A 72,089-nucleotide genomic window follows, 5' to 3' on the forward strand; every position below is an offset into this window, starting at 1 on the left:
CAGTACGAGTAGTATCCACCAGTTCTATAATCTTTATACCTTTGGGTCTGGCAGGTGCTAGAACAGTAGGACGATTTATATGGATTAGAGGAGCTTTGATCCTACCTGTTTCTTTTGTTGCACCAACTGAGATTTCTGGTGGGATGATCTTCAGAGGAACTGCTTTGATAGGTTGTTGGGCATCCGAAGATAGAATAGATTCCACTGTGGTTGGTAATTTTGTCCTTTGTGTTCTTGGTTTCTTGGTAACTTTTGGAGAGGGCGTCTTCTCGGAATCGGATTCACTGATAATCAGTTTTCGTTTTGCAGTCTTCAATTGGGCCAAAGTTTTGGTCTTCTTGACTGGTGTTGGAGCAGGTGGTTGCGTCCCAACCTCCTGTTTGGTTTTCAAAAACTGTTTGGGAGAAATGTCCAGTTTGGTCTTTGGCGGCAAGATGTTATTGGCAGTGAATACCTTGAACTTTGATGATTTTCCAGCATTGTCAGCTACCAATCCCTTTAATTTCAGAAGATAACTGATTGGAATAGCAAAGCCTCTTGATTGTTTGGTAGATTGAAACATGTTCTTCAGAATATTGAAAATAATATGCCTCCAATTAGCTTTCTTTTCTCCCATGATGATGGTCATCACTTGGAATTTTTCAAGAGTAAGGGCAGCATAAGAGCCTGCCTTAGCCAATATGCCCTTCGCCACAATGTCGACTAATAATTGAATTTCTGATTTCAGCTCTTTCTTTGGATCGGAAACTTTGATTTTTCGCCCATCAGCAGACAGTAAAGATTGCATTTCCTCAATGTCAAATGTTTTCACTTCAAAGAAGTTGACGTACCCATCAGTTGGCAAAGAGAAAAAACATCCTGAGACCAGCAGATTCAATCTTCAGAAAGACGTTCTTAATTTCATCTTCTTGAACTGATAAAACTGAGTCAAAATCAATGGCCATAGCGTTCAACACGTGAGCTGGGATTTGATTCGCCATTTCGAAAGATAAAACGATCTGAAATTCGTAAAAGATAAGCTCTGGAATTAGTATGCTTTTAGGAACTAATTGTATTCGTAAGAAAGAAAACTGAATTGAAGCGGGCATAATACATTTTTACGTGACTGTTCAAATTCGGGATTTGTGTCAGCCCATGAAAAAATTTGAATAAAAATATGTGTACGTGTGCTGTAAGCGTGTGTGCAAAAAAGTGAGCGGTTTAAAATAGACCACGTTATGAAAATGCAGTCACGTCAGTTGATTTGGAATATAATATGATTAATAAGTTAACTTAAGTGAGAAGATTAGTGAAATTCTCAACTGAACGATCAGTTGTAAGACTGTGTCCTTTCAGTTGAGAGTTTACTAACATTTGTCTTCTCAGTTAACCTCTTAAAAACTGATACTCCCCCTTAATCGGTGCATAGAATAATTAAAGTGACGATATAAAATAAATTTAAAGGTCAGAAAGATTATCGTTTGCTGAAATGTTGACGGCCCTTCAGCTTCCATGATTTTCGGCTATAAATAGAAGTAACACGATTCGTTTCAGTTATATTGGTGAAAATATTCAAGACAAAAAGAATGGCACATACTAGTAACTCGAGTGCTTCGTCGTTTGCTCTGGAGACCAGGAAGGCTGTTATAGAAGATGAATTCTTCTATAAGAGTCTTCACTGCTGGGAAAAGTTACAGAAGGTTGAGTTCCTGTATAATACTGGAGATGCTACCACTCTCGAACTGGTGGCAGAGTTGAAAAGAGTGCGGGAGCACTTGAACATAGCTGTGTGGGTGGACATCTTTAAGGATGGTCATATCTATCAGCTAATGCTTCGAAAGGAACTGAAAATCCTTAAGCGCATAGCTGTTTCTCAGAGCTTTGCCAAGACATCTACCGCACCTTTATCCACTTGGTTGAAAATGTGGATAATTGTTGTAGAGGAAAAATATGATGATGTAATCCGTGCAAACGTTTATGGTTGAATGAAGTATTTATATAAGCTTAATTTTGCTTTTCTTTTTCCTGCAAATGATAAATTTCATCAATTGTTATATATGAATTGCGAACTTAAGCAGATGAACTGATGAAAGACTAACTTATATAAGTTGAGTATGAACTGAAATCAGTTAAGCATTAAGTAATAAATGACAAACTGATATCAGTTGATAATGAACAACTGATAAATAAGAAGCCTAGGTAAATGAGAAAAACGCTTCGGTTGACTTGAGACTCTTTGGTTTCTTCAACATTTAATGTCATCTGTCTATAAACAAGACAAGAGAGATAAAATGTGAGACAGTTCAATATGTCGGATTCAAGTAATTCTGATGCATGCAGCAATACATATATTCAAGTTACTGAACAATTAAGTCCTTATTTAGAAGAGTTGAAGAACACGATGGAGGAATATGTCTTGACGAAAGTGATGTCAACATGGTTCAAAATTCATGATTTGCCGAGGATAAGTAGTAGTGGTGCTGCTCCTTCTCGTGCTCAAGCAGCAACAGCAAGAAAATACATTGATCGTTTTGAAGTTAGGCATGTTACAGACCTGGTTGATGACAATGTTCTGTTACAAGCAATGCTATGGAAGGAATGGCATGTGATTGAGAAGATTTCTACAACTGAATCATTTTCTAGAATCCGAATTTATGAATTGAATAATTGGATTACAGAATGGCAAGATTCAGTTGGTTCTAAGTTATCTTCTGTAAGATGGAATCGATTTTATTCTTAATAAAGTATCATTTCCAATTTATTGTTGTGTTCTTATTTTCTGCAAAGAATTTTATTAGTAAAAAGCATCAATAATAATTTTTAGGACAAGTCAATTAAACCAAGAATATTGCGAAAGTAAGAAAACTTAGTCTCGGGTAATGGTTTGGTGAAGATGTCAGCTGCTTGTTGCTCAGTTGAAATATATTCCAGTCTAATGTCCTTCTTCAAAGCATGATCTCTAATGAAGTGGTGCCTGACATCTATATGCTTGGTTCTTGAGTGAAGAACTGGATTATAGGTGATGGCAATTGTGCTCGTATTGTCACAAAATATGGGCGATTCATTTGTAATTACACCATAATCTCTCAGTTGTTGCTGGATCCAAATCAGTTGTGCACAACAACTACCAGCAGCAAGGTATTCTGCTTCAGCTGTTGAGGTAGCTATGGATGTATGCTTTTTGCTGAATCAAGAGATCAGTCTGTCTCCTAGAAACTGACAAGATCAACTTGTACTTTTACGATCAAGCTTACATTCTGCATAATCTGCATCTGAATATCCAACTAAATTGAAAGTAGAGTCTTTAGAATACCATAACCCAACATTTTGTGTACCCTTAAGATATTTCAAAATTCTTTTAGTAGCTGAGAAATGTGATTGCTTAGGATTTGCTTGAAATCTTGCACACATACAGACAGCAAATACAATATCAGGACGACTGGCAGTTAGGTACAACAATTAACCTATTAAACCTCGATATAATGTCGCCTCATCAATGTCCAATTTTACTGATGAGCTCATGGGAGTTTGCAACTGAACATGATTCCATGCCAAATTTCTTCAGCAGCTCCTTTGTATATTTAGTTTGACTGATGAATATACCAGTCTCCAGTTGCTTCACTTGCAGTCCAAGAAAGAATGTCAGTTCACCCATCATACTCATTTCAAACTTATCCTGCATTAGCTTAGCAAACTTTTCGCATAATTTGGGATTAGTTGACCCGAATATGATATCATCAACATAAATTTGAACTAATAAAATATGATCATTCTTGGTAAATTTGAACAAGGTCTTATCAACTGATCCAACAAAAAAATCAAGATCAGTTAGAAATTTTGAACTAGGAGCTTGTTTAAGACCATATAAGGCTTTGTTCAAATGATATACATGATCAGGAAAGTTGTGATTGACAAAACCTGGAGGTTGTTCAACATATACTTCCTCTTGCAACTGGCCATTTATGAATGCACTTTTTACATCCATTTGGTAGACTTTGAAGTTCTTGAATGAAGCATAGGCAAGGAATATTCTGATTGTCTCCAGTCTTGCAACTGGTGCATATGTTTCATCGTAATCAATTCCTTCCTCTTGCCTATATCCTTTTGTTACGAGTCTTGCTTTATTGCGCACAACTGAACCATCCTCGTTCAGTTTATTTCTGTATACCCATTTTGTACCTATAATAGTTTTTGAAATTGGTCTTGGAACTAAGTTCCAGACATTGTTATAAGTGAACTGATTTAGCGCTTCTTGCATTGCATTTACCCAGTTAGGATCAGCAAGAGCTTCATCAGTTTTCTTCTGTTCTAGTTGTGAAACAAAAGCTGAATAGATAAATAAATTTAGCATTTGATTGCGAGTTCTTACTGGATCAGATGGATTTCCTATTACCAGTTCAGGTGGATGTGATTTTCTCCATCTGTACTCAGTATTTGTTGTATCAGCAATTTCTTCAGTTGGTAACTGAACACAGTTTTCAGTCTCAGTTGGTGCTTCGTCAACTGGTATTTGAATGTTATCATTATGCTCTATCAACTGATCATCGGCAACGACTTCCTGCACATCTGATTGGTCCAGTACTTCTGGTTCAGGTGTTTGAAGTATTTTTGATTGTCATGACTTTCATTTTTGTCATCATCTTCCGAACTGATATCTGTAAATCGATCAACTAGCTCAACTTGATCAGTTGACTTATCAGTTAAGTTCAGTTTCATCGAAATCAACATGAGCAGATTCTTCAACATTTAGGGTTTTCTTGTTGAAGACTCTATAAGCTATGCTAACTGATGAGTATCCAAGAAATATTCCTTCTGCAGATTTTGCATCAAACGCTTTTAAATAATTTTTACCATTATCAAGAATAAAATATCTGCAGCCGAATATTTTGAAATAAGTAATTATACTTTTTCTTCCATGCCAGATCTCATATGGTGTTTTCATATGATTTTTATTAATCATTGATCTGTTCTGAGTGTAACACGCAGTGTTTACTGCCTCTGCCCAAAATCTTTGAGAAATACCAGAATCAGCAAGCATCGTTCTAGCAGCTTCTTTAAGGGTCCGATTTTTTCTCTTAGCTACACCATTTTGCTGAGGAGTTCTGGTTGCTGAGAGCTCATGCTTAATTCCAGCATTTTCTAGGAATTTTGAAAGAGTTTGATTGATGAATTCAGTTCCTTGATAAGATCTGATTCGATCAATTCCAACTGATTTTTCATTTAAAAGTCTTTTGAAGAGCTTTATTAGTTGCGAAGCAGTATGGTCTTTAGATTTGAGAAAAATAATCCAAGTAAATCTTGAAAAATCATCTACGACTACCATGGTGTATTTCATTCCCCCTAAGCTCATGACTGGTATAGGACAAAAGAGATCCATGTGCAACAGTTCTAAGCATCGGGATGAAGATTTACAGCCCTTGTTTTTAAAAGAGGATCGTACTTGTTTACCATACAGACATGCTGAGCAAAGTTTTTCTTTTGAAAAGTCTATTTTGGGCAAACCAGTTACAAGTTCATGTTTACTCAGATAGGCAATGGTTTTAAAGTATAAAATGATTTAGTCTCTTATGCTACAACCAGTTTTTAGAAGATTTTGAAGCAATAAAACAAACTGGTGCATAAGTTTGATCATTCTAACTGACTTTATATGTGTTTCCACAACGTTTGCCAGTTAGTATGATTTTATCAGTTGAAGTTTTGACTGAACATGAATTTTTGTCAAATTGTACTGAAAATCCACTGTCGCATAACTGACTGATGCTAATCAAATTATACTTCAGGTTTTCTACTAATAGAACATCTTTAAAAGTAAAGTTACCATGGATAAGCTTACTCTTACCCACAGTTCTACCTTTGGAATTGTCCCCGAAACTGATGTTTGGACCACTGTATTTGATCAGTTGAGATAACGCACTTGCATCTCCTGTCATATGTCGCGAACATCCACTGTCCAAATACCATATTGAGTTTTTGTTTGTACCTGTTACCTGCAATCACATACATAATATAACTTGGTACCCATATCTAATTGGGTCCTGGAACTGATTAGTCCCTTAGGAACCCACACTTGGATTAATCTAACAGACTTTCCAGTAGCTGTATTCCAAATGGTTTTTCTCGGCTTTTGTGTGCTTGGTGTGTAGTGTATAGATGATACAATATGTGTTTTAGCTTTATTCAACTGATTGTTCAGTCTATATCTCTTCTGAACTGGCTTGCAGTTATATTAATTGAAATAGCTATTCGAATAGTTCTTGTGAAACCTCTTTGATGACTGACTTTGTGAATCAGTTGAGAATTTTTTACTATAACCAATCCCATATCTTCTAGCCTTGTTGATATTCTCAGTAGGTTGCTCAATCAGTTTACTGGGCTCAATTTGTTCTTGTACCTCTGCTGTTTTGACAAAGTGAATGTATTTCCCTTTGTTTGTTTTTAGCTTTGGTTGAGTATCATTGGATACATTTCTCCTTGAGTGTTGAACCCTAAACCAGTTTTATCAGAAACTGATTTTTGTGAATTCTGCATCTCATTCAGTGCAGCAGATGACTTGTTCCAAGACTGAATGAGCTCAGTCTGTTTTGAGTTTTCAAGAATCAACTTCTGGATTAATGACTGATTTTTGTCTCTTTCTGCTTTTAACTCAGCAATTTCCCTTTATAGACTCAACCCATCAGCTGATTCATCAATTTTGATTTTATTTTCTGTGGGATCAGTTTGCTTTGCTTTGATTTTTTCAAATGATGATGCAAGCTTTTGATACTCATTTATCATGTCATGTAGTGTTAGAATGAGTTCTTCTCGTGTGAAATCACTTGAGCTGAAATCAAATACCTGTTGGCTAGATGATTCTTCTTCTGCATCATTGGCCATCAAGCACTTGACTTCCTCATCATCACTAGAGCTGCATGAGCTTTCTGGTTCTGACTCTTCACTATCAGTTTCTGCCCATTTAGATTTGTTTTCTTAAGCTAAGAGTACCTCATGTTTCTTTCTGAAGGACTTTTTATCTTCCTTGGGTCTTCTTTTGTGCTCATATAATTTCTTTCTTCTATCAGTTGAACCTTGACTATCCTTCTTGGGTTTAGGACAATCAGCAATAAAGTGACCTGATTTGCCACAGTTATAGCAGGCATTGGATTCATCTTTGGAGCTTTTTCTTTGGTATGGCTTCTGGAAGTTTCCTTGATTCTTTCTCATGCACCTTCCAAATTTTTTGATGAACAATGACATAGCATCACTGCTCAACTGATCAGCAGATTTCTCGACTGAATTGATTGGTTCTGTTTTGACAGCAGCTAGAGCAGTTGTGGCTGCAGGGGTAGATGGTTCTCCTTCTCTGGTCTGCAGCTCAAATTCATAAGTTTTTAAATCAGCAAATAGATCATGAAGTTCAATCTGGTTCAGATCTTTGGACTCCCTCATTACCATGGTCTTGACATCCCATTCCTTGGGAAAACCTCTCATTACTTTCAATGCAATCTCTTTGTTGGTATACAATTTTCCAAGTGCATTTAACTCATTGATGATACTGATTACTCTTTCATCATACTCGTGCATTGATTCTCCTGCTTTCATTTTGATGTTATCAAAATTTTGAACAGCAACAGAAAGTTTATTTTCTTTGGTTTGATCATTTCCTTCACACAGCTGGATCAGATTTTCCCAAATTTCTTTGGCTGTCTTACACATCTTTATTTTGCTAAAGGTTACTTTGTCCAGCGTTTTGTACAGAATGTCTTTAGCCACATTATCAAGATTTTCTTTTCTTTTATCTTCAGTTGTCCATTCATCTCTGGGATTTTCTATTCTCTGTGGTGCCCCTTCTGTTATGGCAACTGCTGTATTTGTTTTTAGAATCTTCATGGTTCCATCAGTTATAACATACCACATGTCATCATCTTGTGCAGCTAAATGAGCCTGCATTCTAATTTTCCAATCATCAAATTCTTCTCTGGAGAACATAGGAATTTTGTTGAATGAAGTCATGCTAACAAGTTTATAGATCAAAAGTATTCAAGAACAAGATTCAACCGCTCTGATACCACTTGATAGGATCGATTAACGTATCAAGAGTGTTTAGAAGGGGGGGTTGAATAAACACTCACGACTAAAACTGATCTTTTATAATTTTGAGTTCAGTTTGATAAAAAAATGATTCTCGGAATCTTGTTGGTCAATGACAATCAGTTAAACTAAAGTAGTTGCGGAAAGTAACTGACTGAAAGATAGAATACAAAAATAAAATACACAAGGATTGTTTCTGGATGTTCGGAGATTTAAATTACTCCTATGTCACCCCTTCTATCTCAAGGATAGGATTTCCACTAAAAGACTTTGATCGAATACAAGATTTGTACTGACCCACTTCAGTTTGGACTTATCACTGCCAAAAGCTGAAACTCTTAGTATTACAAAATGTTCTCAGTGCGTAACTGATCTTAGCACTATCGAATTTAACAATTATTTCAAAGTGCTAGTGAGCTCAAATTGTAGCCTTGACTGCTACGAATAAATCAGATAAGAGTGAGTTAAGATTTTGGCAGAATAACAGCAAACTTTGAATGGAATGATCTTCTTTTTTTTTTTACTTCAGCTGTACTTTTGTCATATTTATAAACTTCCCTTCCAACGGTAACTTGAGATATATTTGAATCTTTGTATCCGTTGATTGCCACTTCATTATTGTTTGCTTCATTTATTGTAATGCGGCATCTTAACTGCTTTAGCCGAAATGCGTTCTTCTAAGCTGTATTGATTGAAGTGCGGCGTTTCATATTCAGTTGCATTCTTCTATGTCTCTTTGTCGGTTGAATGTTCTTTTCCGAGACATGTTCACTTGAATGATGCTTAGCTTAAAAGCTTACGGCTGAATGTATCAACTGATCGGTTTCCAACTGATCAGTTTTCTTTATTAGATCAGCTGATTTCAGTTGTTAAGTCCAGTTGCTGAATATAGTCGCGCGTATCAGTTGGTTGATCAGTTTAAAAGCATACGGCTGAATGTATCAACTGATTGGTTTCCAACTGATCAGTTTTCTTTATTAGATCAGCTGATTTCAGTTGTTAAGTTCAGTTGCTGAATATAATCGCGTGTATCAGTTGGTTCATATTTTGTCAAACGCCGGAATTTAGTTTCCAACATAATATATACCAAAACTTATAAATTTTGTCAAGTATTTATTGTGCTATATATATTTTTGTAAACAATATATCAAGGTTCCCACTTTAAATGGTTCGTAAAACCAAACAAGCATTTAAATGGTACCAAGAAATTAATATTATTATTCATATATAATAAATCAAGACATCCACTTTAAATGATTGGTAATACCAAACTAACATTTAAATGGTTCCAAGAATTTAGTGTAACATATAGCAACAATAAATCAAAACTCCCACTTAAAAGTAGGGTATAATAATGCTTAAAGAAATAAGTATAACATAAATATTAAATAATGATAAATAATATTAAACAAAGATTATTACCTTTTAATAGCTTTATTATCATACCAAGAGTTTCACATTTTCATCTTAACTTTGAGAAGTTAGCTACTTATTATTAAAAGTATAAAACTTTGAATATGAAATTAACATGCTAAATATATTTAAATGAAGAAATAAAGAAAAACAAAGAGAGAAATATTATGAACTCAAATGTTTGTTCATAAAAATGAGGGATATCTCAATACATTACAATGCACCCCTATTTATAGCCAAATTTGGGGATACAACCACAAATAAAATATTATTTTGTACACATAAGTCTTCATTGGTGTTCCAAAAAATTATGTCATCCATACACATCATTTTTGAAAGTCTTATCATCCAAGTTTTCTTTTCCACATAAAACAAAACATGTAGATAATTGCATTGTTTGAATTGTGGTTTTTTTTTACCATTTGACAAAATAATTTGAGAGATATGGTCAAAATGCTATAGCATGGTAAAACTGTCACTCCTTTGATAACTTTATTTGTTGCTTAATTTGATCCCAATTGTGAGAAGATTTTTATCTCATGCTTGCCACCAATATTGTAGATATTAAAATCAACTTTCTACAGGTCTAAGATTCATTTTAATCTCTTTTTCAAAGCCAATGTTATTCTTATTTTATCTGACCTGTAAAAATAGTAAAAACTTATAATAACAAAACACTTTATATTTTATACAATTTATTATAAAACATATAATATTTAAATATTTAATAAAATAAAAACTACAAATGTATATTATAAAACATTTAATTAACGTACAATTTTATATGTTTATCAGTCGGTAAATAGATCAAAGTGCATGCTAGTACGTATAGCCCCTACATTATCCCGGGTCAAAGGACTAATGGTGTACAATTATAACCATGGACTATTTCACTCGATAAGTGATAAACACTTTGACAGTCCGAGGGAAGGTTGTTCAGTGCATCATTATATGAACACTCATCTGGGTGAACAGTTATCTCTATGCCCTTCCCGATGAAACATGACGTTTATATAACATATGCTAGTCTCGAGTTCGAGCAACCTTTATCTTTGTTTTAGACGGCTGATACGACTAGGAACATGTTTAGAATATACGGTACACTTTCTAATGAGTTTCATGATCTTACGTTACGAGACAGACCTCATTATACCTATTGTATATTCAAAGGACTTTATTTATACAGCTTGCATGGCTATACAAATAAATTATAATACCATAATCGAATGAAATCATAAAATATTATTAAAATATAGATTGTTTTACATCAGAGTCAATAAAAGCCCGAGCCACAAATTGGCTTGCCTGGCACCTACTCTAACAATCTTCTACTTGCTCTATAGCCAACTAACGATAAATCTTAGACCCATGCTTCGTGTTGCTTCTCAAACAATGGTCCTAGCAGGGGTTTCATCAGTGAATCAGCAACGTTATCTGCGTAGGAGAGTCTCTCTACCGATATGTCCCATTTTCCCAAAATCACCCGAATTATGTGGAACTTCCTCAGTATATGTTTGGATCGCTGATGAGACCTCGGTTTCTTCTCTTGTGAAACAGGACTGGTGTTGTCATAGTAGCTCGGGATTGAATCAACTGTTTGAGAAATGACACCCAACTCTTGGATTAAATTCCTCATCCATATACCCTCCTTTGCTGTAGCCGATGTAGCTATGTATTCAATCTCAGTGATTGAATCCACTGTTGTATCTTGCTTGGAACTCTTCCAAGAGATAACACCACCATTGAGCTTGAATACAATTCAGAGGTCGATTTCGAATCATCCACATCTCATTGGAAGATAGAATTAGTGTAGTCTTCTAGTTTTAATTCTCCACTCCCGTATACAAAGTACAAATTCTTAGTTCTTCTCAAGTACTTAAGAATGTCCTTCACTGCTTTCCAGTGCAGTGGACCGAGATTCGACTGATATCATGTAAGTTCCAAAAATACGACAAATTAATCCAAATGCATGCAAATCTATGAAAAATAGAAAATGACTAATTAAATGGTTTTAATGGCATGAATTGATTGTGAAATGCATGATTACTTTTTTAAAATAAGGATTTCTGTTAGAATGCATAAAATTGTGCTTTAAAAGTTAATCGAGATGCGATCAAGGAACGAAGAGCGGGGACCTTAGGTGGAAAAATATTTTTATTAAGTAATTATTTTTAATTGTTTAATGTGTGGTGTATTTAAATGGAAATTTCGAATTTGAGGTGTTTTTATACGCCGAGACATATTTTAAACCGGTAATCGATTTTCGAGAAAAATAGGTACTTTTCGATAACTCGACTAATAATTTCGCAAAATTTCCTAAACAAAATATTTTAAATATTAACTAAAGGGCTTAATGGGTCTATTATGCCATGTTAATGGGCCCAACTCACAACATGTGTTTTAATGGAAATAAAAAGCCTATAACCCTACCCATAACCCTCATATCACACGCGCCACCCCCTCAAAAACACACAAGAACTTTCCTAGCAGCAAAAAAACACGCACACTCGAGAATTCTAGTAAGGGGAGGCCTCGGTTTTTAGGGGAATTCAGCCTAGGATTTCCTATGTCGATGTTCTTCGCATCTCATTTTCTTTTTCTTGTGTAAAATTTGCAAAGGCACGCCTTAATTCTTTTCTTTATCATCTATCACACCATATTACATGATTGATGCATGTTTGCATGGAAAAATAGATACACTACTTTGTATTTTTGTTTTTATGGTTTATTATGCATAAACGTAGTTTTCTTTTTGTAAAACTCTTCCAAATGATGCACAAAGAGGCTGCCATAGTAGGGTAACTTGGAGGGATGTTTTTCCAATGTGATGAAGGTCCATAGAAGTCTAGAAAAGGTCTGCGCATGTAGGGGAGAGGACTGGAACGAAAATTGGAGATGCATTGGCTTAGGGTTTTGATTTTTCTTCCTAGGGGAACATGGCTCTTGGCTGATGTTGGGGGAAGTTCAAAGGACCTAAGAGTGGCTAGCCATGATCCTAGGTTTACCACAAAAGTGGTGGAGAGAAGGCTACACACGACTTGCTCCATGGGAGTCGCGCGTGGCTTGTTTGTGTATGGGTGAAGGGTCGGCTGCTGTCGTGGTGTTAGCTTCTGTCCAATAGCTTACTGGGGGTTTGGTTAGGGTCCTAGGGTCGATGGTTAGGGGCTGGATAGGCTACGTAGGGCTGGAGTCGAGGAGTACTAGGATTCAAACCACCTAGAACTAGGACTTTTTGTACAGAAAGTTTCATTAGGTATCGTAGGGTGTTCGAAGGTCTTAATGGGCTTGAATTGGGTTGAAAATTGTTTAATTAGTTGTTAAACAAACCAAATTAAATAAAAGGGAAACGTATAAGTATACGATGAAATGAAATATGATATGATATGATGAAAGAAAGAATGTTTAAATTTATGCATGTTCATGAAAATCTATTTTAAGCAAAAGTATTTTCACTGTTGCATGTGGATGTATATGTATTTCTTGTTATCATGGTTAAGATTTGCTGAGTCAATAGACTCACTAGGTGTGATCGATGCATGTGACCATGATGTTGATGTTAATGTTGGTCTTGACAGTTGAACTAAGTGGACTGAACGTGCACTTGACCCGAGGACCGTCGCTAGTTTTTCGCACTTATGTTTATGACTTATGATAATGATTTAACTTAATTTTAAGATTTTATTTCTTATGATGCTTTTGAGAGGTTTTTGAGAGGATGTTAGAGTTAAGTTTATTTTGAAACAATTTTTGGTTACATTGGGCGACGTTTTACGATTTTACTTTTGAATTACTTTTTTTTTTTGTATTTTCAAATAGTAGTTGGTTGGTTAATTTTTAAATGGTGCAAAATTATTTTATAATATATTTATATATATGTATATGGGTTTGGTCGAATAGATGGGTGAAAAAAAAATTTTCCTAGTATATTTTAAAGAAAAACAAGTAGTAAACATTTCAGTTGGTATTAGAGCCAACCTCTCCGAGTACGGTGTGGTTCGGGGACGAACAAAGCGGAAGGTGGTGTGCATGTGAGGACCAGGGCTGAAGAGGGCAGGGGGGATCGCCGGTGCCATGAGGTTGCACAGACAGTGAGAGACTCCTGGCAGACTTCTAGGCGGAGGGAACATAGATGAAACGATATTACACTAGAAGGAAAGGGATTCTGAAACTGTTCAGGTATGGGACTGTGCAGTTGAAGAGGTCTTAAAAGATTTGATATGTATTACTCATATCAAGAAGGTCCATTTTCTTTTCGGTAGCTCATCATATAAGAACTTCAAAGTTAAGCGTGTTTGACTTGAGACAATTTTGGGATAGGTGACCTCCTAGGAAGTCTCTCAGGGGCGTGTGAGTGAGGACATAAGCACGCTGGAAAGACCCGTCTTTATACAGTAAGGACAATCGTCGAATTTGGGGCGTTACAGTTTGTATCAGATCTATGTTCCTGCAAAGGGTTGTGCCACCTCCAGTTTGAAAACCTCAGTCCTCAAGCCTCAAATTTGTAAGTTTAAATGTTTTCTATGATTTATTGTTAGCACCTGCATGATGGTCTTCGACCTAGTGATGATGATGCGACTATTGATGATGTTGCGACTGGCTGACTATGCAGCTGCCACTGCTTGCGCTTTTCATGCTGAGCAAGCCCTGAAGGACATTGATTTTGAGAAACAGCGCAAGAGGGAGCAGCACCAGCAGAACTCCCAGCCAAAGAAGAAGCAGTTCACAGGACCTCCTAGAGCTCAAGCGCAGCAAAAGTCCTACTGCAAGTGAAGAAGCCGGGACAACAAAAGCTACTGCAGTCCGGAGCACCTAAATCTGAGGAGAGGCCACTTTGCAAAGAATGCAATCGCTTACACTATGGCAAGTGCATGTGGGGAACATATAGGTGCTTCATATGCAAGTAAGAAGGAAATAAAGTTGTTGATTGCCTGAAGAAAAAAGGACCGAATGTGGGTAGAGCTTATGTGATGCACGGTGAGGACATAAAGATGTTGATTTCCCGAAGAAGAAAGCACCAACTGTGGGTAGAACTTATGCTTTGATGGCTGAGGAAGCTGAGAAGGAGCCAGACACGACTCTAATAATTGGAAGGATATTCATTCTACGTTTTGCTGGATTCTGGAGCTACACACTCATTCATATCCGAGACGTTCGTCAAGCGACTAAATATTATACCCGAGGATATGGGATTGTGATTCAAGGTTTATATTCCTTCCGATGATCAAATGGTCACCTCGAGAATTGTGAAGAATCTGGAGCTTCGTTTGCACAAAGATGTGGTTCGGACAGACCTCATCGTACTTCCTATGCCTGAATTTGAAATTATACTTGGCATGGACTGGATATCATTGAATGGAGCTTCGATAGATTTTTGCAGAGATCAGTGTCTATTCGACCGCCAAGCGGGAAATCTTTTTGAGTTTGAAGCAGCAAGGAACAAGCAAATGCCGCACATTATCTCTTGTATGTGTGCGAGGAAACTTATGAGACGAGGATGCCAAACTTTTGTAGCATGTGTTACTTCAGCACATGTTCCTGACAGTCGGAAGCTAGAGGATGTTCAGGTCGTCAGAGACTTTCCTAGTATCTTTCTTGAGGATGTTTATGGCATTCCACTGGACTGAGAAGTGGAATTTTGTATTGAGTTGATGCCGGGCACAGTGCCAATCTCTAAGGCACCCTATCATCTAGCACCCACCGAGATGAAAGAGCTAAAAGATCAAATTCAAAAATTGCGGGGCAAGGATTTTATTTGCCTTAGTTGTTCTCCGTGGGGTGCACCGGTATTATTTGTGAAGAAAAAAGATGGCAGTATGCGACTTTATATAGATTATGGACAGCTGAATAGGGTCAACATAAAAAATAAGTATCCTTTACCGAGAATCAAAGAACTATTTGATCAATTGCAAGGATCATCGATTTTCTCGAAGCTTTTGGGACTCGATATGGGCACTACGAGTTTATGGTCATGCCATTTGGGTTGACCAATGCGCCATCGATCTTCATGGATCTCATGAATCGCGTATTTCAGCCGTATCTGGATCAATTTGTTATAGTCTTCATCGAAGATATTCTGATTTATTCGAGGAACAAAGAGGAGCATAGTCAGCACTTGAGAACGACGTTAAAAATATTGCAAGATCAAAAATTATTCGCCAAGTTCAGCAAGTACGAGTTTTGACTCGATAGAGTGGCATTCTTATGCCACATTATCTCAAGAAATGGAATTGAAGTTGATCCAAGAAAAGTCGAGGTAGTTTGAGAGTGGCACGTACCTAAGAGCGTAACCGATATCAGTCGTTTCTTGGGATTATCTAGCTACTATCAAAAGTTCATACATGGATTTTCTTCTAATGTGTTACCCTTGACTGCCTTGACAAAGAAGAATGCAAATTTTATATGAGGATCCGAATGCCAAGAAAGTTTTGACAAGTTGAAGTAAGTTTTGATTTCGGCGCTAGTATTATCGATGCCATCGGGGCAAGGATCGTATGTTTCTTTATACGGAAGCTTCAAAACTTTTGTTAGGTGCAATTCTGATGCAAAAATACCGAGTTACAGTCTATGCATCTAGACTGTTGAAATTTCATGATAAGAATTACCCGACGCATGATCTCGAGCTCGCAGCAGTTGTTTTTGTACTAAAGATTTTGAGGCACTACTTATATGGGGAGAAGTGCAAGATTTTCACCGACCATAAAAGTTTGAAGTACTTCTTCACCCAAAAAGAGTTTAATATGAGGCAACAGAGATGGCTAGAATTGGTATAGGACTATGACTGTGATATAAGCTACCATCCGGAAAAAATTAATGTAGTAGCGGACGCATTGAGTTGAAAGATAGCTGTCATTACTCATTTATCACTTCAAAGACCACTGCAGTCCAAGATTCAGTGATTTGAGCTTGCAGTATATGCTAGGGGCGAGGCCCCCAATCTTTCTACTATGATTGTTCAGTCGACTCTAAGTGATAGAATTTGAGAAGATCAGTCTTCTGATGACTAATTACAAAAATGGAGATTGATAGATGAAGCTAAGGGTCGGAAGCTATATTTCGAGAAGGATGGCATAGTTTTAAATCGAGATCAGCTATGGGTTTCTAGTAGCGATTCACTGCGATAGGTTATTATGAAGGAATCTCACAATACGTCGTAATCCATCCATCTTGGAAGCACGAATATGTACAAGGATCTACAGTTATTGTATTGGTGGCTAGGCATGAAACAAGACATCTTGCATTTTGTTTCCGAGTGTTTGACATAGCAGCAAGTCAAAGCCAAGCATTGAAGGCCAGCTAGAAAGCCTAAGCCACTTCCTATTCCCGAGTGAAAATAGGAAAATATTTTTATGGATTTTTTTGTGGAATTGACAAGGACTATCAAGCGATTCAATGTCATATGGGTGATAGTTGATCGTCTTATGAAATCAGCTCATTTTATACCTATTAAGACGACATTCATCATGACGCAGTATGCAGAGCTGTATATTCGAGAGATAGTTCAACTGCATGGTATTCTAGTGTCCATTGTTTCCGACCGATATCCGAGGTTCACATCATCTTTTTGGAAGAGTCTACATGCAACGATGACGGCTAAGTTGTTGTTCAGTACATCATTCCTTCCTCAAACCTTGATTTTCAAGGAATTTGGGAACTTAAGTTATCTCTAGTGGAGTTTACCTATAATAATAGCTATCAATCATCAACAGGGATGGATCCTTACGAGGCACTATATGGGAGGAAGTGTAGATCACCCATACATTGAGACGAGATTAGCGAAAGAGAAGAATTTGGGCTAGACTTGATGAAACAAACAAGGAGCTAGTAGTCAAAATCCGAGAGGATGAAGACTGCACAAAGCCGACAGAAAAGCTATGCTGATAAGCGTCGAATAGAGTTGGAGTTTGCAGTGAGTGACCACGTATTTTTTAAAATAGCACCTATGAAGGGTGTTATGAGATTTGGAAAGAAAGGCAAGCTTAGTCCTAGACTCATAGGACTGTTTGAGATTTTGAAGAGGGTTGGAACACTAGCCTATAGAGTAGCGTTGGCACCGATGCTAGCCGGAGCACATGATGTGTTTCACATCTTGATGCACCAAAAGTACATGTCGAACCCTTCGCATGTACTGAATTATGATCATCTACAATTAACTACAAATATGTCATACGAGAAAAGATATATACAAATCCAAGGTAGAGAAGAAAGAAGACTCCAAAACAAAGTTATACCAATTGTCAAAGTCAAGTGACTAAATCACTCGGAGGAAGATGCTACATGGGAAACTGAGAGGGACTTGAGGAGTCACGACCTGGAGTTATTCGGTAAGTTTTAATTTTGAGGACGAAATTTTATTTAAGGGATGGAGGAATTGTATGGTCCGAAAATACGATAACATAATCCAACTGCATACAAATCTAGGGAAAATGAAAAATTACTAATTAAATGATTTTAATGGCATGAATTAATTGTGAAATGCATGATTACTTGTTCAAAATAAGGATTTTTGTTAGAATGCATAAAATGTGTTTTAAAAGTTATTCGAGACAGATTGAGGAACGGAGACCGGAGACAATAGGAGAGAAAATATTTATATTAAATAATTATTTTTAATTGTTTAATGTGTAGTGTATTTAAATGGAAATTTCGAATTTGGGGTGTTTTGAGGTGTTTTTATACGTCGAGACATATTTTAAATCGGTAATCGATTTTCGAGAAAAATAGGGACTTATCGAGAACTCGGCTAATAATTTCACAAACTTTCCTAAACAAGGAACAAGAGAAGTATTTTAATATTATTAAGCAAAAATTAATTTTTATGCATCAAAATTTGACAGATGATTTTATTAAATATTTAAAATAATAACTAATGGGCTTAATGTGTCTATTATTCCGTGTTAATGGGCCTAAGCTTATGTAGAGCCCAAATCAGTACACGTAAAACCATGAATTTATTTAAATTTTTAAATTACTTATTTATTTTAAAATGATTTTTTAACGATGCATGATTTATGATTTGCATTATTTTAAATTATTACATGTTTATTTGATGCACATTAAAATGTTTTCTTGAGTTTTATGTTTCAGGCGAATATTCGATGCAGGATCGGGAAAAGAGACCGGTGACGATTTAGACGATTTATGAAAATGTGGTATTCTATTTCAAGTCAAGAAAATTGATATTTTAAATGATTTATGAAAGTTTTAGCCTTTCAAAGCCTAATTTAATTATTAGGTGATTTTAAGATTTTAAGCCTTTCAAATACTATTTTTGAATATTGAGAGATTTTAATCTTGTAATTGGCACTCAATTATTATTATTAAACCTTTGAGTGAGAGTAAATAATTAGATTAATATTATTTTTTATTATTAATTAATTACCTAAACACTTGTTTAATCCTTTGATTACCCTCTAATCAAAAACCCCACACACATACATGATACACTTACACATACACATCACCAGTTACAGACACACACACATTACATTCATTTCTTTTTTTTTTGGAGAAGAAACCTAGGGTTCTTAAGCTCTAGCAGTAGCCACCCCTCTTCCTTGCAGAATTTCCAAAGATTTACTTTGGTTTTCAAGCAAAAATCGTGTAGCATCATCTCCCGGTCATCTCCCGTGATCTACCGCATCGGTATTCGTCACCTTCGTACGTTTAATCATCAAGGCATGTATATTCTTTTATTTTTTTATAGATTTTATCGTAGTAAGTATTTTGATGCATGTTGTATGTAAAATCCGTGTATGTTATGCAAAAATTTGAGCAAAAATGTTTGAAACAATTTTGGATCAAAATTTTAGATCTCAAATACAAGTCTTCAATCATTTCGAGTACTGTTAATTTTCAATCAAATTTATGGAAAAACTTTCAACATATAAAACGTGGTACTTTTTGATATCTTTGATTTGACAGTATATTCGTAATTTTTGGACAAAAAACGAGTGAGTTATGATACCCATGTGACTGCTCAAACTGTGACGTTTTTAAAATAGGTTCTTCATGTATTCTTGAGAATTGTTTGTTGCAGGCTTCATTGGGAATTGCCGGTTGATCACTGCTGCATCTAGGCATGTTGAGTGTCTTGTTCGAACAATATTTGGTGATTCGTTTTGTGTAGTTAAGTGTTTGGTTATAATAGAAATCGTAGGAAGCATTTTGCATCGAAAATTCGTGTTTGGGGGATTGTGTTGCATAGTATTTGTGCTTCTTTGTTTGGAGATGTTTGGAGTGTCTGAATGAGTTTGAGTCATTGCCATAGCATCTTAGGGTGGGTCTCGAGGTGTTGGTTTGATTCGATTGGGCGTGTCATAGAAATTGCATCAAGAATGTTCTTTGGGTTGAGGTTGCGTAGAGTTAGCGCCGCAACGCTCTATGAGGAGTGCCGTAGCGCCCGATTCTCGCAAGCCCAGCGCCACGGCACTGCCCTTGTGGTGCCGCATCGCTAGTACTTCGAGGCACGCAGCACCGCGGTGCTGATGGTCAGCGCCTAGGCGCTTACCAATGCCGCAGCGCCGCACTGCCCAGTGCCTAGGCGCTTGTTCCGAAATTTTTAACTAGTAGTTTAGGTCCATGTCTTCCATTGTTTGGAATTTTTCATACTCCATACCAAGAATTGTTTCGAGGTTAAATTTCATGGGTTAGTATGATGATTAAACGAGGTCAAGTCTCGAGTGGTCTAGAACGTCATAAGTCACTTATTTACTTGGTGGTGAGCACGATTCTTACGTCTAAGTTATTGGAATAATTTGCTCGAACAATGAGTTAGTATGTGCAGCAGTGGCCCAGGCGAGATCCAACGAATCCCTCAACGCTATGTATGTATGTTCGACGTGCAAAAAAAAAATATTTTATGGTTTTCAGGTATGCTAATTGTCTTGTGACCAAATATGAACGGGTTTGGAAGCCGAAGAACGTGTCTGGGGACCTCTCCACCTCGGTAAAGTATGACCGGGTTTGATTAGGATTGGAAAGCGGTAAAGTATACCAGGGACCAATCCACCCGGTAAAGTATGACCGGGGATCTTATGTATGTGGTAGTGATCATCCCTGCCAGCCCAGTACTGTGGTTTAATCTGATCAGGTGCACTATGTTATGCATCACTTGCTTTAAAACATATCTCTACGCAAAATGATGTTGACTATGCATATTTAAGTATGTATGATGCAAGTACGTTTACGAAAATGTTTATGAATCGATAGCATGTCTATGGTTATGTAAGTATGTTCAAAGTTAAGCTACATATGTGCTACTTTAAAATGCATGTGGTTTTATTAGACGTTACTTGTTATTCCCAGTTATACATGTTGAGTCTTTAGGCTCGCTAGAATTGATTGATGCAGGTGAGGACGAGTATGAGGAGATGAGATATGGGGATCAGTGAGCTAGCTCGGACTGTGCAGTGGACTAACTTGAGGACTGCCTTAGTTTCAAGGATTTTTATGCATGTTATTTCATTTACTCTGATTTTTAAGGAATTTACTTTATGATGTTTTAAACAAGTACTTGTTGCAAGTTGTTCACAATTTCAAATATTTGTTCAAGCATTTTAATTATGTGTAACTTTGAACGATAATTTCTTACTCAGGAAAAATTTTTATTTTCCTCAAATTTTAAGTATGTTTAAAAGTACGGTACATTATATCTTACACCATGTGTTTTAATGGAAATAAAAAGCCTAAAACCATACACATAACCCTCATACCCTCGGAAACACACAAGAACTCTTCTAGCAGCAACAACACAAGCACACACACGAGAACTCTAGTAAGGAAAGGCCTCAATTTTGAGGGGAATTCAGTCTAGGATTTCCTACGTCGACGTTCTTCGCATCTCAACTTATTTTTTGTGCGTAAAATATGCAAAAACACGCCTTAATTCTTCTCTTTCTCATCTATCATACCATATTATATGATTGATGAATTTTTGGATGGAAAAATAGATACACTACCTTGTATTTTTGTTTTTATGGTTTATTATGCATAAAAGTAAAGTTTTTTTTTGTAAACTCTTTCTAATGATGCACAAATGGGATGAAATGGTCGGGTAACTTGGAGGGACGTTTTTCCAACTTGTTTAAGGGCCATATAGGTCTAGACAAGGGCTGAGCATGTAGGGGAGAGGGATGGATTGAAAATTGGAGATGCATAGGCTTAGGGTTTCGATTTTTCTTCCTAGGGGAACACGGTTCTTGGCTGCTTTTGGGGGCGTTCAAGGGACCTAAGAGGGGCTAGCCATGATCCTAGGTTGACCACAAGAGGGCTGGAGTGAAGGCTACACATGAGTTGCTCCATGGGAGCCGTGCATGGCTTGTTTGTGTACGGGTGAAGGGTCGGCTATTTTTGGGGTGTTCGATTCTGTCCAGTAGCTTCTTGGGGTTTTTTTAGGGTCCTAGGGTCGGCTATTTTTGGGGTGTACGTATTGTACGCTAACCATAATAGATTGGTTCTTGCAGGCACTGTCATTTGATACTTAGAGAATCATGTAAGCGATGCTGCTAGGCGTTAACATGATTGGTTGTTTACTATCAGACTCGACTTCTGACATTCTTATTATCAAGGAGTTTATAAATAAGAATGGAGAAAATGAGGTATGCTCATATAAGGACATGTTTAGTCCCGAATCACATTGAGATGTGAACATACAGCTAGTTGTATCATTGAACCATTAAGGGTCACACAAGTACTAACTTTCTAGATTCCGTTGAGAAATAAAATAGTTCAATGTGTTGAACGGCTTATAAAGGAGTTTATAAGCGCAAAGAAAAATAGAAGTATGACTTCTATAAGAGAAGATTATGGGAAATGTAACTTTTAATTTGAAGAAGTGTTCCTAAATTAATATGTGGTCAAATAAATAATGTATTTGAAAATTGTGATTTTCATAAACATTGTTATGGACTAAATTAAATTAATTCAAGTGTTGAATTAATTAAACACTAGTGGGCCTAGTAGAGTCCAAATAATTAAATTAATTCAAGTGTTAAATTAAATTAATTAAACAATATTTGGTCTTGTAGAGCCCAATAGGAAATAATTATTCAACTAGTAGGCTTGAGTAAATTCAAGTAAAGTTTAAATAGTCTTAAATGTGTTTGAGGTATTTAAATAAAAGTCCATGAGCTTTGTAAATGTTACAGGACCAAATAAAATTGCATGTTTGGGAGGTGAAGGGTTGGAGACAACTTTTCAATAAACAAGGCATGGCATGCACATGCAATTTTAACTTTTTACACAACCAAGAAAATGTTTCCCTCTCTCTTCCTTACAATGCTATGGCCGAAATTTTGAACCAAAATTCCCTTCAATTTTTGCTTCTTCAATTGTTGAGGAAAGCATTCTCTTCTCAAAGAAAAGTGCTCTAATTTTTTCAATCCCGCAAACTGTGCGAAGAACTGAGTCATCCCTGCAAATCTGAGCCTGCAAATCTAGGGGTGGACGAGGAGGAGTGGCCCTCTCCCCATCCTGAGCCTCTTTATTCTCATCGCCTGCTTCAAGCACAATCCTACGTCTGGGAGGCATACTGTTCCAACATTTACCCAACACGTAAACCCAACATGCATTACCATAATATCAATATCATAAGATGCACGTAATTGAACTTAAACATGTACATACTGAAATCATGATTTGATGCTTATTACATAAAATAATTTAAAACGTTAGAACTTATAGACTTGAGGTGTGACTTCGTGAGTTCTCGCAACTAGCAGTAGGCATAACCCTTTACAAGAACCTGGCTCTGATACCAACACTAACATACCGTACTTTTAAACTATTTTTAAATTTGCTGAAAAATAAAAATTTTTTTAAATAAATAATAAACTTTCAAAATTCATTAAAATAATCTTCTCGTCTAAAAGTATCAGAAATAAAAACAATTACATTCGAAGTTCACAAAAAGGTAAAAGTTTAAACATCGTAAACAATATCCTGATAATCAGAGTATTTGAATCAACATGCATAAAGTTCTTAAACATAGGTGGTCCTTGATAAACATAAAAATTGTACATTAATTAAATGTTTTATAATATAAATATATAGTTTTTGTTTTATTAAATGTTTAAATATTATATGTTTTATAATAAATTGTATAAAATATAAGTTGTTGTGTAATTACAAGTTTTTAGTATTTTTTACAGGTTCGATAAAACAAGAATAAACTTGGCGTTGCAAATGGGATTAAGATGATTCTTGGACCTGTAGAAAGTTGATGTTAATATCTACAATATTGGTGGCAAGCATGAGATAAAAATTCTCTCACAATTGGGATCAAATTAAGCAACAAATAAAGTTACCAAAGGAGTGGCAGTTTTACCATGCTCTAGTATTTTGACCATATCTCTGAAGTTACTTGGTCAAATGGTTTGAAAAAAATACCACAACTAGATAACTCAATTATCCACATGTTTCTTTTTATGTGAAGAAGCAAATTCGGAGAAGAAGATTTTCAAAAGTGATGTGTAATATAATATAATATCTTGGAACACCAATGAAGACTTATGTGTAAAAAAAATTATATTTTATTGTGGTTGTCTCCCCAAATTTGGCTATAAATAGGGGTGCATTGTAATATATTGAGATATCCCTCATTCTATGAACAAACCTTTGAGTTCATAATATTTCTCTCTATACTTTTCCTTTATTTCTTCATTTAAATATAATTAGTATGTTAATTTCATATTCAAAGTTTTACACTTTGAATAATGAATAGCTAACTTCCTAAAGTTAAGATGAAAATGTGAAACTCTTGGCATGATAATAAGGTTACTAAAAGGTAAGAATCTATGTTTTATATTATTTAATCATTATTTATTGTTTATGTTATATTTATTTCTTTAAGTATTTTTATACCCTACTTATAAGTAGGAGTTTTGATTTATTGTTGCTATATGTTACACTAAATTCTTGGAACCATTTAAATGTTAGTTTGGTATTACCAACCATTTAAAGTGGATGCCTTGATTTATTATATATGAATATATTATAATATTAAATTACTTGGAACCATTTAAATGTTTGTTTGGTTTTACCAATCATTTAAAGTGGGAACCTTGATTTACTATATATAAATATATCATAATATTAATTTCTTGGTACCATTTAAATGTTAGTTTGGTTTTACAATCCATTTAAAGTGGGAACCTTGATTTAGTGTTTACAAATATATATATAGCATAATAAATACTTGACAACATTTATAAGTTTTGGTATATATTATATACTTATAAGATAATAATATATAACATAATATAAATATGATTATTTAATATATTGAAACCATTTTATTAAGTGGATTTCAATAATGTTCGTTAATGTTAACTTTATTAAAATACCAAGAGTGGATCCTTTAATCTCAACTACTTAAATTAAAATTTCAACAATTAAAAATTACCAATTAAAGATTCAAACAACTAAAAGAAAAAATAAATAAAAAGACATTGTAGTGGACTTGTAATTACCTTAGCTTCCACGTGGATACGATATTCGAACTCATCGAATTATACTACTTGTGGACAACCTCCTCTTGGGAGTGCAACAATCAAAGTCGCAACAAGTTTTTGGCGCTGTTGCCGGGGAAGTATAATTTAATTTCAAGTCTATTTAATTTTGTTTATAGTTTATTTTTCTTTATTTGAATTTTTATTGCTTTTGTGTGTTTTTATTCTTTTGCATTTGCATTTGCATGACCATTTGGTCATGTACACTTAGTGGTCGACTCATTCGAAATAACCCTTTATTTTTACAAAACATGGCGGAAGAACCCATCCAAGAAAATGAAGATGAAATTCAATCTCAACATGATCATGATAGACGAAGAACACTTAGAGATCACATGAATCCTACACGTACTAGTGCACCTTCATGTCTAGTTTTTCCCCCTGATGCATCTCATTTCAATTTTAAGCCTGGTATTATCCAACTTTTACCCAATTTTCATGGCTTAGATTCTGAAAATCCATACATGCATTTACGAGAGTTTGAAGAAGTGTGCAACACATATAATGATCTAAATTGTAGCATGAACACCATTTGACTTAAGCTTTTTCCTTTTTCTTTAAAAGATAAAGCTAAAACTTGGCTACAAAATCTTAGATCGGGATCCATTCGAACTTGGGATGAATTGCAACAACAATTTTTGAAAAAGTATTTTCCATCTCATAGAAAAAATTCTTTCAAAAGTCAAATCATCACTTTCACTCAAAAACAAGAAGAATCTTTTTATCAGTGTTGGGATAGATACAAAGAATTGCTTAATCTTTATCCACATCATGGTTTTGAAATTTGGAGAGTTGTTTCTCAATTTTATGAAGGCTTAACACCTAAAGATAGGCAAATGGTTGAATTTATGTGTAATGGAACATTTGAAGATAAAGATCCAAACGAGGCAATTGAGTATCTCGATTCATTAGCTGAAAATGCTCAAAATTGGGACACTATAGGTACAATCGAACCATCAAACAAGATTCAATCTCCTACATCTAGTGGAGGTATGTACACTCTCAAAGATGAACATGATCTTCAAGCTAGATTTACCTCTTTGGCAGGAAAATTTGAGGCACTTGAATTGAAAAAGAATGGTCAATTAAAATATGTTCAAGAAATTATGTGTCACATCTGTGATACAAGTGATCATTTTACAAAAGATTGTCCCACTTTGCCCTCTTTTAAAGAATGTCTCCATGAACAAGCCAATGGTTTGAACAATTTCAAAAGGCCAAATTTTGAACCATTTTCTCAAAATTACAATCCAGGTTGGCGAAATCATCCAAATTTTAGTTGGAGGAATGATAATGCTGCACAATTTTCACAACCACATTTCCAAAATCAACAAAATTTTCAAAATTATGCACCTTATGTTCCTCCACCTAAAAGAAATTTGGAAGATACATTGAATTCTTTCATTGCAAAGCAAGAGTCTATCAATACTCAAACTGCTCAAACCATGACAGATTTGAAAGATACTCTTGCTAAATTTGCATATGCACTTAATGTTCATGAAAAAGGTAAATTTCCTTCACAACCACAGCCTAATCCCAAGGATCATCATTCACAAATAGGGAATTCTGGAACTCAACCGATGGATCAGGTAAAATCTTTTATTACCCTTCGAAGTGGTAAGGTTGTGGAAAAATCCATTCTTGAACCTTGTGAAGATGATGATAAATCAACTCCAAAGGGTAAGGAAGTGGAACCCATAACTTGCGAAGAGGAGGTTTAACAGACAGTGTCACCACCATTCCCTCATGCATTGAAAAATACAAAAAAATCAAATTTGAATTCTGATATATATGATATTTTTAAACAAGTAAAAGTTAATATTCCTTTATTAGATGCAATAAAACAGGTACCATCATATGCCAAATTTTTGAAAGACTTGTGCACTGTGAAAAGAAAATTGAATGTAAAAAAGAAAGCATTTTTAGCCGAACAAGTAAGTGCAATCATTCAAAATAATAATATTTTGAAATACAAAGACCCTGGTTGTCCTACTATTTCATGTATTATTGGAGAACGAAAGATTAAAAAAGCCTTGCTTGATCTTGGAGCTAGTGTGAATTTACTTCCACATTCAGTTTATCAAGAACTCAATCTAGGCGAGTTAAAATCTACTTCGGTAACACCTTTACTTACCGATAGATCTGTTAAAGTGCCAAGAGGTATGGTAGAAGACGTATTGGTCCAAGTTGATAACTTTGTATATCCTGTCGATTTCATAGTTTTAGATACATAACCTATCGAAGCTTGTAATGCAATTCCTGTAATTCTGGGTCGTCCTTTTTTAGCAACTTCTAATGCTCTTATAAATTGCAGGAATGGAATAATGAAGTTGTCATTTGGTAACATGACCTTGGAGCTCAATGTTTTTAATCTTTGTAAGCAACCACATGACAAAGGAGATGAAAGTGAAGATGAAAATCTTATTGAAACTCTTGTGGAAGAAAACATTCAAGAAGGGAGTACTCGTGATCAATTAGATATTTGTTCAATTGAAACTGTTAAAGAAAACATTGAAATTGATCTTGATGATTTTATCAGGTATCACTCGTTACCAGGATCAGAGAAAGAATTTGATGCAAAATATGAGAACAAAGACGAACCACCAATATTGGAGTTAAAACCCTTGCCAGAAGAATTGAAGTATGCATTTCTTGGAGAAGATGAAACATATCCGGTGGTAATTTCTTCCAAACTAGCAAGTGATGAAGAAGGTAAATTAGTTGATATGCTTAAAAGACATAAAAAAGCAATTGTTTGGACAGTAATAGATCTTAAAGGCATTAATTCACTAAATTTCACTCACAAAATTCACTTAGAAAAAAATGCTAAAACATTTCAATAACCACAAAGGAGATTAAATGCATACATAAAAGATGTTGTGAAAACTGAAGTTCTCAAACTACTAGATGTTGGAATTATCTACCCTATTTCAGATAGTAAGTGGGTAAGTCCAACACAAGTAGTTCCAAAAAAAATGGCATCACAATGATAAAAAATGAAAAAGGTGAATTGTTAACAAGTCGAATCCCATCTAGTTGGTGAATGCGTATTGATTATAGAAAATTAAATGACGTCCCTAGAAAAGAGCATTTTCCATTACTATTTTTGGATCAAATTTTAGAAAGAGTAGCAGGTCATCCCTACTACTGTTTTCTTTATGGATATTCAGGCTATTATCAAATTCCCATTGTACTTGAAGATCAAGATAAAACTACATTCTTATGTCCTTTTGGAATATTTGCACTCAGAAGGATGTCATTTGGTTTATGCAATGCCCCAACAACATTTCAAAGATGTATGCTAAGCATTTTTAGCGACATGGTTGAAAATTATTTGGAGATTTTCATGGATGATTTAACTATTTTTTGGAATACATTTGATATTTGTCTTGAAAATTTGGAAAAAGTTTTAAAAAGATGTGAGGAAAAATGTCTTATTTTAAATTGATAAAAATGTCATTACATGATTACTTCTGGCATTGTTTTGGGACATATTGTGTCATCTCATGGAATTGAAGTTGATAAAGCAAAAGTTGATGTCATTGCCAATTTACCACCTTAAAAACCATTAAAGAAATTCTCTCATTTTTGGGACATGCTGAATTTTATTGGAGGTTTATAAAGGACTTTAGTTTAATCTCTAAACCCATTTGTAACCTCTTAACAAAAGATACTGCATTTGAGTGGACTCAAGAATGTCAAAATGCTTTTGATAAAATCATTCGACATTTAACATCAGCTCCTATCATGCAACCTCCTGATTGGTCTTTACCATTTGAAATCATGTGCGATGCGAGTGATTATGCAGTCGATGCAGTACTGGATCAAAGAAGAAACGGTAAGCCTTATGTGATATATTATGCAAGTAAAATTTTAAACAATGCTCAAATGAATTACTCCACAACTGAAAAAGAACTACTTGCTGTAATATTTGCATTAGATAAATTTCGTTCTTATTTGATTGGATCAACGACTATTGTGTTTACTGATCATTCTGCTATTAGATATTTGTTGACCAAACAGGATGCAAAGCCATGACTTATACGATGGATTTTGTTGCTCCAAGAATTTGACATTTTGATCAAAGATAAAAAAGGAACCGAGAATGTCGTAGCCGATCATTTATCGAGACTAGTAACAGGATCATCTTGTGAAATGACACCAATTAACGATAATTTTCCTGATGAACATCTATTTTCAGTTACTACTACACCTTGGTTTGCTAACATAGTAAATTTTCTTGTGACAGGAAAAATGTCACCGCAATGGAGTTCTCAAGATAAAAGAAAATTTTTGAATGAGGTAAAAAACTTTTATTGGGATGATCCGTATATGTTCAAGTATTGTCCGGATCAAATTTTTCGACGTTGCATACCCGACAATGAGGTAAGTAGTGTCATTAAATTTTGTCATTCAGAAGCATGCGGAGGACATTTTTCTTCAAAGAAAACGGCTGCAAAAATTTTGCAGTGTGGATTTTATTGGCCCACTTTGTTTAAAGACACCCACGAAATCTGCAAGATCTGTGAAAATTGTCAAAAATTGGGTGCGATTTCAAAAAGAAACATGTTGCCTTTGAATCCTATCATTGAAATTTAAATCTTTGACTGTTGGGGAATTGATTTTATGGGACCTTTTCCACCGTCGTTTGGATACTTGTATATTTTAGTTGCAGTTGATTATGTTTCCAAATGGATAGAGGCAATTCCATGTCGAACAAATGATCATAAAATCGTCATCAAAATTTTAAAAGAAAATATTTTTAGTAGATTTGGAATTCCTCGAGCCATGATAAGTGATGGGGGAACTCACTTTGTTAATAAACCATTTTCTTCATTAATGAAAAAATATGGTATTACTCATAAAGTAACTACTCCTTATTATCCTCAAACAAATGGACAAGTTGAATTAGCTAATAGGGAGATAAAGCAAATTTTGGAAAAAACTGTTAACTCAAATAGAAAAGATTGGTCTCTGCGACTTAATGATGCACATTGGGCATATCGAACAGCTTTTAAAACATCATTGAATATGTCTCCCTATAGGTTGGTTTATGGAAAACATTACCATTTGCCTGTGGAATTGGAACATAAAGCTTATTGGGCGATCAAAACTTTAAATTCAAGCATGGATGATGCCAAAAAATTGCGTAAATTACAACTTAATGAACTTGATGAACTTAGAAATGACGCGTATGAGAATTCAAGGATTTATAAAACAAAAATCAAATCATTTCTTGATAAAACAATTCTTAGAAAATCTTTTGAGATTGGTAAAAAAGTTTTGCTTTATAATTCTCGACTTCACATATTCCCAAGAAAATTACGATCAAGATGGACAGGCCCATATGTTGTAAAGCATGTGTATACTTATGGAGCTGTGGATATTGAAAATCCTAAAAATGGTGATATTTTTAAAGTAAATGGACAAAGGCTTAAACCATTTTTAGAAAATGAAATCTTTCAAGAAGAGTTTATTTCCCTATCTGATCCTTGATTTTTTTTATTTTTTTGGTGTTGCATTTAAGTTTGTTTGTTTTTATTTCAGGTTTTCTTAATCTTTTTATTTTCCCGGTTAAATGGCGGATAACGGTACTCCGTGACTCTCATAGTCGGTTAAATCAGTTTCCCACAATTGCTGATACAAAAATAAAAAAATAAAAAAAATCATTTCTTTTCTTTTCAAAATGGATGAAATTCTCTCAAAAATTTGTAAACATTTTCCCTCTGTTTCTGAAAATGTTCTAAGAAAAATTTATGCAGGAAGGTGTGAAAGATAGAGATTGCTAATGCAAAAAGGAATTCCAGAAGATATTTGTCTTGTAATAGAAGCTAAGGTCCGATTAGGAGGAGAAGTTCCACAATCATTGCTCATTCGGTATTTGTCTGGATTAGGAAAAAGCACTTATGCAAAAAAACGAAGGGCCGAAAGTTTAGGGGTTTGTCATAAGTGTGCAAGATGGACTTGTGACAAACGATGCAGATCTTTGGGATGTGTTTCCAATAACAGAGAAGATAAAATTGGTTTCATTAAGAATGGGCTGAGTAAGGAGTCTTTAGATAACATCTTATTGACTCTTGAGACGCATTCTAGTGGACATGTGCATATTGAACTTCTCCGTTTATGGAAACAATTCCAAGATGAGCGTCATAATCTTGGGAATCCGACTAAAAAAGACCATGTTTGCCAATTTATAAGAAAATTAGATGGGAAGCATATCCTCGACTCATAGAAGGCGTTGAAGCCGTTTCTGGATGTAAAACCAGAAGAAAATTGTGAGCCACAATCACACTACTGTTTATATGCATGTGTGTCATTATTGTTTTTACTATTTATACTGTTTACAGCTTTGACCCATAGTTTTGTCATGATAACATATTACCCCTATAAAATCTCTCATCTTTCTCTCTATTTTTGCAGACAAAAAAAGAAAGTAAAAACATGGCTGGATCCTCTGCACAAACATTGAAAAATATTTGGGTATTTTGTGGGTCGAGTCCTGGAAAAAATAAAGTGTTTGTAGAAGCAGCGAATAATCTTGGAAAGATATTGGCTGAGAGAAAAATTCACTTGGTATATGGGGGAGGTAATATTGGGTTAATGGGATCTGTTTCAACATCTGCTCATCTTGGAGATAGTCAGGTTTTGGGTATTATTTCTACAGCTTTAGCTTAAGGAAATATTACATGTGTTACGATTGGGGAGGAATTAAAAGTTTTTTCTATGTATGAAAGAATCACTCAAATGATTGAAAATTCTGATGTTTTTATCGCACTACAAGGTGGTTTTGGTACATTAGAAGAAATTTTTCACACTGTTTCTTGGGCACAACTTAATATCCATAATAAACCTATGGGTTTGTTGAATATCAATAATTATTATGACAGTTTGTTGACATTTCTTGATAAAGCTGTGGAATAGAATTTCATTTCAGAAAATTCACGACGGATGCTCATCTGTGCTTCGACTGCCAACCAATTAATTGATGATTTGGAAGCTTTTGTTCATAAGCCTGATCCGATGATAACAAAGATCAATTGGTCGCAATCAAGCAGTAAGAAAAGGAAGTTGGATCATTGATTCAAAAGTCGTGGATTGGTTTGCGTTTGTTTCAGTTTGTTATCTTCAATAAAATTCCAGGTGATATCTCTTTCATTATGTACTCTTTATTAATAGTTATTTTGACATTAGGGACAATGTCATATTCTGATTGGGGGGAGAACAAACTTATTAAAAAAATTTAAAATAAAATAAAAAATATATATATTATTTTAAAATAAAATCATGTTTATTGTTTGTATCATAGTAATTTTTGCAAAAATGTCATACATTACATGTTTGAAAGATTTAAATTAGAACATGCATTAATCTATTTAAGAATGTTTAAATTTTTATTTGAAAAAATAGTCAATTTTAATATTCTGATCAATATAAAAATATGATTTATGAAATCTTTTTGAGTGATTAACCATTGTGATAAAATCAGGTATTAAAGTATATGGCCCAAGATATACCTTATAAGAGTGCCTAAAATTTTAAACTCACACATATTTTGTCTGATTCCATGATGTTATGAAAAATATATATATATATATCAGGAAAAAATATATAATAAGAACAACTAGATTTTAAATCAATGTATTTTCTATCTTTTGATTAGTTTGGCTCGTTTGTCTGTCTGTATTGTGTAAACCATTTTTCTGAGCATTTATCTGTATTCCAACTCCATGAGAGAAATCGTTGCCATAAATTGAAACATTTATTAACCTGTGAGGATATGAAGTTGAGACTCTTACTAGGAATTTCTGAAGGCCGTGTACATTTAACTACCTGAAATAAGCTTTGAATTGATCATCTCAAATTATTTCATAAATTATAATTATGATGATCTTGATATAACTTTGACAGTTTTCAAATTTAATTTAAACACTTAGATAGTTTTGATTACATTTCTATTTAAATTAATCAATATGTTTTGTATTGCAATTAACGCTTAAATTGCTAGGGACTAGCAATAAGCTGGTTGGGAGGTGTGATAAACATAAAAATTGTACATTAATTAAATGTTTTATAATATAAATATATAGTTTTTGTTTTATTAAATGTTTAAATATTATATGTTTTATAATAAATTGTATAAAATATAAGTTGTTGTGTAATTACAAGTTTTTACTATTTTTTACAGGTTAGATAAAACAAGAATAAACTTTGCGTTGCAAATGGGATTAAGATGATTCTTGGACCTGTAGAAAGTTGATGTTAATATCTACAATATTGGTGGCAAGCATGAGATAAAAATCCTCTCACAATTGGGATCAAATTAAGCAACAAATAAAGTTACCAAAGGAGTGACAGTTTTATCATGCTCTAGTATTTTGACCATATCTCTCAAATTACTTGGTCAAAAAAAATACCACGACTAGACAACTCAATTATCCACATGTTTCTTTTTATGTGAAGAAGCAAATTCGGAGAAGAAGATTTTCAAAAGTGATGTGTAATATAATATAATATCTTGAAACACCAATGAAGACTTATTTGTAAAAAAAATTATATTTTATTTGTGGTTGTCTCCCCAAATTTGGCTATAAATAGGGGTGCATTGTAATGTATTGAGATATCCCTCATTCTATGAACAAACATTTGAGTTCATAATATTTCTCTCTATACTTTTCCTTTATTTCTTCATTTAAATATAATTAGCATGTTAATTTCATATTCAAACTTTTACACTTTAAATAATGAATAGCTAACTTCCTAAAGTTGAGATAAAAAGGTGAAACTCTTGGCATGATAATAAGGTTACTAAAAGGTAAGAATCTATGTTTTATATTATTTAATCATTATTTATTGTTTATGTTCTATTTATTTCTTTAAGTATTTTTATACCCTACTTATAAGTAGGAGTTTTGATTTATTGTTGCTATATGTTACACTAAATTCTTGGAACCATTTAAATGTTAGTTTGGTATTACCAACCATTTAAAGTGGATGCCTTGATTTATTATATATGAATATATTATAATATTAAATTACTTGGAACCATTTAAATGTTTGTTTGGTTTTACCAACCATTTAAAGTGGGAACCTTGATTTACTATATATAAATATATCATAATATTAATTTCTTGGTACCATTTAAATGTTAGTTTTGTTTTACCAACCATTTAAAGTGGGAACCTTGATTTAGTGTTTACAAATATATATATAGCACAATAAATACTTGACAACATTTATAAGTATTGGTATATATTATATACTTATAAGATAATAATATATAACATAATATAAATATGATTATTTAATATATTGAAACCATTTTATTAAGTGGATTTCAATAATGTTCGTTAATGTTAACTTTATTAAAATAACAAGAGTGGATCCTTTAATCTCAACTACTTAAATTAAAATTTCAACAATTAAAAATTACCAATTAATGATTCAAACAACTAAAGAAAAAATAAATAAAAAGACATTGTAGTGGACTTGTAATTACCTTAGCTTCCTCGTGGATACGATATTCGAACTAATCGAATTATACAACTTGTGGACAACCTGCTCTTGGGAGTGCAACAATCAAAGTCGCAACAGTCCTCGGGTTTAGCCTCCTGCGCAGTTCAAGCCAGCTCATTGGTCCCCACCCCTCATCTCCTAATGTTCGTCCTCACCTGCATCGATCAAGTCTAGTGAGTCTAAAGACTCAACACGTATAAACTGGGAATAACAAGTAATACGTAAAATCATATGCATCTTTAAAGTAGAATGTACATACTTAAACATGAACGTTATAACATAAACTTAGACGTGCCATCATCATAATGTTAGAGTAGGTGCCCGTCGAGCCAAGTGTTGGCCGAGTGTTCACAATGAAACTCTATGTATAAACAATATTTATTTTAATAATATTTGAAATTATTATTGGCACATCTTTATCTGAATACCCATGCTAGTTGCATAGATAAAGCCCTTGAATATACAAATAGTAGAAAGAATATGAGATGCTCATATGATGAGTATCATGAAACTCATATTTGGAATACTGTATATTCTAAACAGTTCCTAGTCGATTCAGCCGCCGCTAAGAAGGATATAGGCCGCTCGAGTTCTAGACTAGTATCTGCGATGTGAGTATCATGTTGCATTGGTAGGGGACATTGTGATGTCCGAGCATGCAGATAGGTGCTCCTGGTAGAGTGCACTGAACAACCCTCCATAAAGGACTTTCCAAGTGGTTCTCACTTATCGAGTGGAAACATCCTAGTTTATGGTTGTACACCATTAGTCCTTATGACCCGGGACAACATTGAGACTCTATGTGCTAGAATTACACTTTGACTTGTTTACCGACTCTCATGGGGTCATCAGGTGGTAAGGTTGGGTGTTCTGTCGAAACATATAAGAGTCGATGCATTGTAGTTGGGGATTCACCGCTTACCTTCGGGTATAGATATCCTATGTGTTCTCATGTATATGTAGGTTGAAATCTCTGATCAGAGTATGGTGGTAATTATGAAAGGGGTTTCATAGATTACACCATCGATGCAACTACGACATGACACATAATATCGATTCATTGACAACTCTCGATAAACCAATGGTTGTCGAATCAGTCGGGATATATGAGTTGAAGGGACCGTATTGTACGCTAACCATAATTGAATGGTTCTTGCAGGCACTATCATTTGATACCTAGGGAATCATGTAAGCGATGCTGCTAGGCGTTTAACATGATTGGTTGGGTACTATCAGACTTAAGCTCTGACATTCTTGTTATCAAGGAGTTGATAAGTAATAATGGAGCAATTGGGGTATGCTCGTATAAGGATATGTTTAGTCCGCATCACATGGAGATATGAACCCATGGCTAGTTGTATCAATGAACCATTGAGGGCCACACAAGTACTAGCTTTCTAGATCCCGTTGAGAAGTAAAATAGTTCAAAGTGTTGAACGGCTTATAAATGAGTTTATAAGCGCAAGGAAAAATAGAAGTATGACTTCTATGAGAGAAATGTAATTTTTAATTTATGAATGTGTTCCTAAATTAAAACTTTGCCAAACAAATAATGTATTTGAAAATTGTGATTTTCATAAACATTATTATGGACTAAATTAAATTAATTCAAGTGTTGAATTAATTAAACACTAGTGGACCTAGTAGAGTCCAAATAATTAAATTAATTCAAGTGTTGAATTAATTAAATAACATTGGGTCTTGTAGAGTCCAATTGGAATAATTATTTAACTAGTAGACTTGAGTAAATTCATGTAATGTTTAATTAGTCTCAAATATGTTTGAGATAATTAAATTAAGTCCATGGATTTTTAATTGTTAAGAATCAAATAAGATTTGCATGCATGGGAGGTGAAGGGTTGGAGACTACTTTTTCAATCTCCAAAGCTTGGCGTGCTAAAAGGTGTTTTAGCGTTTCCCACTACCAAGACTAGTCTTCCTTCCCCCCATTCACTCTATGTTGGCCGAAATATCGAGGGGTTTTTACCTTGAATTTTCTCTCAATTTTCTCCTTCAATTGTTGAGGAAAGAAATCACTTCTCCTTGAAAAATCTTCTTATTTTTATAGTGCAAAATAAGAAGGGTTCTAGCTAGTTAGTGGTGGGCCTAATTTTGAAGTAAGGAGGAGGCTTGTAGATCTTCTTGCCATTCAAGAGCTAAGATGTTAACACCTTAGTTGGAGCCATCATCAATCTTTTAAGATTGATAGGTAAAGATTTTCTTAACACCCTATGTATGACATTTTGTGTTTTGTATTTGCTATACACTAGTACATGGTGTTCGAATTTTTCAAGATTTTTCTTCTAATATTTTTCGGTTTTCATGAGATGAAAAACATCTTGAGCTTCCGTTGCGATTTCAAACACCTAAAATCGATCCCCTTTCAAGTGGTATCATGAGCTAAGGGTACTAGTTTTTGTAGCATATACATAATATTATATTGAGGTCGATTTCTAACCGCATGAGATGAAATTTTTGCAACAAAATCAAGGCGTTTTTGGGGCATATTTCGGGCAGCAAGGGCAGCCTGAGGGGCTGCCCGAACGTCCCCTCAAAATTAAAAAAAAAAATTTGCATGTTGGCCGGAATCCGGCGACGGTGATGACGACTAGGGTTTCCAAAAGTGTTTTGGATTATCAAAGTGTCATGGGCCTTGAGTTTTTGGGCCATTGGATGGCTAACATATTTGTGAATTTTAAATTGGCCAAAATGTTTTTGGTGAAAAATGAGTTTTTTTTTTTTTGCCCTTAAGTTTAAAATTACAAAAGTTGCAAATATTCTCTCATAAAATAAATAATTGAAGTTGGACTTTAATTATTTATAGTAAATTGTGATTTACAAGAAATTCGGTTATAAATAAATTAATTGGAAAGTAGACAAAGGTGTTTGTATACTTTGTTAATTTAGTTTATAATCGTGGCGGTTAGTGATTGGATCAAGATATATAATATTGGATCAATTAATTATTGTGATAATTAATTGATGGTGTATGATATGTGATATTATGCATGAAGGATTATCAAAAGGCCAAGCCCAATTTGCTAGGTGTATGCTAGGATATTTTGTGTTGAATGATTGTAATAATTATCAAATTTAAAGTGGGCTTGGTTTATGGCCCGTTCCCACCCCCATGAGATGTATCCCTATTTGCCATGGATATTTATTTGTAAATATTAGTATAGTGGATGATCAAGATTGGAAGATGGTGGCCATGATGATTATGAAGATCGAAGACATGTAAATATTGGAAGCTAATGTAATAGTTGCATTTGCATCCCATGCATTTCCCTAGGATTGGACCTAGGCCCGTGTTTAGCTCACACGGGCCATTAGTATTCGGGCGATTGATCATCCTTGTTTGTTTACTGTTTATAATATATGCATGATATGTTATAAATAATGAGTATGTGCGTTATTATTATGATAATAACAAAGTTGCATGAATTCGGCAAACATACGTTCAAACATGGCGAGCTTTTAAATAAAATTAATGATGAGACCTTTTAAAATTAAAAACTCTCATTTTGAATAAGATTCAAAATTAATATCAAGCCCGAAAAGGGGAATTATAAATTTTTTTATAATTTCCATGTCTTCCATCGACAATGAGTGCATGATGAACGCTACCCGTACTCGGGGCTCGGCTCATATTATTGGGGGGACCCTGGGTGCCGGAAAGCTGTGACATCCATTGACATGGTGATGTGAACTACGTGGAACTCCCATGATTTCGGCTCATATTATTAGGGGAACTCATGGCGACCGTCCATTAAGGTTCAACATCGATGGGTAAGGCTTGACACATGAAGATGAACGACGTCATATTATTGGGTCCTAATCAAACGTGAGACAAAATTTTACGTAGAGGGTTGCATTGAGATGCAATTGGAAACTACCTTTTAGGAATTGTGATTGGCTGATATTATTCGGGATCATAATTCGCTAATTGGACCTTACGTACCTACTGAGGAAAGGAGTTTCTCGTTTTCATTAGAGGGTAGTGAAAGATGTCAAAACAGTGGGGGTAAACATTTATAAAGTAAAAGTCCATACTTTATATCTTATTAAATATTTTAAAATAGTCATTAACATTTATCTGTTATACTTTTCAGTACAATTTTTGATAATGTCTTCGATTCGCAATCCGTTATCTACAATACTCGACAAACACGTATTAACCAGACCTAATTACCTCACTTGGCTAAGAAACCTAAAAATTGTCTTGAATTCGGAAAGAAAAGCATATACATTGACTGAGTCGCCCCCTGTTGAGGCTCCGATTGACTGCACTCCTGAGGAATTGCAGACTTAAAAGGAATGGTGTGACCATGACTTGAAAGCCAGGTGTTATATGCAGGCTTCTATGAATGATGAGCTGTAGAGGCGTTTTGAGGATGCAAAGAGTGCTGCTGACATTCATTTGCATCTCAAGGAGCTCTTTGGTGAGCAAACACGGCCTCTTAGGCATGCTACCGTCAAGGAGCTGATCACTTTGCGCATGCGAGATGGGGCCTCGGTCCATGAGCATGGCCTGAAGTTGATTGGGCTCGTGGACAAGCTCGTTGGCATGGATCTAATGTTGCCTTCGGAGTTGACCACCGACGTGTTGCTGTTATCGCTGTCTAGCTCATTTGATCCTTTTGTGGTGAACTTCAACATGAACAATATGGAGCCGACCCTTGAGGAGTTGGTGAACATGCTTATGACCTTTGAGTCCACTATCAAGAAAGAGAAGCTGGTTCTTTATGTGGGTTCTTCATCTGATACATAGATTGATCCACATGGGAAGGGAAAGAAGCGTTCTTTCCAACGTCCCAAGAAGAACGTGCCCTTGATGAGGCAATCTACGAATCCCGTTGAGGCAGCCACACCAGTTAAGGCTGACAAGACTGCTGATGTATGTCATCACTGCAAGAAGCCTGGACATTGGAGGCGTAACTGGAGGGAATATCTTGCCCAGAAGAGTTCTGGAAACGGTATGTTCTAAATTGAAGTAAACATTTCAATTAACTCTACTTCTTGGGTATTAGATACCGGTTGTGGCTCACATCTCTGTAATGATTTACAGGTGATGGGAAGAAGTAGGAAGCTTAGGGAAGGTGTGACCTTCTTGAGGATGGGCAATGGAGCAAGAGTTGCTGCCAAGGCTGTTGAAGATGTTTACTTATTGTAGAACAATAGTTTTAAGTTAATTTTATGAGATGTTTTGTTTGTACCTAACTTTGTAAAAAACATTGTTTCCATTTCTATGCTGATAAAAATGGATATTCTTGTTTATTTAGCAAAGGTGTTTGCAACATTTACAGGAATGAATGTTTGATTGGTACTGGTGAACTTGAAAACGATCTCTATAACTTAAAATTGAAAGATACTCCACTAAATGTCCATTCAAAGGCAGACACCATATGAGATATGGATGGGTATGCCTCCCAAATATTCTTATCTTAGAATGTGGGGGTGCCCTGCTTATGTGAAACAGGTAGTGGGAGATAAATTGGATAGTCGATCCATTTTATGTTACTTTGTGGGATATCCAAAGAATTATGTTGGATACTACTTCTATCATCCCCAAGAAACAAAGGTGTTTGTTTCTAGGAATGCAACCTTTTTGGAAAAAAAATTTCTATTGGATAGAAAAAGGGAGATGATAGAACTCGAAGAGGTTCGAGAGACACCCACAATTATAAAACCCACACCCGAAGAGCCAAGAGAGGATATACAAGCTCCTAGAAGATCCGAGAGAGTCTCGAGACCACCTATGAGGTATGGTCTGCTTCTTGAAGAGGGCCATGATGAGCCTAACCATGGATGTGATCCAAGGACCTTCAAGGAAGCGTTATCTGATGTCGATTCATCCAAGTGGCTTGAAGCGATGGAATCTGAGATGAATTCCTTGCATTCGAACCAAGTGTGGAATCTCGTGGATCCACTTGATGGAATTGTTCTTATAGGGTGTAAATGGATTTACAAGAGGAAACTTGGGGCGGATGGGAAGGTATTGACCTTCAAGGCGCGATTGGTGGCATAAGGATATACTCAAAGACAAGGAGTTGACTTTGAGGAAACACTTTCTCCAGTTGCAATGTTCAAGTCCATAAGGATATTGCTAGCCATAGCTGCATGGTATGACTATGAGATATGGCAGATGGATGTCAAGACAGTCTTTCTTAATGGGGATATTAAGGAAGAGATTTACATGTCTCAACCTGAAGGGTTTACATCTGTCGGAAGTGAGCATATGGTATGCAAACTTCATAGATCTATTTATGGTCTAAAGCAGGCATCTAGGAGTTGGAACCTTAGATTCGATAGTACAATCAAAGAGTTTGATTTTACTAAGAATCCTGAGGAACCCTGTGTGTATAAGAAGGTCAGTGGGAGTGCTGTGACATTCCTGGTGTTGTATGTTGATGACATTCTACTCATTGGGAATGATGTAGGAATGTTGCAATCAACTAAGATATGGTTAGCGAGTAAGTTATCGATGCAGGACTTGGGTGAAGAATCTTTTGTATTGGGAATACAGATCTATAGAGATAGATCGAAAAGATTGCTTGGTCTCACCCAGTCCACATACATTGATACCATCGTGAAGCGGTTCTCGATGGATGAGTCCAAGAGAGGACATCTACCAATGTGTCATGACGTGTCCCTATCCAAGTCTATGTCTCCCAAGAATGATGCGGAGATAGCGGCGATGACAAGCATTTCTTATGCATCTGCAATTGGTAGCATCATGTATGGGATGATATCTGCACGTCCTGACGTGGCTTTTGCACTGAGTGTAGTGAGTAGATATCAATCGGACCCTGGTCTTCCACATTGGAAAGCTGTGAAAGACATCTTCAAGTATTTGAGAAGGACCAATAAGTTGTTCTTGGTCTATGGGGGTGGAGAACTGAAATTTGAAGGCTATACCGACTCTAGCTTCCAAAGCGATATCGATGACTCGAAGTCAACCTCTGGGTTCGTATTCATGCTCAATGGTGCTGCTGTCTCTTGGAAGTGTTCCAAGCAAGACAGTACTGCGGATTCCACCACTGAGGCCGAATACATTGCTGTATCAGATGCAGCAAAGGAGGCTGTTTGGATAAGGAATTTCGTCCAAGAGTTGGACATCATTCCTAATGGAGTTGCTCCTGTCCCGGTGTTGTGCGACAACACGGGAGCTATAGCTCAAGCAAAGGCGCCAAGATCTCATCAGAAATTCAAACACGTATTGAGAAAGTACCACATCCTCTGAGAGATTGTGGAAAGAGGAGATGTCTCGATTGACAAAGTCGGATCCGCAGATAATGTTGCTGATCCACTAACTAAGCCTTTACCTGGACCATTATTCAGGTAGCATCGCGAATTGATGGGTTTGAAGCATATGGGTAGTTGGCTCTAGGGCAAGTGGGAGATTGTTAGAGTAGGTGCCCGTCGAGCCAAGTGTTGGCCGAGTGTTCACAATGAAACTCTATGTATAAACAATCTTTATTTTAATAATATTTGAAATTATTATTGGCACATCTTTATCTGAATACCCATGCTAGTTGCATAGATAAAGCCCTTGAATATACAAATAGTAGAAAGAATATGAGATGCTCATATGATGAGTATCATGAAACTCATGTTTGGAATATTGTATTTTCTAAACAGTTCCTAGTCGATTCAGCCGCCGCTAAGAAGGATATAGGCCGCTCGAGTTCTAGATTAGTATCTGCGATGTGAGTACCATGTTTTATTGGTAGGGGACATTGTGATGTCCGAGCATGCAGATAGGTGCTCCTGGTAGAGTGCACTGAACAACCCTCCATAAAGGACTTTCCAAGTGGTTCTCACTTATCGAGTGGAAACGTCCTGGTTTATGGTTGTACACCATTAGTCCTTATGACCCGGGACAACATTGAGACTCTATGTGCTAGAATTACACTTTGACTTGTTTACCGACTCTCATGGGGTCATCAGGTGGCAAGGTTGGGTGTTCTGTCAAAACATATAGGACTCGATGAATTGTAGTCGGGGATTCACCGCTTACCTTCGGGTATGGATATCCAATGTGTTCTCATGTGTATGTACGTTGAAATCTCTGATCAGAATATGGTGGTAATTATGAAAGGGGTTTCATAGATTACACCATCGATGCAACTACGACATGACATATAGTATCGATTCATTGACAACTCTCGATAAACCAATGGTTGTCGAATCAGTCGGGATATATGAGTTGAAGGGACCGTATTGTACGCTAACCATAATTGAATGGTTCTTGCAGGCACTATCATTTGATACCTAGGGAATCATGTAAGCGATGCTGCTAGGCGTTTAACATGATTGGTTGGGTACTATCAGACTTGAGCTCTGACATTCTTGTTATCAAGGAGTTGATAAGTAAGAATGGAGCAATTGGGGTATGCTCGTATAAGGACACGTTTAGTCCGAATCACATGGAGATGTGAACCCACGGCTAGTTGTATCAATGAACCATTGAGGGCCACACAAGTACTAGCTTTCTAGATCCCGTTGAGAAGTAAAATAGTTCAAAGTGTTGAATGGCTTATAAATGAGTTTATAAGCGTAATGAAAAATAGAAGTATGACTTCTATGAGAGAAATGTAATTTTTAATTTATGAATGTATTCCTAAATTAAAACTTGGCCAAACAAATAATGTATTTGAAAATTGTGATTTTCATAAACATTATTATGGACTAAATTAAATTAATTCAAGTGTTGAATTAATTAAACACTAGTGGACCTAGTAGAGTCCAAATAATTAAATTAATTTAAGTGTTGAATTAATTAAATAACATTAGGTCTTGTAGAGTCCAATTGGAATAATTATTTAACTAGTAGACTTTAGTAAATTCAAGTAATGTTTAATTAGTCTCAAATATGTTTAAGATAATTAAATTAAGTCCATGGATTTTTAATTGTTAAAAATCAAATAAGATTTGCATGCATGAGAGGTGAAGGGTTGGAGAATACTTTTTCGATCTCCAAAGCTTGGCATGCTAAAAGGTGTTTTAGCTTTTCCCACTACCAAGACTAGTCTTCCTTCCCCCCATTCACTCTATGTTGGCCGAAATATTGAGGGGTTTTTACCTTGAATTTTCTCTCAATGTTCTTCTTCAATTGTTGAGGAAAGAAATCACTTCTCTTTGAAAAATCTTCTTATTTTTATAGTGCAAAATAAGAAGGGTTCTAGCTAGTTAGTGGTGGGCCTAATTTTGAAGTAAGGAGGAGGCTTGAAGATCTTCTTGCCATTCAAGAGCTAAGGTGTTTACACCTTAGTTGGAGCCATCATCAATCTCTTAAGATTGATAGGTAAAGATTTTCTTAACACCCTATGTATGACATTTTGTGTTTTGTATTTGCTATACACTAGTACATGGTGTTCGAATTTTTCAAGATTTTTCTTCTAATATTTTTCGGTTTTCATGAGATGAAAAACATTTTGAGCTTCCGTTGCGATTTCGAACACCTAAAATCGATCCCCTTTCACATAAAACTTTTCATAAACCTGCTTGCATCATACATACTTGAACATGCATAAACTTCATCATTTTGCGTAGAGTTATGTTTCGAAACAAGTGACCCATATATAAATGCGTCTGATCAGACTAAAGCACAGTACTGGGCTGGCAGGAAAAATAGACTACCACATACATGAGATCCTTGGTCATGCTGTACCAGGTGAATTGGTCCCTCGTCATGCTTTACCGCTTTCCATTCCTGATCTAAAGCCGGTCATGCTTTACCGGGGTGGACCGATGGAGAGGTCATCGGCCAAGTTCACCGACTTCCAAACCCGTTCATAATTGGTCACAACACATTTAGCATACCTCAAAAATATAAAATATTTTCTTTTGCATGTCGACCGTACCTACATGGTGTTGAGGGATTCATTGGGTCTCACTTGGGGCCACTGCTGCACATACTAACATGATTACATACACTTAATTTGTCCATAGGTTAGACGTAATAGTCGTGCTCACCACCTGAAATGACAAATTTCTTATGACATTCTAAATCGCTCGGGAATTCATCTCGTTAATCATCGTACTAAACGTCCATCAACTCTCGAAACAAATCCTAAAATGATGTGTGCACATTTCCTATAACATAGAAGACATGAGCCTAAAATAGTGGTTTAAAAATCATATTCAAGCGCCTAGGCGCTAGGCTCTAGCGCTGCAGCACTAGAAGGGCTGCAGCCCTAGCCCTGTGGCACCTCCAGGCAGTGTTGCAGCGCTCGGACATGCAAATGCCAGGCGCTGCGGCGCTCCTCAAGTGCGCTGCAGCGCTAGTTCTGCGCTCATTCAACCCAAAAAGCTCCAATTTGAGGCAAACTCTAAGCCACGCTTTATCGACTCAAACCGATGCAACGAGACTCAACCTAGGACGCTATGGCAATGTTTCAAACTCACACAACGCCCAAAAACAACGACACACAACAAACAACGCAACACAACCCTTGAATACGACATGTTGACACCAAACATTTCCTACGACTTTTGATGCAACCAATTGTCTATCGACATGAAACGAAGCACAAAACATCATCCCAAACTCATACTCAATATACTTAAGCGCACCAGCGATCACCCAAGGATCCCCCACGAAGCCTGCAAAAATAAACTTAAAAACACGTCAAGAACGCATTTTCATAAAATCGCAGTTTATGCACTCTCATAAAAACAATCATAACTCATTCGTTTCTCGTCCAAAAATTAATAATTTACTGTCAAATCGAAGTTATCAAAAAGTACTGCGTTTTATATGTTGAAAACCGTTCCAGAAAATCGACCGAATTTTCTCAGTAATCGAAATTACAGCAGACACGTTTTTAGATTTAAAAATTTTGATCCAAAAAAATCATTTCAAACGTTTTTACTCAAATTTTTTCACAACATACATGGATTTTCACGCATAATAAACATTGCAACACGTAATATGACGAGATCAAAGCTGAAACAATAGATTATACATGTCTTTGATTTTTAAAAATTCTGAAACGACGATATCGAAGCGGGGAAGGTGCCAGGGTTGATCCAGGACGAACGTGGCACGATTTTCTTGAAGAAAAATGGGCGATCGATTGCTGGAAAATTGCAGAGAAAGGGGGCGGGAGCTGCTATACATAGAACCCTAGGTTTTTATTTTTTAAAAAATGAAATGAGAATGTCATGAAATGTGTGTGTGTGTGAACGTGAGTGTGTGTGTGCATAAGTGTGTGTACATGAGTTTTAATTTAATTAAGGGTATAAAATTGCTTAATTAGCCAATTAACATGCCAATTAAAAATTCTAATTAAAATGCTGACCCCCTACTCACTTTTCTAAAAATCTCTTAATTTAAAATAAAATTTACAATTGACAAATCTTTAAAAGTTTAAAATCATAAAATCACTTAATAATTAAATTAGGCTTTTAAAATGCTAAAAACTATATAAATCATTTAAAATGCGTCATTCCTAACTTAAAATAAAATAACACGTTTTAAAATCACCAAAATCGTCGCGGGTCTCTTTCCCTCGATCCCGCATCGAATAATCGCCTGAAATATGAAACTCAAGAAGACATTTTGACGTGCATCACAAAAACATAAATAATTTAAAATAATGCAAATTCATAAATAATTCATCGGTAAAATCATTTTAAATTTAATTAAATAATTTAACAATTAAGTAAATGCATGTGTTTTATGTTTACTGATTTTAGGCTCAACAATAAAATTGCTTAGTTAATAATTAACAAATTAATTAAATGTTAACCCCTTCTAACTTTAATAAAATCCCCTAATTTGGAATATAATGCACAAGCGTTAAATCCTTAAAAGTTTAAAAATCGTAAAATCACCTAATAATTAAATTAGGCTTTAAAAATGCTAAAAACTAATTAAATCATTTAAAATGACACTTTCTTGACTTTGAATAAAATACCAAATTTTACAAATCATCCAAATCGTCGCGGTCTCATTTCTTCGATCCCTCATCGAATAATCGCCCGGAACATGAAACTCAAGAAGCATTTTAACGTGCATCACATTAACATAAATAATTTAAAATAATATAAATTAATGAATCATGCATCACTAAAATCATTTTAAACTTAATTAAATAATTTAACAATTAAACAAATCCATGGGTTTTTCGTGTACTGATTTTGGGCTCTACATGTAGTGTGCAGATGAAGCAATATGAGTTTTATCCTTGTTCAACTGGTTGTTCAGCCGATATCTTCTCTGAACTGGCTTACTGTTATAGTAATTGAAGTAGACAATTGAATAGTTCAGGTATTTATTGTTGAACCTTTTTGGTGACTGACTTTGTGGATCAGTTGAAATTTTTGGGCTATAACCAATACAATACCTTCTAGCCTTGTTCTTATTTTCAATAGGCTTTACAACATGTTTACTTGGCTCAGGTTGTTCTTGTACCACAACTAATTTTAGAAAGTTAATATATTTCCCTTTGTCCATGTTCAGTTTTGGCTGAGTACCACTTGTGAAAGTTTCATCTTGGTTGCTAAACCCTAAACCAGTTTTCTCAATAACTAATTTTTTCTTATCTTGTATTTCATCTAGTGCAACAGATGATTTATTCCATGTCTTAATAAGCTCAGTTTTCTTTGAATTCTCAAGCATTAACTGCTGAATCATAGATTGATTCTTGCTTCTTTCAGCATTCAACTCAGCAATCTCCCGTTTAAGACTCAACAGATCAACTGATTCATTAGTTTCAGTTTTATCTTCTTTGGGATCAGTCTGCTTTGCTCTGGCCTTCTCAAAAGATAGGGCAATCTCTTGATACTCATTGATCATGTCATGAAGTGTAGAAATAAGTTCATCTCATGTGAAGTCATTTGAACTAAAGTCGAATACATGTTGACTGGTTTACTCCAGTTTTGTATCATCAGCCATAAGACACTTTACCTCCTCATCATCATCAGTAGAGCAGCTCAAGCTCTCAGGTTCTGAATAATCACTGTCAGATTATGACCATTTGGACTTGCTTTCTTCTGCTAGAAGCACCTCATGTTTCTTTCTATATGATTTCTTATCATCCTTAGTTCTTCTATTATGCTCGTAATATTTCTTCCATTTTCAGTTAAGCCTTGACTGTCCTTATTTGGCTTAGGACAGTCAGCAAAAAAGTGACCAGCTTTGCCACAGTTGTAGCAAGTATTAGGTTCTTCCTTGGAGTTATTTCTCTGATATTGTCTTTGAAAGTTTCCTTGATTTCTTCTCATAAATCTTCCAAACGTTTTGAAAAATAATGACATAACGTCATTACTTAACTGATCAGCAGATTTGTCAACTGAACCAGTTGGTTCCAGTTTGACAGCAGTTAGGGCAGTTGTAGGAGCTGGTGTGGAAGGTTCCCCTTCTTTGGTTTGCAACTCAAACTCGTAGGCTTTTAATTCAGCAAAAAAATCATGAAGTTCGACATTGTTCAGGTCCTTTGATTCTCGCATTTCCATGGTCTTACCATCCCATTCCTTGGAAGACCTCTAACTACTTTCAGTGCTACCTCTTTATTTGAATACACCTTTCCGAGTGCATTCAGTTCATTTACTATGCTACTTATTCTTTCATCATATTCGTGCATGGATTCTCCAATCTTCATCTTGATATTGTCGAATTTTTGAACAGCACAAAAAGTTTATTCTCCTTGGTTTGCTCATTGCCTTCGTAGAGCTGAATCTGTTTCTTCGAGATTTTCTTAGCAGTTTTTCACATTTTTATTTTGCTGAAAGTGACTTTATCCAGCGTTTCGTACAAAATGTCTTTAGCCACATTGTTCAAGTTGGCTTTTCTCTTGTCTTCAGCTGTCCATTCATCTCGGGGTTTTTCAATTCGATGTGGTGCCCCATCAGTTATGGCAACAGCAGTGTTTGCCTCTAATATTTTCATGGGTCCGTCTGCAATAATGTACCACATGTCATCGTCTTGTGCTGCTAGATGAGCCTGCATTCTGATTTTCCAATCATCAAAATCCTCTTTGGAGAACATTTGAATTTTGTTGAATGAAGACATGGTAATCAGTTTGTATATTGGAATATTCAGGAACAGGATTCAACTGCTCTGATATCACTTGATAGGATCGTGTAAAGGTGAAAGAGTGTTTAGAAAGGGGGTTGAATAAACACTAAAAATTTTCACAACATTTTCTCTTTTTATGAGTCAGTTTAGTGATAAACTGATACTTGGGAATCTTGTAAGTCGATATTAATCAGTTAACAATAAAAGTGCGGAAACAAACTGACTGATAGATAGAATAAAACTGAAATAAGAAGACACAAGATTTTATGGATGTTCGGAGATTTCAAACACTGCTACATCACCCCTTCTATCACAAAGATAGGATATTCACTAAAAGACTTTGATCGATACAAAGAGTTGTACAGACCCACTTCAGTTTTGGACTTAACAATGCCAAATTGAAACTCTTAGTTACGAACAAGTTTACAGTACTCAATTGGACTAAAATTATTTAGTACAACTGATCTCTTCAAGATCAAGTATTATAATAATAACAGTTTGTGCTTATAAGCTCGAAGTATAGCCTTGAATGCTATGAATGTATAAAATAAGCGTGAGCTTTGAAATTTGCAAAGATTTCAACAGAGTAACAGCTCAGTTGATAGAATAGTATATCAATCGTGTTGATTTAGAAAGATATGCTATTCTCAGCTGCTCTTCTCTGTTACTTATGGGCTTTGCCTCCAACGGTAATATTGAATATGATTTGAAACTTTCTATCTGTTGTTTGCCATGTCAACATTCTTCTGATAGTCGTACACTGCAGCTTTTCTAAAATGCGGCTATCCCACTACTTGTTGCAGTCAGCTTTTGTATAGTTATCGGTTGAAAGTCCTTTTCCTTAACTGATGACGTGTACTGCTGAAAGATCAGCTGATAGGATGTAGCTGATAAGCTCACAACTGATTGTAGTAACTGATCAATTCCAACTGATCAGTCAGTTGTCTGTGTAGTTTAGTTTGTTAGTTTAGTTGCCTTTGAAAATCTTCGTACTAATCTATAGTTATGGGCAACCGATAGTTTGCATATTTATATCAATTTCTATCAGTCTTCTTGATCAGTTAGTTCAATCTATTAAACGCTCAATTTTTCAAACTTCCGAAATTCTGTTTCAAACAAAGGAAAATGTCCTGAATCACAAAATGTTATGAATCCACGGCTAGCTTTATCCCTGAACTATTGAGGCTCACACAAGCACCGGATCATCTGTTCCATTTGAGATAATAAATTCAATGAGTTAAATTTATATATAAAATAACGAGATAGTAAATTCAAATTGAAACATCTTCGTATTTAAAATGCGGAAATTGTTTTTTAAAAGGCTCACCTTCGAAAATCCCATTCAAATATTTTACATGCATGCACTCCACTGAAAAATATATCATTTTAAAATAATTTTAAAAATTTGACAGTAAAACTAGAGCAGTTTAAAATGACCAAGCTCATCCAACAAAATATGTGTAAACACAAACGAGTAAAAATTCTAAAAAAAATCAGCAGCGTATGAAAAAACATTGTATAAAGATGCTCATGTCCTCTGAAAACTCATAAAAACATCATGTGCGGAAGAAATTTGTTCCTCGGGTCGTGCACGCACATTCAATCCTGCCGACTCAGAGTTCGGCACCTTCAGTCCCCTCAAAAACATGCTCACCTGCATCACACATGCCTAGTGAGTCTAAAGACTCAACACACCTGTACCAGAAATAACATGTACGTATACATAGCACACAGCAGTGAAAATATACTGTAATCAACATACCTTTCATGCATTTAAAAAGCGTAAATGCAGACGTGCCATATTAAATCATTACATGTCAAAACAACTCATCATTCATCATTATACATCATTTCCTTTGGTGAATTCATTTCATTAGTTGTGACTGTCGTACATCATTCATCATTTACGATGAATCCATCATACATAAAACCGCAGTACCCGACGGCTGTCGAAGATCAGAGACAGTATTACCCATCCACTGTGCCTAGGCCTTATCATCATCATTTATATATAAGTCTTAAGCATTTACATATACTTCGATAGCCACACCTAATTCACATCCTTCAAAACATCATCACTTATCAAAATCATTCACATGCACAAGTTTTCTTAAAACCAAGCATGTAATGTATATTACATAAATTCATAAAAATCATGATCATGATGCATAAACATTAAAAACAACATGATACATTGTGCTCGGGGAGCTTCTGGGACAAAAATATCGACTCGTGTGAAAAATGACCATTTTGCCCTTGGAAACCCAAAATGATCATTTTACCCCCGGACCTCTAAATTTCGATCCTTTTCGAAGCTTATCAAACTCCTTAAATCATCCCAAAATTTTTTTTTAAAAGTGTTTCTTAGACGTAAACTAGAGCTCGTTCCAAAACTTAAACGATTCGTTTCGTTCCAAAACTTAAACGATTCGTTTGAAAACTTGGACGGGGGTCCCGGTTTTAATCCGAATCAACCCGAATCTTAACCAAATTTTTCTCAACTCAAGTCATATCTTAAATCTACTAGACCAGCCACTAAAATTTTAGACCTTGCAAGACCCCCAAACCCTTTCTGAAAATTGCTGGAAAATCTGCAAATCTACCACTCGAAACCCTAGACGCACAACTTCCCGTATTTTCGATCCTAGCCTTCACCTAACGGGACCAGCCCCTAAACAACCTCACTTAGACAACCCTAGGCTCCCTCTAAACCTGCTGAATCCACGACTACACTCCCATGCAAGCCTCAACTCGCCCTCGATCGCTAATCCCCAAGAGAACTCAACTCGCGGCCAACCCTCCTAGACCACGTTCGATCGGCTTCAGGGTGGCTCTAGCAGCGTTCGAGCCCTCCTTAGCCATGTCTCAGACCATCATTGTCTGATCTAAGCCTTGGATCGGCCCTTGCACCACCGGCTCCACTCCCTTCACTCGATCTCGCCAAAATCAAACCAAGCACAACCCTAACTTCACGGCTTCAAGCGTACATCACCACAAATCAACTCCAGCCTATTGACAGCTTACTTCTCAACCTTAACACATCCTTGGCATCACAACTCAGCTGTCCCCTTGCAACAAATCATGAATTCGTAAGTACAAAACACAACATGCTAAAATAGTGACAAAAACTTGCCTCAAGCCCTTACCCATGCTGGCCGAAAGAAACACATGCAATTACATATATGTATAGCAGCAATATTATGGCGTGTATAAAAAGAAAACAAAATTATGTGCGTGCCTTGATAAATTATGCTCGAAAAGTAGGAGATTTGCACGTCGAGGAGGCACCGAAAGAGCGGAGAAGGAAACTTGATTGAAGAATTTCGAAGGCTTGAAGCTGTTGAAGGTTCCTCATGTTAAGTAGGCGGCTGGAGAGTGGGAGAGATGGCTGATAATGCTTATGGTTAGGTTTAGGGTAGCTTAGGGAGTAATTAAATAGAATATTAAACTCTAATGGGCCTTTAATTGAATTTTAAAAAGTTAAAAATGGGTCTAGAGCCCACTAAACTTAAAAATAGGCCCAACAAGCCCTGTCACATTCCTGAAAAATATTTCATTTTGATAAATTTTTGAAAATATCACTCGAGCCCTCAAAAAGTCCTCCACTTCGATAAAATTTGCGTACCAATTAAAAATATGCCCTGACGGGTAAAAATACCCAACAAGGCCCAATTTTAGAAAAATACACTTAAAACACCTTATATTAATAAATAAAAATTAAGCATGTAATAAAAATAATTTTCCTGATAATTTCCCGGTCTCCGTTCCTCGATCGAGCGCGAAATGTATTTAGAAACCATAATACATGAACTTTTAAAATAATTATGTAATGGATTCTATCATGCAATAATTACACATTAAATGCATAAAAATAAATAAACACGTCATTTAAATAAAACCCTAGATTGCATGCATTCAGGTTACGTAAATGTAAATTCTTGGACCTTACACGAGTAATAGAATTTATGATAATTAATTTAAAGAATTAAATTTATGATAATTAAAATTTGGAGATAATAAATTCAATGAGTTGAATTTATGAAAATTGCGAGTTTATATTATTAAACTCAAAGGTTGAGTTTATAAAAGATTTCATTAAATGTAATGAGAGTATGCATAATAGGCTTGTAGGAGTACAAGTCCAACATACTAATTAAATAAAGTCATAACGAAATTGATATATTAATTAATTAAACTAGTTAGATTAATCAAATTAATTAACCAAGCCCATTAATATTAATTAAGGAATCATAAACCTATAATTAAGAAAACTAGGTTAAGAGTTCAATATTTGAAAAGGAGGCAACAAACCCCAGCCTCCATTCGTTGCAATTTTCGAAAATTCTCCTCCAATTTCTCTTCAAAATTTTGATCACTTCAAAAAAGTTTGTTGAGCCGTTGTTTAATCTTTTTTTCTCAAACGATAAAAACATCCTATAAATTTTCCAATGCAATTTAGAGGAGGAACAAATATTCCTGTCGTGGACTTGATTGGAGGAAGAAGATTTCAAGAAGATCGTTCATATGGAATATTATAAGACCTATTTCTGCCAACCCCGGAATAGTTAGTGCCAAGTGATTACTTCACTAAAGTTATATTCATAAACACCATATTAATGCTTAATTTTGTTTAAACTATACGAGTGTCTAAAGACATTATTTGAATGTCAAATAAAATTTTTTAAAACTTCCGCTGTGTTTGTGTTAGACTTAATTTAATTGTGGTGATGAGAGTCAAAACCAATAGGCCGTGATAGCTAAATCAGAAGATAGTGTAATAAGCAGAAGCTCTCATATCGCTTAAACAGAAGCAGTACTTTTCGAGTACTTAACGGCATATATAAAGTAGAATCAGAACTTAGAAAAGCAGAAGCAGAACTTAGCTTAAACAAGAAGAACTTATCTTCTTTCATGTGATAGTTACAAGTCTTAAATGTTACCATTACTTTACCTAGTACTAGTATTACTTGCACCATTAATGTTGTACGAAGAAATTTAACGCTCCTTGATAATTTTGGTATGAAACAAAGACTGATTATTCTGAAGTTTTCTGCAGGATCCTCTTTAGGTGATAAAGCTGATTTACTCAGAGTCAAAGAAGCCGTTTTGTTTATAGACGTTGGATTCAAGGTTTCTATATATATAAGGATCAATCCTATATAGAAAATAATGCTTATCGTTATCAAAGAACACATTCTTTATCCAACTTGTTTTGAGCAATCAAGGAACTACTTTATATCTTCAAGCTCAACATACGGAAAAGCAGCACACTCGTTATAGCAATTATCTAATCTTCTGAAATCATATTGTGATGTTGTTTCGTTATCTCTTCACAAGCTATTCATTGTACTACATCTTGTTGAGAAGAGTCTGTAATCTGGAAAAGAATCTTTTTTCAGAACTTTGTTGTGTTCGTTCTATTGTGTTGTGAAACTAAGAGTTTCAGTAGGTTAAGGGTAAGTCCTATTGAAATGGGTATGTACAAGAATTGTACTGTAATAACCAGAGTCTTTTAGTATTATCTTCTGGAAACAGAAGAAGGGGAGACGTTGAAGATTTCATCTTCGAACTTCCAGAAACAACCACTGTCTACTGCCTACTGTTTGATTGTTTTCACCCTCATACAATCAGATCGTTTCCGCACTTTTTATCGTGATATACTGGATATTTATTTGAACAAGATAAGCTATAATCTCTAACAGGATTCTAGCACCCTTTGCAAAATCATCCAACAAAGGAACGAGTTTATTCACCCCCCTCTAAACTCTATATCGATCCCCAACAAGTGGTATCAGAGCAGTCTATTCTTGTTCTAAAAATTTACAACAGAAATGGCAAATTTCTGCAAAGTCCCTATGTTCTCAAAAGAAGATTTTGATGATTGGAAGATCAGAATGAAAGCTCATCTTGCAGCTCAAGACGATGACATGTGGTTTGTCATCAAAGATGGCCATTGAAAATTCTAAAGCCTAATACTGCTATTGCTATTACTGATGGTGCACCACATATGCTCGAAAAGCCAAGAAGTGAATGGACAAGCGAGGAAAAGAAGAAAGCAAACTTAGACAATGTTGCGAAGGATATTCTCTACAAAACACTTGACAAAAACACCTTCAGCAAAATCAAGATGTATCCTACAGCCAAAGTGATCTGGGAGAAACTTATCCAGATTTGTGAAGGAAATGAATAGACAAAAGATAATAAGATGTCTGTGGCAATGAAAAAATTTGAAAATCTCAAGATGCAAGCTGTAGAAACTTTAAGCGAGTTTGATGAACGTTTCAGCAGCTCGGTAAATGAGCTAGCAGCTCTGGGAATGGAACATCGCAATAGAAAAGTGGCGCTCAAAGTGATGAGAGCTTTACCCAAGGAATGGGACGTAGAGACAATGGCTATGAGAATCTCAAAAGATCGGAACAAGTTAGAACTACATGACTTGTTTGCAGACTTGAACGTTTCTGAGTTTGAGCTGGAAGTAAGAAGTGGAGAGACCCCTTGTCGAATCAACCTACCAAGGCTCTCGCAGCTACTGCTACTACTACTGATGCAATTGTTTCAAATGTTTCATCTACTGCTGCTATTGAAAGCACATCTGACAAGACTGCTGAACAAATCAGCAATGATGCAATGTCCCTCTTCATGAAGAAATTTTCCAGATTCATGAAGAAGAATCACCGAGCATACCAAAGCCCAAACAGGAACTTCAAGAAGGAATCACCACCTGGTGATATGGCTTGCTTCAACTGTGGAAAAATCAGACATTTTATTGCTCATTTCCCAAAACCTAAGAAGGATAACCAGAAGAAGAAGGAGTACAAGCAGAATGATAGGAAATCCAGATGAGATACATATTAGACGATAAAAATAGAAGGGAAGAACATCCTAAAATGCATACTGTTAGAAATAACAGACCCTATGTTGCACACACCTCTGGAGATACTCGAAGTACAAGGTCACCTAGAATTGTACAAATGTGGGTTCCTAAAGGACTGATAAGGCTTGGACCCAAATAGATTGGGTATCAGATACTAAAACTTGTTCTTGTAGGAACAGTAGAAGAAAGTCAAGATAAGCAGCTCTACATGGTATCTGGACAGTGGATGTTCTAGACATATGACTGGACAAAAGATTCTATTTTCAAAAATAATGAGTTGTACTGGACCAAAGATAACTTTTGGGAACAACTCAAAAGGAAAAATCGTGGGTAAGGGTAAGATTATCTATGGTAATATCACTATAAATGATGTGCCTTTGGTTGAAAATCTCTGTTACAATTTAATCAGTATTAGTCAACTGTGTGATACTGGTTACTCACTAGCTTTTCAGAAGCACATCTGCACAGTTAAAGATGACAATGAGTCTATATTCTTAACCGAAAAAAGAGAAGGCAACACCTACAAAGTATCATGGAACAATGATCATGTTAATGTTCCTACATGTTAGTTGCCTCCCTTAGTGATAAACATTGGCTATGGCACAAGAGATTGAATCACCTTAACTTCAAGTCTATCAATAATCTCAAGAAGCTGAACATAGTTGATGGTTTGCCTGATATTAATTTCGTTAAGAATTATGTACGTTCTGCATGTCAACTTGGCAAACAAGTGATATCTAGCTTCAAGAATAAAGGTAGTAAGTCAACATCAAGATGTTTGGAATTATTGCATATGGACTTATTCGGTCCAATCCCTATCATAAGCTTAGGGGGAATGAAATATACTCTTGTTGTTGTTGATGACTTTTCTAGATTTACTTGGGTAATATTTCTCACTGGAAAATATCAAACCAGTAGCCTCGTGATCAAGCTTCTGAAAAAGATTCAAAATGAAAAATCAGTTTCTGTCATTAAAATCAGAAGTGATCGGGGCACTGGATTTACTAACAAAATTCTTGAGTTTTATTTGGATGAACATGGTATTCATCATAAATATTCAGCTGCCAGAACGCCTCAACAAAAAGTAGTAGCTGAGAGGAGAAACAGAACTCTTAAAGAAGCTGCTAGAACAATGCTAGCAGATGCAGACATCTCTCAGCGCTTCTGGGCAGAAGCAATCAACATAGCGTGTCATACACAAAACAGAACCATGATCAACAAGAGGCATAATCAGACTCCATACGAGATAAGGAAAGGGAGTAAGCCTAATGTATCATATTTTCATGTGTTTGGTTACAGATGTTTTGTGCATAATAATGGTAAAAATTATTTGTCTACATTTGATTCAAAATCAGATGCTGGACTATTTCTTGGATATTCAGCACTAAGCAAAGCATATAGAATTTTCAATAATAGAACTCTTAATGTTGAAGAATCTATTCATGTTGTCTTTGATGAAGATAGCAGTGCTCCTGGAATTTCTAACATGTCAAATCTACTTAACAGATTAGACATAATTCATCTGGAACTGGCACTACAACAAAAATGGCTTTTCGCAGCGCGCAAATTCTCTTTCCGCGGGGCACATTGCACGCTGTGAAGTTGCAAGCTGTTGAAAGTTCAAGATTATCCGCAGCGTCCATGTGCACACTGTTAATACTATTATCAACAGCGTGTATATGTACGCCGTTAATACAAATATCCGCAGCGTGCAATGTACGCCGTTAATATTCAAAAAAATATAAATATTAGCGACAGTTTTTGACCAAACCGTCGCTAATTAGCGACGGTTAAAAACCGGATACACCGTCGCTAAAGTAGCGACGGTTAAAAACATGGATAGTGAAGATGATGCAGAACCAAGGGTCGAAAATGCTCAAAATCCAGAACCAGACATTCCTCTGGTAGAACCAGTTGTTCAGCCACAGGATGTACCAGAACCAGCAGCTGACATTCCAGAACCTGCAACTGTTTTACCTGAGCATGATCCGAATCCATTAAATCAGGAAGAATTCCCTTTAAACTCTTTTGCTTGGAGAAAATCTCACCCTCCATCTTTGGTTATTGGAAATCCAGCTGCTCCATTAAGAACCAGAAGGCAAATGAAAAATGAATATATGCATGCTTCTTTTATTTTTCAGGATGAACCAAAGAAGATTGAAGAAGCTCTTCTGGATTCTAGTTTGATTGAAGTTATGCAAGAAGAGCTGAATCAATTTAAAAGAAATGAAGTGTGGTTTCTTGTATCTAGACCATCTCATCAAGCAGTTATTGGAACTCGTTCGGTATTTAGAAACAAGATAAATAAAGAAGGTAGTGTGGTTAGAAATAAAGCAAGACTGGTGGCTCAAGATTTCAGACAAGAAGAAGGAATAGACTATGATGAGACATATGCTCTATTAGCAAGGTTTGAAGCAATCAGAATATTCTTAGCCTTTGCTGCTTTCAAGATCTTCAAAATTTATCAGATGGATGTGAAAAGTGTCTTCCTAAATGGTCTACTGCAAAAATAAGTCTACGTTTAACAACCCCCAGGTTTTATTGATCATTTTTTACCGCATCATGTTTTTAAATTACACAAAGCCTTGTATCGTTTGAAAAAAGCATCTAGGGCTTGGTATGACACTCCTTCACAATTCCTTGTAATCATGATTTTAACATCGGCACAATAGACAAGACTTTATTCACATTAATTAAAAATAATCACATTATGTTAGTACAAATTTATGTTGATGATATTATCTTTGGGTCAACTAACCCCAAATTGTGTGAAAAGTTTGCTAAGATAAAGCAGGAACAATTCGAAATGAGCATGATGGGAGAATTGACATTCTTCCTAGGACTGCAGATTAAGCAACTCAATACAGGAATCTTCATAAATCAGGCTAAGTACACAAAGGAACTACTGAAAAAGTTTGGCATGGAAACATGCTCTGCTGCTTCTACTCCAATGAGTTCATCTACTAAGCTAGACAAAGATGAAAATGGAATTTCAGTAGAGGTAACTCAGTATCGTGGTCTTATTGGCTCATTGTTATATCTTACTGTCAGTAGATCTGATATTATGTTTACTGTTTGTATTTTTGCAAGATTTCAGTCTAACCCTAAGAAATCGCATTATATTGCTGCTAAACTAATTTTGAAATATTTAAAGGATACTCAAAATGTCGGCCTATGGTATCCCAATGATTCTTCTTTCAATCTTATTGGATATTCAGATGCTGACTATGCAGGTTGCAAACTGGTAGAAAAAGCACCAGTGGTTTTTGTCAATTTCTTGGTGATAGGTTGATCTCATGGTTTAGTAAAAAGCAGACTTCCATAGCCACGTCTACTGCAGAAGCAGAAATATCTTGCTGCTAGAAGTTGCTGCTCTCAATTACTTTGGATGCAACAACAACTTAAGGACTATGGAGTTCAAGCCTCTGAATCACCTATATTCTGTGACAATACCAATGCTATAGCAATTACACACAATCCAGTACTTCATTCCAAAACGAAGCACATTGACATCAGACATCATTTTATTAGAGACCATGTGCAGAAGGAGGACATTCATCTGGAATATGTCGCTACTGATCAACAAGCAGCAGATATCTTTACAAAACATCTGCCTGAGAATAAGTTTTCTTATTTTCGTAATGTTCTTGGCTTAATTGATTAATCGTAACTACTGATTACTATCTTCGATTTTCTTTATGCATTTAGTAGAAACAACAGATAACAAGAAGTATGACAAAATAAACCTTTTCAGTCATAAAATCATATGCGTTACAATAGATAAGCAGTTACAATTGTTGATATTCAGCCTATAGATCCAGAAGATGGCTCCAGGTCTTCATCTTTTTAAGAATGATGTCTTCAAACATCTTCTTACGAGACGCTGGAAGTTGCCTTTGGAACTCCCCTGCTGTATCCGACTCTGGAGAAGACTCAGATCTATCGCTTGCACTATCCATTTGTTATAAGTGACTAAAATTGAGACGTCTACTTATTCGTTTTGCTTAAAAAGTACTAGAAATTTTTTTTTTCCTCTTACATATATATAAATATTTTGAAAATACCTTGTATCATTTTAAAATAAACAATCAACTAACATTTCAAAGTCAAAGGAAAATATTTTAAATCGTGAAATCATCAACGATTTTCCAAACCTAAAAAACAATAAATATGAAAAGTATAGCACATACTAAACCTCTCAAAAATCTCTCAAAACCATAAATAAATAGAGTAAAATCTTTAATGTAATTCATAAACTTCAATGCGGAAAGTAGAAGCACTGGTCCTCGGGTTGTGTGCACCTTCAGTCCAGTCAGGTCAACCATCAAGACCTCCCATATCATAATTATTAATATCACCTGCATCAATCACACCTAGTGAGTCTAAAAACTCAAAACATCATATTCTTGATAACAAATAATACGTAATACATACAACAGTGAAAAATACTTGTACTTAAAATAACATTTTCATAATAATGCATAAACTTTAAATATAATCAATTCCATAAACATTTTCATATCAACATATTCATATTCGTATTAACATATTCATATTCATATTCATATTAATAGTCATATTCGTGTTTGTTGAATTCAGATCGTGATTGTGACTCGTATTCTTAATCGTATTGGGCGATGGATCCATCTAGAGAAAACCACAGTACTGGGCGGCGGGGACATCAGCGACACTCTCACTGGTCAACTGGGCCTTGGACAACGTATTAACATATTCGTATTCGTATTCATATTCGTATCCAAGGAAACAAGATCGTCGGGCTCCCACGGGAACCATAACCCTCACGATATTTCCAACATATCATCGTATTTAGTCACAATCCCTTCACGTCCTTCAACATGTCGTATTTCCATCACTTTATAAAAACATGCATCATAATATCGTTTTATTTTGAAACCAAACATGCAACATGTCTTTTAAATGTCCATAATTAAATCACAAAAATCATAAATATTTAAAAATTGTAATTTAACATATAAAAATTCATAAACATCCATAATCATTGAAAATAATCATATTAGCATATAAAGCAGCATTTAGGACACTTCCATGACGTTTACTAATTTTTAAGTGTAAATGACCGTTTTACCCCTAGACGTAAAATTTCTCGTTTTTGATTTTTTCTTAATTTCATTGACTCTAACATATTCCAAATAATTATTTAAGCCTAAATTAAAATTCTCATAATTTTATTTAGCTTAAATACCGGACTTTTTAATTAATTCTTAATTAGTCGTTTTGAAGGCGTTTTAATCCCGAAAAATTTCAAAATTTAATATAAAATTCCTAAATTCAAAAGTTAGCATTTTTATATTATTTTAGCCCTTTTGAACCATGACTCGACCCCCCGTGAGCCGTGTTTCGATTATTTTGTTCATTAAAACCTTAACTTGACCTAAATCTTTCACCCCCGAGCCACCCTCGAGCCATGTTGGTCCAAACCCTGACCAACCCCTTAGGACACCCTCCTGGAACCCACAGACCAGACCCCAGCCACAGAACCGAAGCTAGCCACCCCAAGTGCTGCAGCCGAGAAGTACTCCTACAATGCATGGACTCTTCGTTTTAGTAACTAGGACCCTACCAGCGAGCCCAGCCCCTGAACCAACCACTCACGCACCTTCCTATGACCCTTAAGACTCACCCCAGCCTAGCCCCCAAACCACAGACCGAGACCCTTAACCCCTGGAAGCCTGTGCACTTCTCCGCGTGGCTTGAAGATTCTCGGGTAGGAGTCCTTGTTGGCAAGGACTCCTCCCATCCCACTTAACTCAAGCCCTAGCATGGCTAGGACCCCCTCTCAGACCCCTCACGAGACTCTAGCCCAGTCCTGGTCCAATCGAACCAAGCCAAGCCACCATATCAAGGAAAATGAGCCCTACGATCAACCTACACCCAAGTTGGTTCCAGCTTGAAAGTTCTGATTGTGTGCAGCATTTTGGTGATATTCTAAGGCTCTGAACTCGTGTAAAACAATGCTTGATCATAACCTATATCATGGAAGCCTCCTTACCACAATTAAAACATGAATTTGGAATCAAAATCCAAGTTTAGAACACATGCACATGTAGTTTCGAAAATAAATATCATGCTACTTGATTTTTCATATAAAACATGCATAAAATCATAATATGGTGTGATGATGTTTGAAGGTAAGGATTATGCATGCCTTTGCGTATTAAACGCATGAATTCTCGTTGACGATTACGAAGAACGGGACAAGAACGTATCTTGGCTTGAACTCCTCCTGCCTTTCGAATTTTATTTCTTCAAATTGTTGTGTGTGTGAGCCGTGTACTTTGAGGAGTTTGGGAGAGAATTCTGATGTGAGGCGTGTGTTGTGTAGGGGTTTGGAGTGATTTAACATATTTAAATACTAATTAAGGCTTAGTCCTATTAAGCTAACAAATTAGGCCCATTAGTGCTTGATTAGAATTTAATTAAAATATTAAAATAGTTTTGTCAAAATAAGATTGTGAATTTAATAGTCGGGTTGCCCAAAAAGCTCGTGTTTTTGTTGAAAAACCAACACCGATAAAAATTACGTTCGGGCATATAAAATCACCTCAAAACTCCTTATTTTCAAAAATATGAAAAAGCCTCACTCATATTTTAAATAATTAAAATTAATTATTTAATAAAAACATTTTATGTTTTTCAGCCCTCGGTCTCCGTTCCTCGATCGCAACTTGAATATCCCTTAAAAATACAGTTTTATGCATAATGAAAATTAAATCCTATTTAACATATATTCATGAATGTCACATAATCAATTAAGTAATTAAATCAATTAATTACTCATTTTTCATATTTCCTAGATTTGCATGCAGTTGAATTACGTCGTCTTAAATTTTGGACCTTATAAAAATGATTTCATTTGTGTGTTTGCATGTATTTATTTTTATCCTCGGGGAAGTCAAAGAGTCAAGTGACTGTTCACGTCCTGCACGAATATCAAGAGTCATCTGTCATTCTCTCAGATCTCAAATCTTCGCATTTAATATTTTTTTATTTGCATTCATTTAGGGGGAATATTGTTTTATTATGACTGATATTTCTGTGCTATGTCAAAAACATAAGAAGATGTATTTTTTCGATAAAACAATGTGTCTACTGGTTTTTATCAAAGTGCTGGATATATTTCAATATTTTATGACTTCCAGTAGATATTATCATAAAACGACAAATCCTCTTCTGATTATTATTTTAGTAACCGTTTTGGACAGCCCGTCTTTTCATTGATTTTCAAAATTTTTAAGATCATTGGCTTACCTAACACTCATTGTTTAACTTTTCAAAAACTCAACCATAAATATATTGACATGTGTCCCTATGTTTACAATGACGGCTGTACATTTTGAATATTTACCGTCTCTTCTCTCTCATTTAACTTTTACCTTTTCAGACCATTGCATACTTGCTACTGCTTTCTCTCAAACTTCCTTCTACTACAGAATCTACTTCGAATCATTTTTATTTACAGAAATGGTTGGAGCTTATACACTCAACGCCTACCAAGTCAACTTTACATCACTACTGACCATCAAGGATGAAAATCTTATCAAAATGTTCCAGGCCATTGAGAAATCTGGTCTTAGAAGATTTCTGGAAGCACCGGCGATCATCTACAAGACTACCCTCTTGAACTTCTATGCCAAAGCAACCATTTAGGATGGAAAGATCAAATACTCTCAGGGAGATGCATCCATCACCATTGATGCTGTACTTCTGGGATCAACTTTCTTTCTTCCAATCTCAGGTAATTTTGAATGTTTGGTTGTTTCTAAAGAGGAGATATCTTCTGCTCTTACATCTTTCTCAGCTTCTGGAGAGGAACTCTCTCCCTCTTGCTTCAAGAAGCTTCTGAAGATGGAGTACCAAGTACTCGCCGATATTGTGGCAAAAGAGCTTCTGGTCAACGCTGGTACTTTTGATAGGCTGACCAAGGAAAAAGTTCAAGTGATGATAGCCATCACCTCGGAAGCTAAAATGGATTGGAGTCGTTTCCTGTTCAAAATCATGAAGGATATGATTTTGAGGAAAGGTACTGGTTTTGATGTTCAGATCAGCAAAATGTTGAAGGATGGTGGTTTCCACTGACTTCTGAACAGAATGGTTCATATGTCACAATGGCCGATGCTGATAACATACTTGCTTTAAGGCCAAAGCCAACTGTGGCTGAATTTGTTGCTCTCAATAAGGAGATTGGCGATGATCAAACTGAGGCTCAAGCCCCTCAGAAGAAGGTCAAAAGGAAGAGAGTGATTGTTGTGAATGATTCAGATAAGACTGTATCTGAAGAATATGCTGCTCCGACGAAAGCCTCACTTCCAAACACCCCAAGAAAAAAGAAACCCATAACCACCATTCGTCTCAAGAAGACAACAGCCCTTTCTGATCTTGACACTGCCCCTCTGAGACAAGTTTTTCCAGAAGTCACCTCATCAAAACCAGAATCTCTCCCCTCCTCAAAACCAGTAGCCATCCCTACTGAAACAACTTACACTTCTTTTCAGACTTTCAGACCCTCTTCTGGAGTCGTTTTTAGAGAACCTCTAGCAGGGTCTTTTGCTTTTAGACCCGTGCTGCCTGCATCCTCAACAGACAAAGGAAAATGAAAACTTATTGAAGAACCATAAATTCATGGCGCCAAGTCATCTGTTCAAACTGCTATTGATCTTCACATGGACGAAATTGATAAATCTGCCAGTGAAGACATGATTTTCTTTGATGATTGGCTAAAAGTTAGAGTTTTCCACCCAATCACATACTTAAGAACACCAGGTGCTTAAGCCAAAATGGTGAAAAATTAGAAACAGGTCTTTGCCTCCACTAAGACAAAAAATGTGATTGAGGCTATTAACAGAAGAAGCTACATTTTTTAGCAGCTCAAATGTCAGAAGCTGAATTCAGTTTTGAAGACTTTAAAGTCCAACTTTGATTTATGAATCCTACTGCTGTCCAAGACCAGAATGTGATTCAAATTTTGACTGATCGATTGAGATTGATGAACGAGCAACTTCTTGCTCAAGAACAGGCTTTTGCGCAGCCTTTGCAGTACCATGTAGGTCTTGTCCCAGACATTCTTCAGATTAAGCAAGTTGAGGAAAGGACCACAGCCCCTTCAGAAGCTAAGGTTTCCAGTACTCCTGCATCCCCGACATTACCTACTAAATCTTCATCACTCATCTCTATTCATGAGTTGGCCTCAGTTGATGAAGTAATTCAATCAATTGTTCTCTCTGCTACTGCACCAGAAGCATCATAAGTTGTTGATGTTGTACTTACAGATGCCAATCAATGGAAGGATCAGATGCTGTTTCATCCCAATCACTGCCAAACTTGGAGAAATTTTCTGCTGAACACCAAGCAGAAATGGAAGCTCTTTTGAATGTTCCATCTGAATCTATTCCAGCTGTTGAGCCACTGCAAGCCACTGAAACAGTCCAACTTGAAGACAGAGCAAAATTGGAACAAACTACTACCACTGAAGGAACTTTTGCAGAACCGTCTACTGCTCCATCTGCTGCTCTACCAGAAACTGTCACTTCTACTGCTTTGATTATCCCTTCTACTAATTCACTTGCTCGCATCGCTCAGATTACATATATCAAACAGCGTTTGCTTCAAAGATATCCATCCCCAAAAGACCAGTTTGATATTGAATTTCAAATAGATATTCTGAAAAGAACTCTGAACAATCTTTCAGAGATAGTTAAACAGATGTCTTTTGAACATGGTGGTGAGGTTAGTGCCACCAAATTCTTCCGTGACCGCATCTCTAAAGAGGTCACTCGCACGACAGAATCGTTGGCCAAGATGCATGTTGAAACCAGTGTTTTCAGGCAAAATGTTCTCTCAAGCCAGGTAACATCTTGATTGGTCAAGCAGATATCATTAATACTGTTTCTGATCATGATTCGTCTATTAGCTCAGTCTCCAACAAAGTTGAAGCTATGGATTCGAAACTTGCACTTATTGATACCAAGATTGAGTCCCAATCTCAATATATTCAAGATCTTAATGAACGAATTTCGAATCAAGCACCATATCTGGAGATGCTGAATCATTGAATTATCACCCTTAGTGACAGAGTTGATGACTTACTCAATCGAATTCAAGATAATGATGCCAAAAAGGGGGAAGTAGATGGCAGATCTGGAAAAGGCAGATCTGGAGAAGGCAGAACTGGTGACGGCACACATCACGCAGAATCTTCCTTCAGAAATCAAGATCCTCATGACGAGGAAACAATGTTCAGGGATATTGGCACTGATGATTAAACCTTTTTAAACTTTTTTGTTTATTTACTTAACAAGTATCTTGTTATAATTGCTATCTGTTTTATATCATAACTGTTGTTCTTCATCGTTACTAACATCTAGGTTTTGACATCACCACAAAGGGAGAAATTGTTAAACTTAATTTAATTGTGGTGATGAGAGTCAAAACCAATAGGCCGTGATAGCTAAATCAGAAGGTAGTATAATAAGCAGAAGCTCTCATATCGCTTAAACAGAAGCAGTACTTTTCGAGTACTTAACGGCTTACATAAGCAGAATCAGAACTTAGAAAAACAGAAGCAGAACTTAGCTTAAATAAGAAGAACTTATCTTTTTTCGTGTGATAGTTACAAGTCTTAAATGTTATCGTTACTTTACCTAGTACTAGTATTAATTGCACCATTATTGTTGTATGAAGATATTTAACGCTCCTTACTAATTTTGATATGAAACAAAGACTGATTATTCTGAAGTTTTCTGCAGGACCCTTTTTAGGTGATAAAGCTGATTTACTCAAAGTCAAAGAAGCCGTTTTGTTTATAGACATTGGATTCAAGGTTTCTATATATATAAGGATCAATCCTATATAGAAAATAACACTTATCATTTTCAAAGAACACATTCTTTATCCAACATTGTTTTGAGCAATCAAAAAACTATTTTATATCTTTAATCTCAACATACGGAAAAGTAGCACACTCGTTATAGCAATTATCTGATCTTCTGAGATCATATTGTGCTGCTGTTTCATTATCTGTTCACAAGTTATTTACTTTACTAAATCTTGTTGAGAAGAGTCTGTAACGTGGAAAATAGTCTTTTCAAGAACTTTGTTGTGTTCGTTCTATTGTGTTGTGAAACTAAGAGTTTCAATAGGCTAAGGCTAAGTCCTACTGAAGTGGGTGTATACAAGAGTTGTATTGTAATAACCAAAGTCTTTTAGTGATATCTTATGGAAACAGAAGAATGAGAGACATAGAAGATTCATACTCGAACTTCCAGAAACAACCACTGTCTACTGTCTACTGTTTTATTGTTTTCACCCTCATACCATTAGATCGTTTCCGCATTTTTATTGTGATCTGCTGGATATTTATTTGAACAAGATAAGTTATAATCTCTAATAGGATTCTAGCACCCTTTGCAAAATCATCCAACAAAAGAATGAGTTTATTCACCCCCCTCTAAACTCTATATCGATCCATAATAGTTTGGACATGACAAAACCGATTTCCCACCAAGTAGATACTCGAGCCGAACACATCGATTTCGCTTGGCTGAAACCTTAAAGTTTTTCCCTTTGTTTCATATTTTTTCTTTTTAATTCTGCATTTCAAACACTAACTGTATGTTTGGACAAGTAAAAAATAAGATTTACATTTGGATTTGGATTTGGATTTTAGAGGGGGAGGGAGGTGCATGGCTACAAATGTGGGCATGCGTTCAGGATAAGGTTTTTGGAAATAAAACAAAAACAGTTGTTTTTTAACAGTTATGATTCTGTTGGTAAAAACAGAGGGAGGGCCAAATAAATAATTAACCAACAACTTTGAGGGTATTCGGTTGGAGCTAACGGACAAAAAAGGCTGCGGAACGAAGAAAGTGAGAGTAGGCTGATTTCCTGTGGCAAAGCCTCAAAGCCAACCAATCACAGTCTCGCATCATTAATTTTACTTCCATAAATAAAGTATCAATTATGATTAAATATTGGATATTATTATAAAACTATAAAGGATATTCTTCTATATATATTTATTAATTTTTATTTTTAATCGAATTTTGTTGACATAACTCAAATATTCTAAATTATATAATGCTCTCAACAATAGAAGTTTCAATTTCTCAAATCAATGGGAGCAATTATGAGTAGATCTTGTGAAACGGTCTTACGAATTTTTATCTGTAAGACGGCAACTCTACCGATTTTCACAGTAAAAAGTAATACTGTTAACATAAAAATAATACTTTTTAATGTATGACCCAAATAAAAGATCTGTCTCACAAAATACGACCGTGAGACCGTCTCACACAAGTTTTTGCCAGCTATTATTTGATACATCTCTTTATTTCTTATCAATAATTTATTTTCTAATAATTGTATTACTTTGTAACTTATGAGAAACTGAACACATGATTTTATTTGATATAAAATGATTTTACCAAGAAACACAACTTCAGCAATCATACAATTTAAATCCTTTAGATTGTTTTTATAAAAAATGGTTCAATGTTAATTAATAGATAGCAATGCACTTCTAGGATAACTAAATATTTAAATTCGTTAATAATTTAAAAAAAGTATAAAAAAATGTATGTATATATCAAAAAATAAAGTTATGTAAAAGAATAAATTCTGGATCTAACATATATATATATATATATATAGTAATAATAATCATAAATAATTTCAACTACCTATAAGTAGGGGCAATTTGGGTAGAAGAAAGAGAGAGGATCGACCTTTAAACTTCCGTTTGAGGATGCATCGATGATGACACTCCAACATGATGGTGACGAGTTCACGCCGATCCACCTGAGTCAACAAGCGCTTCCATAATCTGTAAGGCGGAGATTCTTTTCGACATTATCGGAGTTGAATACTCTGTCGATGATGATGAATGTGAAAGGATTGAGCGGGACGGAGATAGAGTACATAAGGAAGCATCACCAGCACGAGATTAGAGATAATCAAAGCAATTCCTTTCTCATCAAGCGTATTAAAGCTCCTATTCATCTTGTAATATGATTTTTTTTTCATTTTTATGTTGGGTTTTGTTGTGTGTGAGCTTGTGTGGATGTGTGTGTGATTCAGTGTGTGTCTTGGATGAGTTTTATGTTGTGGATGGATTTTGAGTTTTAATTGGGGGATGGATGGATATGTGTGTACTAGAAGATTTTGAGCTCATAATTTATGATTTTAGATCGGTTCAAGAGTTCTACTGTTTGTGGTTGAAGTTTGACCGGATCCTTTTGGGTTTGATTCAGATTCATCGCGATGGATGAAAATAGGAAACAAATGTGTTTTTAATTTGTTTGTGGCTGTCATGGAGATTGAAAAAAGCGCGAAATTTTGACAATTTTGTTATACGGATGAATGACACCAGTTTCTACTGAAGTAAGTTTGGTTTTTCATAGTTTGTAGTTTTTATCCGATGTTCTTTGAAGTGATAACCTCATCTCTTGCAAGATTTTCAGCAGAAAAATTCTTTTCTTCTTGGCAGTTTTCCAGGGTTTCCATGTATGCTTGCTTGTTGATCTTGCATAAGTGGCAACCAATTAGCCAGGTCGTGATGCACTTGGTTTTCTTGGACTTAGGTGTCAGCGTCGGGTTGGTGTGTGAGTGGACATACCTTTTTGAAACAATTATGTACTTTTTTAATATACTTTGGAAATGTATTAGAGGTTGTTGGAGGATGCAAGATTTTGTTTATTTGTGTTGGATGACCGTTTCTATTGTGAGGTTAGAGTGCATGATTGGTTGGTTGAACTTCTTCATGTGAAAGGCTTTGACGTGCTATTATTATGAATGCTAAAGAGAGGTTATATGAATTCGTAAGAAAGCTTGGGCATTGAGGTTGTTTATTCGTAGTAATATATTGTATGTGGTTTCTTCATGCTAGGTTTGGTCTCTGGTACGTAGATTTGACCAACCACAGAAGTACAAGCCTTTTGTCAGCCGATGCGTTGCGCAAGGAAATCTTGAAATTGGGAGTCTGAGGGAAGTTGATGTCAAGTCTGGTCTTCCTGCCACTACCAGCACGGAGAGATTGGAGCTTCTTGACGATGAAGAGCACATACTTAGTGTCAGGATTGTTGGTGGAGACCATAGGCTCAGAGTATGCTAAAAACACAAATATTTCCTTCTTATTTAATCAGTTTTTCAAATTATTTTTCGAAGTTGTCTACTTTTATCTTGCACTTTGATGGGATTAATGGAATGGTCTGTGGGATAGCATAGTTGGTCTCAGGCTGAGTTTCTTGAGCATTAGCTAATTTTTAAACTATTAAAGAATCTTGATATTTATCTGAATATTCCAAGGATAGTGAATCATCCGGGGTTCATGAACCGTGATACTATATTATCTTGAAAGTCTCCAACTGAAAATGACTTATCACCATCTATGTTTTTTAGTATATCAAAGAATCATAGTTTGAGTTGAATTGTCATTTATTTTTTTGTGGGGTTTGGCTAAAGGCTGCCAAAATACAAGTGTTCTCTGGAGCCTGGAACAGAGAGAATTCAACATGGACCCAGATTGGCTGGTCGTGTTGACAGATAGAAATTTTACCCCTTTATCAAGGAGACTGACAGTTAATAATAAGCCAAATCAATCATAATTGATGTACGTATGGAATTTTCAGAACTTCTATCATGGCACCATGTATTAAAAACCATATTTCATTCCCATAGACTGAAGCTTATGCTCCATGACCATACAATACTCAGTGACTGCAGCCTATAGCTTCCTTCTGAATGTACCATTTCTCCTAATGTAAATACAACAGAACATATCATTATTCAAAAGTCTCTACGTTTCTTTCAGAACTACGCTTCCATTGTATCTGTCCATCCAGAAGTAATTGAAGGGAGATCTGGGACCATGGTGATTGAATCATTTGTCGTGGATGTGCCTGAAGGAAACACAAAAGATGAAACATGTTTCTTTGTGGAAGCGCTGATAAAGTGTAATCTTAAGTCCCTCGCTGATGTTTCTGAGAGGCTTGCAGTGCAGGACAGGACCGAGCCTATCGATCATGACTAGAACTGCCACATTTTGGAGGCTGTTTTCACCAAGGATGAAGCTTATGTGAAGGCTTTTGGACTTTCAAGGCTTTGGAGGCTGTGGTCATTCCTCTGGTTCGCTGTTTAATTTGTATCTTTATCATTTTGGATTTTTTGTAATTTGGAGCTCAAAACTGAAGATATTATGGACTTCTGTATCAACATATGATAAAAAAAATTAAATATCGAAATTCCATGGTTCTGTTCCGGATGTGTATTGTGTGCATGTATATACATTTGTATGTATGTACATGCCTATATTTATGATATATATGTATGTCCACAAAAGATCCATTTAACCTTTATATTGGTCGTTGTAAATTTTTTCTCAAGAAACATTAGAGAATGTTTCTGAACATGAAGAATGAATCTCCTAGATTTGTAATATTAGTGTGCATTAAGCCCGCTTTTTCATTTTGTAAAATCGAAAAGTTAGTTCACACCCACACTAGATAGATATTAAGAACATGTGTGAAACTCTTTCGAAATCATCCTAACTTCCACAAATATGTTCGTCAAACATAGATCTTGAGTTCTAGTTTGAGTCAAGTAGCAACTTACTCAAGTTCAACAGCACCATCTTTTTCGAGCATCAATCTGAGTTCAAGTTACATGTTGAAAAGAAGAATGTCCTTCAAGTTTTATGATAAGTTGCTCGGACATGTCAAGAAGGTCCAAAATGCGATAATCTAATTCAACTTCATGTAAACTTAGAAAAAATGGAAAATAGTGAATTAAATGATTTTAATTGTATGAATTATTTATGTTAGACATGTTTATGTGTTTAGGATGTAGTTTTCTAATTGAAGGCATTAAAACTGTGTTTGTAAATGTTATTCGAAATACAATCGAGTAAAGGAGATCGAAGACCACATAAAGAAAAATATTTTTATTAAATAATTAATTTTAATTAATTAATTAATATATAGTATATGGCATATGACATATGGTAGTTTAAAAATGGCAACTTTGAGGTATTTTTATACGCCGAGTCGTATTTTAAACCGCGGTCGATTTTCGTTAAAAACAGAGATTTTTTGAGAACTCAACTATTATTTGCACAAATTTTCCTACTAGGACTCTTCCTTCAGAATTCAAACACACACACCACACATAATTTGTGAGAGGAAGCCACGGTTTGAAGGAAAAAATCAGCAATTCCCCCTCTACGTCGACATTCTTCGCATCTCAACTCGTTTTCGTGTGTAATAAACGCAAAGACGCCCCTTAATCTCTTTTTTCTCATCTATTACATCATATTATGGGTTTGTGCATGAAAAAAATATGTTGCCTTGTATTTACTTTCGTTTTTATGCAATAATATCCCAAAAACTCGTGATTTCAGGGTTCAAAACTCTTGTTAATGGTGCATGAATGGGCTTCCATCATCGGGCCAGGGGAAGGGATGAATTCAGAGGGTTTAAGGGCCTAGACAAGGCTGCACAAGAGCTGGACAAGGAGGGTAACTAGGATGAACGAAATCTTAGATGATAGGTGAGCTAGGGTTTCGGCCAAGGCTTCCTAGAGAGCCACGACTCTTATCCGTGGTAGGGAAAGGTGCATGGGTCCTAGGAGAGGCTAATCAAGGTCCTAGTTTGATCGCATGAGGCTTGGGTCGAAATCTAGG

The 72,089-nt window shown here is 35.5% G+C and overlaps 1 protein-coding gene and 1 pseudogene across 1 annotated transcript; both read left to right on the top strand.

The window, feature by feature from the left end:
* Positions 1-26,057: 26,057 nt before the first annotated feature.
* On the top strand, positions 26,058-54,694 carry LOC142523853 (uncharacterized; annotated as a pseudogene).
* Positions 54,695-68,110: 13,416 nt separating this feature from the next.
* Positions 68,111-70,669, top strand: LOC142524973 (abscisic acid receptor PYL8-like). Its single transcript, XM_075629137.1, has 3 exons — positions 68,111-68,416; positions 69,300-69,515; positions 70,224-70,669. The coding sequence occupies exons 1-3, from the start codon at positions 68,288-68,290 to the stop codon at positions 70,440-70,442; spliced, it is 564 nt and encodes a 187-aa protein (XP_075485252.1). The 5' UTR covers positions 68,111-68,287; the 3' UTR covers positions 70,443-70,669.
* Positions 70,670-72,089: the final 1,420 nt, after the last annotated feature.

The sequence above is a fragment of the Primulina tabacum genome, chromosome 14 (assembly GCF_025594145.1).
Source record: "Primulina tabacum isolate GXHZ01 chromosome 14, ASM2559414v2, whole genome shotgun sequence".
Classification (NCBI taxonomy): Eukaryota; Viridiplantae; Streptophyta; class Magnoliopsida; order Lamiales; family Gesneriaceae; genus Primulina; species Primulina tabacum.

Excerpts from the sequence above, each read along its gene's own strand:
- LOC142524973 (XM_075629137.1), top strand. The coding sequence starts at position 68,288 with ATGATGATGAATGTGAAAGGATTGAGCGGGACGGAGATAGAGTACATA. Across the intron at positions 68,417-69,299 it reads TTAAAGCTCCTATTCATCTT|GTTTGGTCTCTGGTACGTAG; the intron begins GTAATATGATTT and ends TCTTCATGCTAG. Across the intron at positions 69,516-70,223 it reads GTGGAGACCATAGGCTCAGA|AACTACGCTTCCATTGTATC; the intron begins GTATGCTAAAAA and ends CGTTTCTTTCAG.